This window comes from Spea bombifrons, chromosome 5, assembly GCF_027358695.1.
Source record: "Spea bombifrons isolate aSpeBom1 chromosome 5, aSpeBom1.2.pri, whole genome shotgun sequence".
Taxonomy (NCBI): domain Eukaryota; kingdom Metazoa; phylum Chordata; class Amphibia; order Anura; family Pelobatidae; genus Spea; species Spea bombifrons.
In genome coordinates this window covers 64,751,691-64,823,779 of record NC_071091.1, presented here as the reverse complement: position 1 = coordinate 64,823,779, position 72,089 = coordinate 64,751,691, and the positions used below count along the sequence as shown (strand labels likewise).

The 72,089-nt window shown below is 41.8% G+C and overlaps 4 protein-coding genes and 1 long non-coding RNA gene across 5 annotated transcripts in view; all 5 read right to left on the bottom strand.

Moving 5' to 3' along the window:
* Positions 1 to 32,859: 32,859 nt before the first annotated feature.
* Positions 32,860 to 33,879, bottom strand: LOC128497682 (mas-related G-protein coupled receptor member H-like). Its single transcript, XM_053467845.1, has one exon. The coding sequence runs from the start codon at positions 33,877 to 33,879 to the stop codon at positions 32,860 to 32,862; it is 1,020 nt and encodes a 339-aa protein (XP_053323820.1).
* A 6,078-nt stretch (positions 33,880 to 39,957) lies between these two features.
* LOC128497681 (mas-related G-protein coupled receptor member H-like) lies at positions 39,958 to 40,890 on the bottom strand. The gene has a single exon (XM_053467844.1). The coding sequence runs from the start codon at positions 40,888 to 40,890 to the stop codon at positions 39,958 to 39,960; it is 933 nt and encodes a 310-aa protein (XP_053323819.1).
* An 8,537-nt stretch (positions 40,891 to 49,427) lies between these two features.
* LOC128497476 (uncharacterized) lies at positions 49,428 to 49,780 on the bottom strand. Its single transcript, XR_008354318.1, has 2 exons — positions 49,747 to 49,780; positions 49,428 to 49,531 (listed from the first exon to the last, which is right to left on the bottom strand). It is a non-coding gene; the product is annotated as an uncharacterized LOC128497476 (long non-coding RNA).
* A 15,930-nt stretch (positions 49,781 to 65,710) lies between these two features.
* LOC128497680 (mas-related G-protein coupled receptor member H-like) lies at positions 65,711 to 66,643 on the bottom strand. Its single transcript, XM_053467843.1, has one exon. It carries the CDS (start codon positions 66,641 to 66,643, stop codon positions 65,711 to 65,713), a length of 933 nt encoding a protein of 310 aa, XP_053323818.1.
* A 4,690-nt stretch (positions 66,644 to 71,333) lies between these two features.
* The window catches only part of LOC128497912 (mas-related G-protein coupled receptor member D-like), a 1,048-nt gene continuing 292 nt past the window's right edge, over positions 71,334 to 72,089 (bottom strand). Inside the window, exon 1 of the mRNA XM_053468145.1 lies at positions 71,334 to 72,089. This exon is cut by the window's right edge and continues 292 nt beyond it. Within this exon, the coding sequence (XP_053324120.1) occupies positions 71,374 to 72,089 (716 nt within the window). The 3' untranslated portion in view covers positions 71,334 to 71,373.

The window sequence follows — 72,089 nt, the reverse complement described above, 5'->3', positions numbered from 1 at the left end:
TCACTCAGTCTCTGTAGCCTAATGGCTAAGGTGTTGGGCTTGGTGTCTTGAGGTCCTGAGTTCAATTCCCCTAGGCTTCAGCTGTGTCCATTCTGTTTGTTTTTTTTTTTTGGTTTTTAAGTAGGCACATAGACCAAAACGTAAGCCATTTTGTCTTTGCCCTTACAAGCCACCCTTCTTTAGTTTATTTAGTGCATTTGTTTGGGAGTCAGGCTAGCTAAAGGGGTGTAAAAACTAAAGGATTGTTTCTGTAGAGCCTTATACCTGTTCTCTGTGGTGCAATGGTTGAGATGTTGGATTTAGTTTTTGAGGTTCTGGGTTTAATTCACTCCAATTGATTTATTTGTTGTGTTTGTTTGGGAGGAAGGCACGCTAGAAGATTGCAATGAGGTAAAAAAACAATGGATTGTTTGCAGGGGACAGGTTTTCTAGTGTCTGTAGTGTACATGCTACCCTTCTTTCGTTTATTAATTGTGTTTGTGTGAGAGGCAAGCTAGGTGCCGTTCCCATATGGCTTTGTAGAGTAATGGTTAAGGAGCTGAGCTAGAGTGCTTAAGGTCCTGGGCTCAATTCCCTTGTGCTCCATCTTGAACTTCTTCTAAGCTCTCTTCTTCATTGTGTTTTTTTTTTGTTTGGTGAGGGAGAAAAAAGCTATTGTTAGCAACCAGGTAGACCAAAACACAAGCCACCCAGTTCATGCATTAAAATTGAATGATTTAGTCAAAGGGATTTGGGTCACTCTGTCAGCATTAGCCATTTTGCCCACATTTGGATATTTATATCAGCATTCACAGGCCATACAAAATCATCAACTTAAAAATGACCCCTGCATTGTATATTCATCCCACCATACATCCCCACATTGTGCATTTATCCCACCAGACAGCCCCACATTGTGTATTGATTTATGTGATGACCCTCAGCCAGCCCTGCATGTAAATGAATGCCCCATTGCCCCCCCCACACCCTTGTGTATTGTCCTCATCCATTTTCTTTGAGAAATCCAGGTGCTGTGGTTGCAGTGAGATGAGTCTGATTGGCTGAACCTGGTCAAGTGACTCTACCAGCCAACCAGGCACTGGGATTGAGACCCAGGGGGGATTTAGTACAGATTTGAAACATAAGAAAATCCAAAATGCCCGTAAGTGCCATGTTAGATCAAATTTGAACCATTGTATGGTTTATACACTTGGTCATCCTCTCCATCTGATAAATATGTGAGTGTCACCAACACTTCCCCAATAGTAGGTGGATCAGGCTGCAGATTGGTTGCTGGAGTCAGCTGACTAGGCTCAGCCAATCAGGGGCTGCCCCTCAGCCCTAGCCTCCTGATTGGTGGGTGGTGTCACCTGACCAGGGCTGACCAATCAGAGAGAGGGGAACCTGGGCCGGCTGCTGATTGGTTGCTGGAGTCAGCTGACTAGGCTCAGCCAATCAGGGGCTGTCCCTCAGCCCTAGCCTCCTGATTGGTGGGTGGTGTCACCTGACCAGGGCTGACCAATCAGAGAGAGGGAAACCTGGTCCGGCTGCTGATTGGTTGCTGGAGTCAGCTGACTAGGCTCAGCCAATCAGGAGCTGCCCCTCAGCCCTAGCCTCCTGATTGGTGGGTGGTGTCACCTGACCAGGGCTGACCAATCAGAGAGAGGGAAACCTGGGCCGGCTGCTGATTGGTTGCTGGAGTCAGCTGACTAGGCTCAGCCAATCAGGAGCTGCCCCTCAGCCCTAGCCTCCTGATTGGTGGGTGGTGTCACCTGACCAGGGCTGACCAATCAGAGAGAGGGAAACCTGGGCCGGCTGCTGATTGGTTGCTGGAGTCAGCTGACTAGGCTCAGCCAATCAGGAGCTGCCCCTCAGCCCTAGCCTCCTGATTGGTGGGTGGTGTCACCTGACCAGGGCTGACCAATCAGAGAGAGGGAAACCTGGTCCGGCTGCTGATTGGTTGCTGGAGTCAGCTGACTAGGCTCAGCCAATCAGGAGCTGTCCCTCAGCCCTAGCCTCCTGATTGGTGGGTGGTGTCACCTGACCAGGGCTGACCAATCAGAGAGAGGGAAACCTGGGCCGGCTGCTGATTGGTTGCTGGAGTCAGCTGACTAGGCTCAGCCAATCAGGAGCTGCCCCTCAGCCCTAGCCTCCTGATTGGTGGGTGGTGTCACCTGACCAGGGATGACCAATCAGAGAGAGGGAAACTTGGGCCGGCTGCTGATTGGTTGCTGGAGTCAGCTGACTAGGCTCAGCCAATCAGGAGCTGTCCCTCAGCCCTAGCCTCCTGATTGGTGGGTGGTGTCACCTGACCAGGGCTGACCAATCAGAGAGAGGGAAACCTGGGCCGGCTGCTGATTGGTTGCTGGAGTCAGCTGACTAGGCTCAGCCAATCAGGAGCTGCCCCTCAGCCCTAGCCTCCTGATTGGTGGGTGGTGTCACCTGACCAGGGCTGACCAATCAGAGAGAGGGAAACCTGGGCCGGCTGCTGATTGGTTGCTGGAGTCAGCTGACTAGGCTCAGCCAATCAGGAGCTGCCCCTCAGACCTAGCCTCCTGATTGGTGGGTGGTGTCACCTGAGCAGGGCTGACCAATCAGAGAGAGGGAAACCTGGGCCGGCTGCTGATTGGTTGCTGGAGTCAGCTGACTAGGCTCAGCCAATCAGGAGCTGCCCCTCAGCCCTAGCCTCCTGATTGGTGGGTGGTGTCACCTGACCAGGGATGACCAATCAGAGAGAGGGAAACCTGGGCCGGCTGCTGATTGGTTGCTGGAGTCAGCTGACTAGGCTCAGCCAATCAGGGGCTGCCCCTCAGCATTGGTGCAAGGCATCATATTGCATGGCACGTTATTATTATTTATGAATTATTATTATTTATTAAATTGTTAAAGGAATCATTCATAATGAGATTTATTTTTTTGCCATTTGAATTTATGGGCACCAAGGTATTCGCAACATGGTTTACAGTCACCACCGAAAGCGAGTCGGCAGTAGCTGGATTTGAACTTACGAGCAACGGGGTGGAAGTCCAGCACCTTAACCACCACTCCAAGTCAGAGATACTGGACAGCATCTGTCTCTGTTGCGTATTGGTTTAGGTGTTAGTGTGATTTTAGTTTAGGCTTAGGGGATTCCCTGAGGTTTGATGCCGCCTAGAGGACTGTATTGGCTAGTCCTCTAGCCTCCTGATTGGTGGGTGGTGTCACCTGACCAGGGATGACCAATCAGAGAGAGGGAAACCTGGGCCGGCTGCTGATTGGTTGCTGGAGTCAGCTGACTAGGCTCAGCCAATCAGGAGCTGCCCCTCAGACCTAGCCTCCTGATTGGTGGGTGGTGTCACCTGAGCAGGGCTGACCAATCAGAGAGAGGGAAACCTGGGCCGGCTGCTGATTGGTTGCTGGAGTCAGCTGACTAGGCTCAGCCAATCAGGAGCTGCCCCTCAGCCCTAGCCTCCTGATTGGTGGGTGGTGTCACCTGACCAGGGCTGACCAATCAGAGAGAGGGAAACCTGGGCCGGCTGCTGATTGGTTGCTGGAGTCAGCTGACTAGGCTCAGCCAATCAGGGGCTGCCCCTCAGCATTGGTGCAAGGCATCATATTGCATGGCAAGTTATTATTATTTATGAATTATTATTATTTATTAAATTGTTAAAGGAATCATTCATAATGAGATTTATTTTTTTGCCATTTGAATTTATGGGCACCAAGGTATTCGCAACATGGTTAACAGTCACCACCGAAAGCGAGTCGGCAGTAGCTGGATTTGAACTTACGAGCAACGGGGTGGAAGTCCAGCACCTTAACCACCACTCCAAGTCAGAGACACTGGATAGCATCTGTCTCTGTTGCGTATTGGTTTAGGTGTTAGTGTGATTTTAGTTTAGGCTTAGGTGATTCCCTGAGGTTTGATGCCGCCTAGAGGACTGTATTGGGGTGAAAAACTAAAGGATTGTTTTTCCCGTATTTCTCACTCAGTCTCTGTAGCCTAATGGCTAAGGTGTTGGGCTTGGTGTCTTGAAGTCCTGGGTTCAATTCCCCTAGGCTTCAGCTGTGTCCATTCTGTTTTTTTTTTCTTTTGGTTTTTAAGTAGGAACATAGACCAAAACGTAAGCCATTTTGTCTTTGCCCTTACAAGCCACCCTTCTTTAGTTTATTTAGTGCATTTGTTTGGGAGTCAGGCTAGCTAAAGGGGTGTAAAAACTAAAGGATTGTTTCTGTAGAGCCTTATACCTGTTCTCTGTGGTGCAATGGTTGAGATGTTGGATTTAGTTTTTGAGGTTCTGGGTTTAATTCACTCCAATTGATTTATTTGTTGTGTTTGTTTGGGAGGAAGGCACGCTAGAAGATTGCAATGAGGTAAAAAAACAATGGATTGTTTGCAGGGGACAGGTTTTCTAGTGTCTGTAGTGTACATGCTACCCTTCTTTCGTTTATTAATTGTGTTTGTGTGAGAGGCAAGCTGGGTGCTGTCCCCATATGGCTTTGTAGAGTAATGGTTAAGGAGCTGAGCTAGAGTGCTTAAGGTCCTGGGTTCAATTCCCTTGTGCTCCATCTTGAACTTCTTCTAAGCTCTCTTCTTCATTGTGTTTTTTTTTGTTTGGTGAGGGAGAAAAAAGCTATTGTTAGCAACCAGGTAGACCAAAACACAAGCCACCCAGTTCATGCATTAAAATTGAATGATTTAGTCAAAGGGATTTGGGTCACTCTGTCAGCATTAGCCATTTTGCCCACATTTGGATATTTATATCAGCATTCACAGGCCATACAAAATCATCAACTTAAAAATGACCCCTGCATTGTATATTTATCCCACCATACATCCCCACATTGTGCATTTATCCCACCAGACAGCCCCACATTGTGTATTGATTTATGTGATGACCCTCAGCCAGCCCTGCATGTAAATGAATGCCCCATTGCCCCCCCACACCCTTGTGTATTGTCCTCATCCATTTTCTTTGAGAAATCCAGGTGCTGTGGTTGCAGTGAGATGAGTCTGATTGGCTGAACCTGGTCAAGTGACTCTACCAGCCAACCAGGCACTGGGATTGAGACCCAGGGGGGGATTTAGTACAGATTTGAAACATAAGAAAATCCAAAATGCCCGTAAGTGCCATGTTAGATCAAATTTGAACCATTGTATGGTTTATACACTTGGTCATCCTCTCCATCTGATAAATATGTGAGTGTCACCAACACTTCCCCAAAAGTAGGTGGATCAGGCTGCAGATTGGTTGCTGGAGTCAGCTGACTAGGCTCAGCCAATCATGGGCTGCCCCTCAGCCCTAGCCTCCTGATTGGTGGGTGGTGTCACCTGACCAGGGCTGACAAATCAGAGAGAGGGGAACCTGGGCCGGCTGCTGATTGGTTGCTGGAGTCAGCTGACTAGGCTCAGCCAATCAGGAGCTGCCCCTCAGCCCTAGCCTCCTGATTGGTGGGTGGTGTCACCTGACCAGGGCTGACCAATCAGAGAGAGGGGAACCTGGGCCGGCTGCTGATTGGTTGCTGGAGTCAGCTGACTAGGCTCAGCCAATCAGGAGCTGCCCCTCAGCCCTAGCCTCCTGATTGGTGGGTGGTGTCACCTGACCAGGGCTGACCAATCAGAGAGAGGGGAACCTGGGCCGGCTGCTGATTGGTTGCTGGAGTCAGCTGACTAGGCTCAGCCAATCAGGGGCTGCCTCTCAGCCCTAGCCTCCTGATTGGTGGGTGGTGTCACCTGACCAGGGCTGATCAATCAGAGAGAGGGAAACCTGGGCCGGCTGCTGATTGGTTGCTGGAGTCAGCTGACTAGGCTCAGCCAATCAGGAGCTGCCCCTCAGCCCTAGCCTCCTGATTGGTGGGTGGTGTCACCTGACCAGGGCTGACCAATCAGAGAGAGGGAAACCTGGGCCGGCTGCTGATTGGTTGCTGGAGTCAGCTGACTAGGCTCAGCCAATCAGGAGCTGCCCCTCAGCCCTAGCCTCCTGATTGGTGGGTGGTGTCACCTGACCAGGGCTGACCAATCAGAGAGAGGGAAACCTGGGCCGGCTGCTGATTGGTTGCTGGAGTCAGCTGACTAGGCTCAGCCAATCAGGAGCTGCCCCTCAGACCTAGCCTCCTGATTGGTGGGTGGTGTCACCTGAGCCGGGCTGACCAATCAGAGAGAGGGAAACCTGGGCCGGCTGCTGATTGGTTGCTGGAGTCAGCTGACTAGGCTCAGCCAATCAGGAGCTGCCCCTCAGCCCTAGCCTCCTGATTGGTGGGTGGTGTCACCTGACCAGGGCTGACCAATCAGAGAGAGGGAAACCTGGGCCGGCTGCTGATTGGTTGCTGGAGTCAGCTGACTAGGCTCAGCCAATCAGGAGCTGCCCCTCAGCCCTAGCCTCCTGATTGGTGGGTGGTGTCACCTGACCAGGGCTGACCAATCAGAGAGAGGGAAACCTGGGCCGGCTGCTGATTGGTTGCTGGAGTCAGCTGACTAGGCTCAGCCAATCAGGAGCTGCCCCTCAGCCCTAGCCTCCTGATTGGTGGGTGGTGTCACCTGACCAGGGATGACCAATCAGAGAGAGGGAAACCTGGGCCGGCTGCTGATTGGTTGCTGGAGTCAGCTGACTAGGCTCAGCCTATCAGGAGCTGCCCCTCAGCCCTAGCCTCCTGATTGGTGGGTGGTGTCACCTGACCAGGGCTGACCAATCAGAGAGAGGGAAACCTGGGCCGGCTGCTGATTGGTTGCTGGAGTCAGCTGACTAGGCTCAGCCTATCAGGAGCTGCCCCTCAGCCCTAGCCTCCTGATTGGTGGGTGGTGTCACCTGACCAGGGCTGACCAATCAGAGAGAGGGAAACCTGGGCCGGCTGCTGATTGGTTGCTGGAGTCAGCTGACTAGGCTCAGCCAATCAGGGGCTGCCTCTCAGCCCTAGCCTCCTGATTGGTGGGTGGTGTCACCTGAGCAGGGATGACCAATCAGAGAGAGGGAAACCTGGGCCGGCTGCTGATTGGTTGCTGGAGTCAGCTGACTAGGCTCAGCCAATCAGGAGCTGCCCCTCAGCCCTAGCCTCCTGATTGGTGGGTGGTGTCACCTGACCAGGGCTGACCAATCAGAGAGAGGGAAACCTGGGCCGGCTGCTGATTGGTTGCTGGAGTCAGCTGACTAGGCTCAGCCAATCAGGAGCTGCCCCTCAGCCCTAGCCTCCTGATTGGTGGGTGGTGTCACCTGACCAGGGCTGACCAATCAGAGAGAGGGAAACCTGGGCCGGCTGCTGATTGGTTGCTGGAGTCAGCTGACTAGGCTCAGCCAATCAGGAGCTGCCCCTCAGACCTAGCCTCCTGATTGGTGGGTGGTGTCACCTGAGCAGGGCTGACCAATCAGAGAGAGGGAAACCTGGGCCGGCTGCTGATTGGTTGCTGGAGTCAGCTGACTAGGCTCAGCCAATCAGGAGCTGCCCCTCAGCCCTAGCCTCCTGATTGGTGGGTGGTGTCACCTGACCAGGGCTGACCAATCAGAGAGAGGGAAACCTGGTCCGGCTGCTGATTGGTTGCTGGAGTCAGCTGACTAGGCTCAGCCAATCAGGAGCTGCCCCTCAGCCCTAGCCTCCTGATTGGTGGGTGGTGTCACCTGACCAGGGCTGACCAGAGAGAGGGAAACCTGGGCCGGCTGCTGATTGGTTGCTGGAGTCAGCTGACTAGGCTCAGCCAATCAGGAGCTGCCCCTCAGCCCTAGCCTCCTGATTGGTGGGTGGTGTCACCTGACCAGGGATGACCAATCAGAGAGAGGGAAACTTGGGCCGGCTGCTGATTGGTTGCTGGAGTCAGCTGACTAGGCTCAGCCAATCAGGAGCTGCCCCTCAGCCCTAGCCTCCTGATTGGTGGGTGGTGTCACCTGACCAGGGATGACCAATCAGAGAGAGGGAAACTTGGGCCGGCTGCTGATTGGTTGCTGGAGTCAGCTGACTAGGCTCAGCCAATCAGGAGCTGTCCCTCAGCCCTAGCCTCCTGATTGGTGGGTAGTGTCACCTGACCAGGGCTGACCAATCAGAGAGAGGGAAACCTGGGCCGGCTGCTGATTGGTTGCTGGAGTCAGCTGACTAGGCTCAGCCAATCAGGGGCTGCCCCTCAGCATTGGTGCAAGGTATCATATTGCATGGCACGTTATTATTATTTATGAATTATTATTATTTATTAAATTGTTAAAGGAATCATTCATAATGAGATTTATTTTTTTGCCATTTGAATTTATGGGCACCAAGGTATTCGCAGCATGGTTAACAGTCACCACCGAAAGCGATTCGGCAGTAGCTGAATTTGAACTTACGAGCAACGGGGTGGAAGTCCAGCACCTTAACCACAACTCCAAGTCAGAGATACTGGATAGCATCTGTCTCTGTTGCGTATTGGTTTAGGTGTTAGCGTGATTTTAGTTTAGGCTTAGGTGATTCCCTGAGGCTTGATGCCGCCTAGAGGACTGTATTGGGGTGAAAAACTAAAGGATTGTTTTTCCCGCTTTTCTCACTCAGTCTCTGTAGCCTAATGGCTAAGGTGTTGGGCTTGGTGTTTTGAGGTCCTGCGTTCAATTCCCCTAGGCTTCAGCTGTGTCCATTCTGTTTTTTTTTTTTTTTTGGTTTTTAAGTAGGCACATAGACCAAAACGTAAGCCATTTTGTCTTTGCCCTTACAAGCCACCCTTCTTTAGTTTATTTAGTGCATTTGTTTGGGAGTCAGGCTAGCTAAAGGCGTGTAAAAACTAAAGGATTGTTTCTGTAGAGCCTTATACCTGTTCTCTGTGGTGCAATGGTTGAGATGTTGGATTTAGTTTTTGAGGTTCTGGGTTTAATTCACTCCAATTGATTTATTTGTTGTGTTTGTTTGGGAGGAAGGCACGCTAGAAGATTGCAATGAGGTAAAAAAACAATGGATTGTTTGCAGGGGACAGGTTTTCTAGTGTCTGTAGTGTACATGCTACCCTTCTTTCGTTTATTAATTGTGTTTGTGTGAGAGGCAAGCTAGGTGCCATTCCCATATGGCTTTGTAGAGTAATGGTTAAGGAGCTAAGCTTGAGTGCTTAAGGTCCTGGGTTCAGTTCCCTTGTGCTCCATCTTGAACTTCTTCTAAGCTCTCTTCTTCATTGTGTTTTTTTTTTGTTTGGTGAGGGAGAAAAAAGCTATTGTTAGCAACCAGGTAGACCAAAACACAAGCCACCCAGTTCATGCATTAAAATTGAATGATTTAGTCAAAGGGATTTGGGTCACTCTGTCAGCATTAGCCATTTTGCCCACATTTGGATATTTATATCAGCATTCACAGGCCATACAAAATCATCAACTTAAAAATGACCCCTGCATTGTATATTCATCCCACCATACATCCCCACATTGTGCATTTATCCCACCAGACAGCCCCACATTGTGTATTGATTTATGTGATGACCCTCAGTCAGCCCTGCATGTAAATGAATGCCCCATTGCCCCCCCACACCCTTGTGTATTGTCCTCATCCATTTTCTTTGAGAAATCCAGGTGCTGTGGTTGCAGTGAGATGAGTCTGATTGGCTGAACCTGGTCAAGTGACTCTACCAGCCAACCAGGCACTGGGATTGAGACCCAGGGGGGATTTAAGCTTCACTTGCAGGCCTTGGTTCTTTTGATGTTTGTTTTCTTTGAGAAATCCAGGTGCTGTGGTTGCAGTGGGATGTGTCCAGGCCAGGCCAGGGCTTATCTTTGTACAGTATTTCCCCTGTCTCTGTTTTTGCATTGCCATTGTCCCTTTTTTTTCCTGCTTCCACCTTTGCTGTTATTGAAGGCACAAGGTGTCTCAGACCCTATCGTCTCCAATAATACTAATGCCTTTTCCTTCACTTATCATGAGTAGTTCTTCTTCTTTCCATAGCTTTAACGTGCCCTGTTCAATCCCTTTTCTGTTATGTTGTGTCTTTGATGCTAACATTCCCTTACTTTATTAGTCTCTACCGCTTCTGCTGGGAGGCTGTTCCATTTCTCTACAACTCAAGGAGTAAAACTTCTTTACATTACATCTAAGTCTCTAACTCACTAGTTTCAGATTATGACCTTGTTTAACCATTTCTCCTCTTTTGAAACAAACATCCCTCCTATGATTTGTTAAATGCCTTTAAGAATTTCAAGTATTTTCTCCAATCTTATACATATCAAGGATCCCTAGTTTTCCTGCGCCTGCATTATTCTTATCTACAATGGTAAGTTGACCATTTCCTTTCACTGTAACTCATCTAGTACTCATAGTTTCCGCAGATAATTGTGTTGCTTTTTTACATGTAGAGATACATATAGTTTATTGGTTTTGAATTGTCGTTTCAGCGTTTCTCCCTTTTTAAAAAATTTTTCTTCTTCTTTTCTTTTCGCCATTGTCTTCATCCCTTTTCCCAAGGCCGGTATCTCTTACTCTTTTAGCCTATCCTCTCTCATTGTTTTCCTCCTATTACCCATATTCTCTGGTTTGCAATTCACTTTTTACCCTTTTTTTGGCTTATAACTTTTTGTTGTTGAGGTTTTTGTTGTTAGAATCTTGTTGGATCAGCATGAGTTAATAATCATTGTACATATTCCAGATAATTAAACATGTCACATAAATTATACAATGTTTTGTTCAGTATACCATAGGCAATGTAATCAAAGTACAGATTTGAAACATAAGAAAATCCAAAATGGGTGTGCACAGCAGGAGGCGTGATGACGTAAGACGCCAGAGGGGCGGCGTCCCGAGTTCGCGGGCAAACTAAGCTCTGCATAGCTCGCTTAGAGAATGTCTGACTGATGCCGGACGAAAGACAGAGCAATTTCGATTAAATTAAGAAGCAAACCGGACGGATACAGAACCGACGCTATCTCTTGTTCGCTAGCCGAAATCCTTTGTTCCCTTCTGGGATTAAAAATCCTCAAGTGCCGAGAACAATTGAGTGAAAGAAAGCAGCTACTGCAATCGCAGCGCCAAAAAGAAAAAACGACGGAGAGTACGATCTAAGGGAGCAGACTGGACCCGAAAGTGAACTCAGAGGCTATAAACCACCCTTCCAGGATAACTAAATAGAACTGCTACAAGCAACAGGTGTTTTTGAGATCTTTTACGGGTGAGGCCGGATCCTGAGCGCAGTGAGTTCCTATATATTAAATATCTACTGCTCCGATAGACATTATTTATATGCTGTGAAACACTAATTTCACGTTTAGGAAAACTAATGTTCAAAGAACTATAGAGAAGATAAGGCAAAGAGGAAACGAAAGAGAAGCACTGTTAAAGCAAAAATAAATAACTCATGTAAAGTATCCCTCCGAAGGCACGAAAATTTATTATACAATTAAATACAGTCAGACCTATAAAGAAAAAACAAGAAAATTATATGCAGATATAACATTACAAAATTAGAATTGCATAAGGGGAAGAGAAAGAGAAAGAAAAAAGAGAGGAGAGGAAGGAAGAAGAAGAAAAAAAGAGACCAATACAATACATATGATACAGAAAGTATAAAAATATGTCTCAAAGAAGAAATACTGAGGAAAAGAGAAAGGAAAGAAACACTGAGCCAAAAAAAGAAAGAAAAACAGCTTCTATATTTTCACCAAATTTAACTAAAAAGCAACATACAATTCATGACGACTCAATTTCCACTACAATTTCTTCTATATTAGAAGATTCGGAGGTGTACTCAGACACAATTCCTCAGGAGAAAGTCATAAATACTTTAAAAACACAAGATGAGTTATTTTCACAAACCAAAATGCAACAATGCATACAGTCTTGTGCGGAACATCAACTAACTCAAATAAAATTAGAATTACAAAACCACCAGGAGGAATTGTCTAAAAAAATGATAGCCATTGGTGAACATATGACCTTAATAGAGAACAAAATGGACAAACTGGAATTAGATCTAAAGAATACCTCAGACAAACTAAAAATTTCAGAAGATAAAATACTACAATTAGAAATTCAAATAACCTCTATGGAAGATACCAGTCGCCGTAAAAACATTCGAATCAGGGGGCTTCCAGAGCAAACTAGGCCGGCTGATCTTCTTCCACAACTTATGGCTTTATTTCACGAAATGGGCATTGAGTCAACACAAGAGAAGCCGATAATAAAACGAGCGTATAGAATATCAAAACCTCAACAAATTCCAGCAGAGGTCCCAAGAGACATAATAGTTCGCTTTTCATCGATTCCAGTGCGACAGAAAATTTACCAAGCCTCAAGATCTTACACCGCAGTGGATGTTAGATTTAAAAATATAATGTTTTTACAAGATCTGTCTAGGAAAACAAGACATTTGCGATCCCAATATAAAGATCTAACTCAAATTCTAAGAGAAAAACAAATTAGATACAAGTGGGATACAGCTTCTAATCTGATGATATTCGATGGAAATCAAACTCTTACTTTTAATTCAATAAGATCTGCTCAAAGTTGGTGGGATACTAACCAAATTAATAGATAAAATTAGTGATGAAAACTATCGATAAATCATGTATTTAAATATGCATTTTTTATAATTTTCTACATATTGTTTTTTTTTTTTTTTTTTTTTTTTTTTTTTTTCTCATATAATAATGTATCTCATACTAAAATCACTTAAAAATGAATTATCATTAGAAATTAGAATATATACACGTTAATTTATTTCATAATAATTTTACTGCATTTATAAATTTTGAAGTGAGATAATGTACTCTCAGTATTTAAAAATAGATCACTGAAAACTTTATTTATTTATTTATTTATTTATTTATCTTTTTTTTTTTTTTTTTTTTTATAATAATGTATTTTCATATCAAAATCACTTAAAAATGAATTATTATCGGAAATTAGAATATGTGCACGATAATTTATTTTATATTAATTTTATTGCACTTTTATAAATTTTGAAGTGAGATAATGTATTTCCAATATTTAAAAATAGATCACTGAAAACTTTATTTATTTATTTATTTATTTATTTATTTATTTATTTATTTTTTTTCTCTTTTTATAATAATGTATTTTCATATCAAAATCACTTAAAAATGAATTATTATCGGAAATTAGAATATGTGCACGTTAATTTATTTTATATTAATTTTATTGCACTTTTATAAATTTTGAAGTGAGATAATGTATTTCCAATATTTAAATTGATCACTGAAAACTATATTTATTTACTTATTTATATATTTAGCTATTTATTTATTTTTTTTTGTGGCACGTTGCACCTATATATGATTTGCTGAATTTACAATTATAATCAATAGGTAACGAATTATTCACTGAAATTTTAATACATGTATTATAAATTATCACTTAAAGTTTTTATATTGACTAAGAATGAATTAATATATGTATTTAATATTAAAGATATTATTATTTATTTATTTAGTTTTATATTTAGATAGTAAAATATTAGTTAATGAAATTTTATTATATGCATAATAATTTATTACACTTCGATAGTTGTATAGTGCCAAACTAGTGAGATGAAGTAATTATTCTATTTATTGAATACAATATTTATATATGTCTATCAAATCATTTAACCAAAGGAATCGATATATGGTGATGTCTGTAACACCTTCATAGTACTATCCTTTTTGTTGCACTTTAAAGCACTTTCATTATTAGCACTTTATTAAAAGAACTGGGCTACGATGCAGATACTGTATATAAATTGTATTAAAAAACGAGAATGCGAAAAAATTTAAGATTATAAATATTTAAGAAGGTTAAATATAATGAGACTTTACTAAAGATCCCTTAATATCGCACTATAAAACTTTAAGGGATATGAGACTAGACAAAGTCTGTTAGGTAGCTAAAAGTTTAATTGAATTTACGATAGGCACTTTTACTATAGAATTTCCCTAAAGGTAATGATTCACGACGTTGAACAATGCACATTAAGAGTATTGATGAATGTTTGATAATTTATTAGAAATGATTTATTTAATGAAATTTATTTATTTTCACTTGCACTTTAAACCAATAGTCTTAAAGTAATATTTATTGGTTTTAATATATCATAATGAATAAGATACTATGAAGAAGACCCTATAGACTAATCTCTTTTACTTTATTTGCAATTCTGATGACTACGTTCTTTTAAATTGCCCCTGAACTCTGACAAAGGGACCACGCAATATGATAGCCTCATTTACTGATAAGTTACAGTATGGGGAACAGGATTTTCGGTTCAGGTAGAGGGGAGGAACCGTATTCGGCTATTCTAACCTCGTGTTACATAGCCCTCGGAAATAGGTTATACTTTTTCCTTTTCCTTTTTAATTTTTTCTCTTGTCTACGTATCTATATTTTAGTTTCTATGTTTTTTTCTTACTTTTTTCTGAGCCGAGGGTATAAATGGGAAAAACGAAAAAGATGGTACGTTTTATTTCCTTAAATACTCAGGGATTAAATAGTCCTCAAAAAAGAACCTCACTAATGAAATTATTAAAAAAGGAGAAAATTGACATATGTTTCTTACAAGAAACTCACTGGCTTAACTCTCAGGACAACCCTATTAAGGGTAGACAAATTTCAAGTGTCATTACCTCTTCCCTACAGTTTAAAAAAAAGAGAGGAGTAGCTATTATTGTCTCTACGGGCATTAAATTTGAAATCCTATTTAAAGATACTGATAAAGAAGCTAGATATATTATAATGGTCTGTAAAATAGAGGACCAATTATATACCTTAATCAATTTATACGCCCCAAATAAGAATCCAATTAGATTTATAGAAGAGCTGTTTGAAAAAGCAGAAAAATATATCAGAGGAGTCTTAATTATGGCAGGAGATTTTAATTCAATTCCAGAAGTTAGTATGGACAAAATCTTAAGAAGAGGTGAGATTATGGATCAAAGAATAATAAGATCGGCTAAACGTCTATGTCAGTTTCTTAAAAAAAATAATTTATATGATAATTGGAGGGTTTTTAACCCTATGCTGAAGGAGTTCACTCATTTCTCTGCACCCCATGCCTCGTATGCGCGTATTGACCTAATGATTGGAAATTGCTCCTTAATTAATTACACCAAAAAGATCTTTATTAAAGACATATTATGCTCAGATCACAATGCTATTGTCTGTGAAACCTTCTCTAATTATTCGAAAATTCCTTCGAAAGATTGGAGATTAAACCACTCCATTCTGAACAAACAATGTCATATTCAATCTTTAAAAAGATTAATAGATCTATATTTTCAAGAAAATGACGATAATTTAATATCTCGATCTACATTATGGTGCGCCTTTAAGAGTGTTGTCCGGGGTTATCTCATCAAAATAGGTAAACAAGAAAATAGTAAAAGAGGCCCAGAATTATCCACTTTATATATTAATTTATATGATCTCACTAAATCAAATAAATTATCACCAACTAAATTTAGATCAAATAAGATCCAACAACTAAAAGCAAAAATAAAAGATCTGGAATTTGACAAAATTAGTAGAAATCTGGAAAAATTAAAACAAAAATGGTATTTTAAAAACAACAGAGTGGATAAAATACTAACTAATAGGCTCAAGAAAAAACAAGCCAATAAGCGCATATATAAAATTGTAGAAAATAATAAGACATACACTTCTCCAGAATCCATAGGTCAAGCCTTTAATAGGTACTATGCTAATTTATACAATTTGAATAATAACACTAATGCTGAAGAAATTCATGACTATCTGAAAACTATACCTATACCTAAATTGAATATAGAACAAATAAAGCAATTAAATAAACCTATAGTAGAGTCTGAAGTCGCTAAGATAATAGCTAAGAGTAAAAACAATAAAAGTCCAGGTCCAGATGGATTTAGTGAACTTTTTTATAAAACATTTAATCAGGAGATTGTGACATACCTAACTGCCTTATTTAATGAATTAATGAATAAAGGACAGGCTCCGGAGGAACTACTAAAAGCCAACATTATCCCGATACTTAAACCAAATAAAAATGCGGAAATTATTACCAATTATAGACCAATCTCCCTTATAAACGTCGACATGAAACTATTTGCAGGTATACTAGCAGATAGACTGAAACAGGTAATCACTATATTAATACATCCAGATCAAATAGGATTCGTTCCTAATAGATACACTTATAACAACGTAAGACGACTCATTGATATTATTGACCTGGCTAATGTAGAGACTAGACAAATCTGCTTACTGGCTTTAGACGCTGAAAAAGCGTTTGACCGCATTAACTGGAACTTTATGTTCCAAACATGTCGTTCCTACGGTATAGAAGGAAATTTCCTTATGGCAATTAAAGCTCTATACTCAAAACCAACTGGTCGAATTGTGGGCCAGGACATAAAATCGAATTGGTTCTATATTAACAATGGTACACGACAAGGATGTCCGCTGTCCCCAATGTTATACATTCTAACTATAGAGATTTTAGCATCTTTAATAAGGTTAAATCAAAAGATAAAAGGTACGTCTTGTAAACAAGAAGAGCTAAAAATCTGTTTATACGCGGACGATATCTTACTGACTGTAGAAGACCCAATTAAATCTATCAAAGAAATCTTGGAAACTATAAATAAATACGCAGAAGTTTCAAATTACAAATTAAACATAGGTAAATCAGAAATACTTTATTTAAATACTCCAGGACAAATTAAACATACAATACAAGAAGAATACAATTTTAAAGAAGTATCACAGGAGCTAAATTATTTAGGTCTTAAACTAACAAAAAAAGTAGAAAATTTGATGGAAAGAAATTTCCTGTCATGTATTAAAGAAACTAATTATATGTTAAATAATTGGAAAAATACCTTGAACTCTTGGGTTGGTAGAATTAACATAATAAACGCATATATTTTACCCAAATGGGTGTACCTCTTTAGACATCTTCCTTTAATTATGCCTGTCCCTTGGTTAAATATGATCCAAACTGCCTTTAATAAATTTATTAACAAGGGAAAAAAACCAAGATTGGGAATAAATCTTTTAGCACAAAAAATGAACAGAGGTGGTCTAAACTATCCGAAAATAGTACGCGCATACGAGGCATGTATGACATTACACATTTATAATACACAATTAGATATAAGTGTCATTCAACCATGGTATAAAATAGAACAATACCTTTCAGGTATTAAAAACTTAAATATAGGAATATGGGAATTTCAATCGAAATTGAATGTAAAACTCCATACAGGTAGTAATACCATTATTAAAGATATAATGCACCAATGGTTTAAAATCAAGAAAAAGCTTGGCTTAAAAGATAAAATATTACATAATGCTGGATTGAACATAATAGAACTTAATCTTCCAGATATATCTATGAAGAAGTGGGAAAGACTAGGTATAACGAATCTTACAGATATCTTGTCTGAAGACTCTATAAAACCTTTCGCCCAATTAGTTCAACAATATAAATTACCATCGACAGAAATATTTCCTTATCTGAGATTAAAAAATTTCTTAAAATCTTCACTGTGCAGAAACGAACCGGCTAATCTGAGTAGCATATTGAATGGTAAAAAAATTAAGAAAATATTGACTAAAATATGTGAAATGCTAAAAAATAAAGAGGAAGTGGATCCTATTAACATCATTTCAAGATGGTCCAAAGCAACTCGAATACCGATTACAAAAAAAAGTTGGCAAAATGCTTTCTCTATAACCTATAGCACTATACACTCAATTTCTTTAAGAGAGAATTTTTTCAAAGTGATAAACTATTGGTATTTTACTCCTTCGAGAATATGTGCTATGTTTCCAGGAACTTCAGATAAGTGCTGGAGATGTAACAGAGAAAAAGGCAATTATATACATATTTGGTGGACATGTAACATGATCAGTGCGATATGGGATAAGGTTTTCGATTCTTTTACTAAAATCTCCAAATGTAAGATAAATAAATCTCCAGAAATTGCCCTTCTACACATACTTCCCTTTAATCTCTCTAAGGAGAAGGCAATATTAATAATTCACTTCGTAACTGCCGCAAAAATTTTGATTGCTAAGCAATGGAAACAAGATCACATTTTCTCCTGGATACAATTTAAAAACCAATTATTATATCAAATACATATGGAAAAAGGCTTAGGCTGGATTAACCAGACTCTCCATAAAAGAACATCAATCTATGAGGACTGGATCCTAAAATTAAATAATCTTTAGTATACATCTTAAATATTACAAATACCCTCGGCTCCAATAATTTTTTTTTTTTTTTTTTTTTTTTCTCTTTTCTTTTCCTTTCTTCTTCTTTTTTCTTGTTTTCTTGCTTTCATGAAAATTGCAGAAAATATTCGATTGTTAGTGTAAATTAATTTAAATATATCTAATGAAATTCCTGTATATGTATGTAATTTACTGACATTTTTTTACACTAGTTGTCATATGTGTCTAATTTTGATGAATGTACTGCATTTTGTGTATTTCTCTTTTGTTATATATAAATCCCAATAAACAAAATTTAAAAGAAAAAAAATAAAAGAAAATCCAAAATGCCCGTAAGTGCCATGTTAGATCAAATTTGAACCATTGTATGGTTTATACACTTGGTCATCCTCTCCATCTGATAAATATGTGAGTGTCACCAACACTTCCCCAATAGTAGGTGGATCAGGCTGCAGATTGTTTGCTGGAGTCAGCTGACTAGGCTCAGCCAATCAGGGACTGCCCCTCAGCCCTAGCCTCCTGATTGATGGGTGGTGTCACCTGACCAGAGCTGACCAATCAGAGAGAGGGGAACCTGGGCCGGCTGCTGATTGGTTGCTGGAGTCAGCTGACTAGGCTCAGCCAATCAGGGGCTGCCCCTCAGCCCTAGCCTCCTGATTGGTGGGTGGTGTCACCTGACCAGGGATGACCAATCAGAGAGAGGGAAACCTGGGCCGGCTGCTGATTGGTTGCTGGAGTCAGCTGACTAGGCTCAGCCAATCAGGAGCTGCCCCTCAGACCTAGCCTCCTGATTGGTGGGTGGTGTCACCTGAGCAGGGCTGACCAATCAGAGAGAGGGAAACCTGTGCCGGCTGCTGATTGGTTGCTGGAGTCAGCTGACTAGGCTCAGCCAATCAGGGGCTGCCCCTCAGCCCTAGCCTCCTGATTGGTGGGTGGTGTCACCTGACCAGGGCTGACAGATCAGAGAGAGGGGAACCTGGGCCGGCTGCTGATTGGTTGCTGGAGTCAGCTGACTAGGCTCAGCCAATCAGGGGCTGCCCCTCAGCCCTAGCCTCCTGATTGGTGGGTGGTGTCACCTGACCAGAGCTGACCAATCAGAGAGAGGGGAACCTGGGCCGGCTGCTGATTGGTTGCTGGAGTCAGCTGACTAGGCTCAGCCAATCAGGGGCTGCCCCTCAGCCCTAGCCTCCTGATTGGTGGGTGGTGTCACCTGACCAGGGCTGACCAATCAGAGAGAGGGAAACCTGGGCCGGCTGCTGATTGGTTGCTGGAGTCAGCTGACTAGGCTCAGCCAATCAGGAGCTGCCCCTCAGCCCTAGCCTCCTGATTGGTGGGTGGTGTCACCTGACCAGGGCTGACCAATCAGAGAGAGGGAAACCTGGGCCGGCTGCTGATTGGTTGCTGGAGTCAGCTGACTAGGCTCAGCCAATCAGGGGCTGTCCCTCAGCCCTAGCCTCCTGATTGGTGGGTGGTGTCACCTGACCAGGGCTGACCAATCAGAGAGAGGGAAACCTGGTCCGGCTACTGATTGGTTGCTGGAGTCAGCCAATCAGGGGCTGCCTCTCAGCCCTAGCCTCCTGATTGGTGGGTGGTGTCACCTGACCAGGGCTGACCAATCAGAGAGAGGGAAACCTGGGCCGGCTGCTGATTGGTTGCTGGAGTCAGCTGACTAGGCTCAGCCAATCAGGCTCAGCCAATCAGGAGCTGCCCCTCAGCCCTAGCCTCCTGATTGGTGGGTGGTGTCACCTGACCAGGGATGACCAATCAGAGAGAGGGAAACTTGGGCCGGCTGCTGATTGGTTGCTGGAGTCAGCTGACTAGGCTCAGCCAATCAGGAGCTGCCCCTCAGCCCTAGCCTCCTGATTGGTGGGTAGTGTCACCTGACCAGGGCTGACAGATCAGAGAGAGGGAAACCTGGGCCGGCTGCTGATTGGTTGCTGGAGTCAGCTGACTAGGCTCAGCCAATCAGGGGTTGCCCCTCAGCATTGGTGCAAGGTATCATATTGCATGGCACGTTATTATTATTTATGAATTATTATTATTTATTAAATTGTTAAAGGAATCATTCATAATGAGATTTATTTTTTTGCCATTTGAATATATGGGCACCAAGGTATTCGCAACATGGTTAACAGTCACCACCGAAAGCGAGTCGGCAGTAGCTGGATTTGAACTTACGAGCAACGGGGTGGAAGTCCAGCACCTTAACCACAACTCCAAGTCAGAGATACTGGACAGCATCTGTCTCTGTTGCGTATTGGTTTAGGTGTTAGCGTGATTTTAGTTTAGGCTTAGGTGATTCCCTGAGGCTTGATGCCGCCTAGAGGACTGTATTGGGGTGAAAAACTAAAGGATTGTTTTTCCCGCTTTTCTCACTCAATCTCTGTAGCCTAATGGCTAAGGTGATGGGCTTGGTGTCTTGAGGTCCTGAGTTCAATTCCCCTAGGCTTCAGCTGTGTCCGTTCTGTTTTTTTTGGTTTTTAAGTAGGCACATAGACCAAAACGTAAGCCATTTTGTCTTTGCCCTTACAAGCCACCCTTCTTTAGTTTATTTAGTGCATTTGTTTGGGAGTCAGGTTAGCTAAAGGGGTGTAAAAACTAAAGGATTGTTTCTGTAGAGCCTTATACCTGTTCTCTGTGGTGCAATGGTTGAGATGTTGGATTTAGTTTTTGAGGTTCTGGGTTTAATTCACTCCAATTGATTTATTTGTTGTGTTTGTTTGGGAGGAAGGCAATGAGGTAAAAAAACAATGGATTGTTTGCAGGGGACAGGTTTTCTAGTGTCTGTAGTGTACATGCTACCCTTCTTTCGTTTATTAATTGTGTTTGTGTGAGAGGCAAGCTAGGTGCCGTTCCCATATGGCTTTGTAGAGTAATGGTTAAGGAGCTGAGCTAGAGTGCTTAAGGTCCTGGGTTCAATTCCCTTGTGCTCCATCTTGAACTTCTTCTAAGCTCTCTTCTTCATTGTGTTTTTTTTTTGTTTGGTGAGGGAGAAAAAAGCTATTGTTAGCAACCAGGTAGACCAAAACACAAGCCACCCAGTTCATGCATTAAAATGGAATGATTTAGTCAAAGGGATTTGGGTCACTCTGTCAGCATTAGCCATTTTGCCCACATTTGGATATTTATATCAGCATTCACAGGCCATACAAAATCATCAACTTAAAAATGACCCCTGCATTGTATATTCATCCCACCATACATCCCCACATTGTGCATTTATCCCACCAGACAGCCCCACATTGTGTATTGATTTATGTGATGACCCTCAGCCAGCCCTGCATGTAAATGAATGCCCCATTGCCCCCCCACACCCTTGTGTATTGTCCTCATCCATTTTCTTTGAGAAATCCAGGTGCTGTGGTTGCAGTGAGATGAGTCTGATTGGCTGAACCTGGTCAAGTGACTCTACCAGCCAACCAGGCACTGGGATTGAGACCCAGGGGGGGATTTAGTACAGATTTGAAACATAAGAAAATCCAAAATGCCCGTAAGTGCCATGTTAGATCAAATTTGAACCATTGTATGGTTTATACACTTGGTCATCCTCTCCATCTGATAAATATGTGAGTGTCACCAACACTTCCCCAATAGTAGGTGGATCAGGCTGCAGATTGGTTGCTGGACTCAGCTGACTAGGCTCAGCCAATCAGGGGCTGCCCCTCAGCCCTAGCCTCCTGATTGGTGGGTGGTGTCACCTGACCAGGGCTGACAGATCAGAGAGAGGGGAACCTGGGCCGGCTGCTGATTGGTTGCTGGAGTCAGCTGACTAGGCTCAGCCAATCAGGAGCTGCCCCTCAGCCCTAGCCTCCTGATTGGTGGGTGGTGTCACCTGACCAGGGCTGACCAATCAGAGAGAGGGAAACCTGGTCCGGCTGCTGATTGGTTGCTGGAGTCAGCTGACTAGGCTCAGCCAATCAGGAGCTGCCCCTCAGCCCTAGCCTCCTGATTGGTGGGTGGTGTCACCTGACCAGGGCTGACCAGAGAGAGGGAAACCTGGGCCGGCTGCTGATTGGTTGCTGGAGTCAGCTGACTAGGCTCAGCCAATCAGGAGCTGCCCCTCAGCCCTAGCCTCCTGATTGGTGGGTGGTGTCACCTGACCAGGGATGACCAATCAGAGAGAGGGAAACTTGGGCCGGCTGCTGATTGGTTGCTGGAGTCAGCTGACTAGGCTCAGCCAATCAGGAGCTGTCCCTCAGCCCTAGCCTCCTGATTGGTGGGTAGTGTCACCTGACCAGGGCTGACCAATCAGAGAGAGGGAAACCTGGGCCGGCTGCTGATTGGTTGCTGGAGTCAGCTGACTAGGCTCAGCCAATCAGGGGCTGCCCCTCAGCATTGGTGCAAGGTATCATATTGCATGGCACGTTATTATTATTTATGAATTATTATTATTTATTAAATTGTTAAAGGAATCATTCATAATGAGATTTATTTTTTTGCCATTTGAATTTATGGGCACCAAGGTATTCGCAGCATGGTTAACAGTCACCACCGAAAGCGATTCGGCAGTAGCTGAATTTGAACTTACGAGCAACGGGGTGGAAGTCCAGCACCTTAACCACAACTCCAAGTCAGAGATACTGGATAGCATCTGTCTCTGTTGCGTATTGGTTTAGGTGTTAGCGTGATTTTAGTTTAGGCTTAGGTGATTCCCTGAGGCTTGATGCCGCCTAGAGGACTGTATTGGGGTGAAAAACTAAAGGATTGTTTTTCCCGCTTTTCTCACTCAGTCTCTGTAGCCTAATGGCTAAGGTGTTGGGCTTGGTGTTTTGAGGTCCTGCGTTCAATTCCCCTAGGCTTCAGCTGTGTCCATTCTGTTTTTTTTTTTTTTTTTGGTTTTTAAGTAGGCACATAGACCAAAACGTAAGCCATTTTGTCTTTGCCCTTACAAGCCACCCTTCTTTAGTTTATTTAGTGCATTTGTTTGGGAGTCAGGCTAGCTAAAGGCGTGTAAAAACTAAAGGATTGTTTCTGTAGAGCCTTATACCTGTTCTCTGTGGTGCAATGGTTGAGATGTTGGATTTAGTTTTTGAGGTTCTGGGTTTAATTCACTCCAATTGATTTATTTGTTGTGTTTGTTTGGGAGGAAGGCACGCTAGAAGATTGCAATGAGGTAAAAAAACAATGGATTGTTTGCAGGGGACAGGTTTTCTAGTGTCTGTAGTGTACATGCTACCCTTCTTTCGTTTATTAATTGTGTTTGTGTGAGAGGCAAGCTAGGTGCCATTCCCATATGGCTTTGTAGAGTAATGGTTAAGGAGCTAAGCTTGAGTGCTTAAGGTCCTGGGTTCAGTTCCCTTGTGCTCCATCTTGAACTTCTTCTAAGCTCTCTTCTTCATTGTGTTTTTTTTTGTTTGGTGAGGGAGAAAAAAGCTATTGTTAGCAACCAGGTAGACCAAAACACAAGCCACCCAGTTCATGCATTAAAATTGAATGATTTAGTCAAAGGGATTTGGGTCACTCTGTCAGCATTAGCCATTTTGCCCACATTTGGATATTTATATCAGCATTCACAGGCCATACAAAATCATCAACTTAAAAATGACCCCTGCATTGTATATTCATCCCACCATACATCCCCACATTGTGCATTTATCCCACCAGACAGCCCCACATTGTGTATTGATTTATGTGATGACCCTCAGTCAGCCCTGCATGTAAATGAATGCCCCATTGCCCCCCCACACCCTTGTGTATTGTCCTCATCCATTTTCTTTGAGAAATCCAGGTGCTGTGGTTGCAGTGAGATGAGTCTGATTGGCTGAACCTGGTCAAGTGACTCTACCAGCCAACCAGGCACTGGGATTGAGACCCAGGGGGGATTTAAGCTTCACTTGCAGGCCTTGGTTCTTTTGATGTTTGTTTTCTTTGAGAAATCCAGGTGCTGTGGTTGCAGTGGGATGTGTCCAGGCCAGGCCAGGGCTTATCTTTGTACAGTATTTCCCCTGTCTCTGTTTTTGCATTGCCATTGTCCCTTTTTTTTCCTGCTTCCACCTTTGCTGTTATTGAAGGCACAAGGTGTCTCAGACCCTATCGTCTCCAATAATACTAATGCCTTTTCCTTCACTTATCATGAGTAGTTCTTCTTCTTTCCATAGCTTTAACGTGCCCTGTTCAATCCCTTTTCTGTTATGTTGTGTCTTTGATGCTAACATTCCCTTACTTTATTAGTCTCTACCGCTTCTGCTGGGAGGCTGTTCCATTTCTCTACAACTCAAGGAGTAAAACTTCTTTACATTACATCTAAGTCTCTAACTCACTAGTTTCAGATTATGACCTTGTTTAACCATTTCTCCTCTTTTGAAACAAACATCCCTCCTATGATTTGTTAAATGCCTTTAAGAATTTCAAGTATTTTCTCCAATCTTATACATATCAAGGATCCCTAGTTTTCCTGCGCCTGCATTATTCTTATCTACAATGGTAAGTTGACCATTTCCTTTCACTGTAACTCATCTAGTACTCATAGTTTCCGCAGATAATTGTGTTGCTTTTTTACATGTAGAGATACATATAGTTTATTGGTTTTGAATTGTCGTTTCAGCGTTTCTCCCTTTTTAAAAAATTTTTCTTCTTCTTTTCTTTTCGCCATTGTCTTCATCCCTTTTCCCAAGGCCGGTATCTCTTACTCTTTTAGCCTATCCTCTCTCATTGTTTTCCTCCTATTACCCATATTCTCTGGTTTGCAATTCACTTTTTACCCTTTTTTTGGCTTATAACTTTTTGTTGTTGAGGTTTTTGTTGTTAGAATCTTGTTGGATCAGCATGAGTTAATAATCATTGTACATATTCCAGATAATTAAACATGTCACATAAATTATACAATGTTTTGTTCAGTATACCATAGGCAATGTAATCAAAGTACAGATTTGAAACATAAGAAAATCCAAAATGCCCGTAAGTGCCATGTTAGATCAAATTTGAACCATTGTATGGTTTATACACTTGGTCATCCTCTCCATCTGATAAATATGTGAGTGTCACCAACACTTCCCCAATAGTAGGTGGATCAGGCTGCAGATTGTTTGCTGGAGTCAGCTGACTAGGCTCAGCCAATCAGGGACTGCCCCTCAGCCCTAGCCTCCTGATTGATGGGTGGTGTCACCTGACCAGAGCTGACCAATCAGAGAGAGGGGAACCTGGGCCGGCTGCTGATTGGTTGCTGGAGTCAGCTGACTAGGCTCAGCCAATCAGGGGCTGCCCCTCAGCCCTAGCCTCCTGATTGGTGGGTGGTCTCACCTGACCAGGGATGACCAATCAGAGAGAGGGAAACCTGGGCCGGCTGCTGATTGGTTGCTGGAGTCAGCTGACTAGGCTCAGCCAATCAGAGGCTGCCCCTCAGCCCTAGCCCCCTGATTGGTGGGTGGTGTCACCTGACCAGGGCTGACCAATCAGAGAGAGGGAAACCTGGTCCGGCTGCTGATTGGTTGCTGGAGTCAGCTGACTAGGCTCAGCCAATCAGGAGCTGCCCCTCAGCCCTAGCCTCCTGATTGGTGGGTGGTGTCACCTGACCAGGGCTGACCAATCAGAGAGAGGGAAACCTGGGCCGGCTGCTGATTGGTTGCTGGAGTCAGCTGACTAGGCTCAGCCAATCAGGAGCTGCCCCTCAGCCCTAGCCTCCTGATTGGTGGGTGGTGTCACCTGACCAGGGCTGACCAATCAGAGAGAGGGGAACCTGGGCCGGCTGCTGATTGGTTGCTGGAGTCAGCTGACTAGGCTCAGCCAATCAGGGGCTGCCTCTCAGCCCTAGCCTCCTGATTGGTGGGTGGTGTCACCTGACCAGGGCTGACCAATCAGAGAGAGGGAAACCTGGGCCGGCTGCTGATTGGTTGCTGGAGTCAGCTGACTAGGCTCAGCCAATCAGGAGCTGCCCCTCAGCCCTAGCCTCCTGATTGGTGGGTGGTGTCACCTGACCAGGGCTGACCAATCAGAGAGAGGGAAACCTGGGCCGGCTGCTGATTGGTTGCTGGAGTCAGCTGACTAGGCTCAGCCAATCAGGAGCTGCCCCTCAGCCCTAGCCTCCTGATTGGTGGGTGGTGTCACCTGACCAGGGCTGACCAATCAGAGAGAGGGGAACCTGGGCCGACTGCTGATTGGTTGCTGGAGTCAGCTGACTAGGCTCAGCCAATCAGTAGTTGCCTCTCAGCCCTAGCCTCCTGATTGGTGGTTGGTGTCACCTGAGCAGGGCTGACCAATCAGAGAGAGGGAAACCTGGTCCGGCTGCTGATTGGTTGCTGGAGTCAGCTGACTAGGCTCAGCCAATCAGGGGCTGCCCCTCAGCCCTAGCCTCCTGATTGGTGGGTGGTGTCACCTGACCAGAGCTGATCAATCAGAGAGAGGGGAACCTGGGCTGGCTGCTGATTGGTTGCTGGAGTCAGCTGACTAGGCTCAGCCAATCAGGAGCTGCCCCTCAGCCCTAGCCTCCTGATTGGTGGGTGGTGTCACCTGACCAGGGATGACCAATCAGAGAGAGGGAAACTTGGGCCGGCTGCTGATTGGTTGCTGGAGTCAGCTGACTAGGCTCAGCCAATCAGGAGCTGTCCCTCAGCCCTAGCCTCCTGATTGGTGGGTAGTGTCACCTGACCAGGGCTGACCAATCAGATAGAGGGAAACGTGGGCCGGCTGCTGATTGGTTGCTGGAGTCAGCTGACTAGGCTCAGCCAATCAGGGGCTGCCCCTCAGCCTTAGCCTCCTGATTGGTTTCACCTGACCAGGGCTGACCAATCAGAGAGAGGGAAACCTGGGCCGGCTGCTGATTGGTTGCTGAAGTCAGCTGACTAGGCTCAGCCAATCAGGGGCTGTCCCTCAGAATTGGTGCAAGGTATCATATTGCATGACACGTTATTATTATTTATGAATTATTATTATTTATTAAATTGTTAAAGGAATCATTAATAATGAGATTTATTTTTTTGCCATTTGAATTTATGGGCACCAAGGTATTCGCAACATGGTTAACAGTCACCACCGAAAACGAGTCGGCAGTAGCTGGATTTGAACTTACGAGCAACTCCAAGTCAGAGATACCGGATAGCATCTGTCTCTGTTGCGTATTGGTTTAGGTGTTAGCGTGATTTTAGTTTAGGCTTAGGTGATTCCCTGAGGCTTGAGGCCGCCTAGAGGACTGTATCGGGGTGAAAAACTAAAGGATTGTTTTTCCCATTTTTCTCACTCAGTCTCTGTAGCCTAATGGCTAAGGTGTTGGGCTTGGTGTCTTGAGGTCCTGTGTTCAAGTCCCCTAGGCTTCAGCTGTGTCCGTTCTGTTTTTTTTTTTTTTTGGTTTTTAAGTAGGCACATAGACCAAAACGTAAGCCATTTGGATTTAGTTTTTGAGGTTCTGGGTTTAATTCACTCCAATTGATTTATTTGTTGTGTTTGTTTGGGAGGAAGGCACGCTATAAGATTGCAATGAGGTAAAAAACCAATGGATTGTTTGCAGGGGGCAGGTTTTCTAGTGTCTGTAGTGTACATGCTACCCTTCTTTCGTTGATTAATTGTTGATTTCTTCACACCAAGCTGCTTGCCTATTGCAGATTCAGTCTCCCCAGCCTGGTGCAGGTCTTCAATTTTGTTTCTGGTGTCCTTCGACAGCTCTTTGGTCTTGGCCAAAGTGGGGTTTGGAGTGTGACTGTTTGAGGTTGTGGACAGGTGTCTTTTATAGTAATAACAAGTTCCAACAGGTGCCATTAATACAGGTAATGAGTGGAGGACAGAGGAGACTCTTAAAGAAGATGTTACAGGTCTGTGAGAGCCAGATATCTTGCTTGTTTGTAGGTGACCAAATACTTATTTTACCAAAGAATTTACCAATGAATTCATTAGAAATCTTACAATGTGATTTCCTGCATTCTTTCCCCCCATTCTGTCTCTCATAGTTGAAGTGTACCTATGGTGAATATTACAGGCCTCTCTCATCTTTGTAAGTGGGAGAACTTGCACAATTGGTGGCTGACTAAATACTTTTTTGCCCCACTGTATGTACATGCTTTTTTCATGTCAATATAGTTTACGGTCACTTAGAAATGTCCTTGTTTTTTAAAGAAATTTGTCCATCTAAAGGATCAGAAATACAATGTAGACATTAGACTTATGAATGTGGATTTGTATTATTTGCAAATTTACCACATTTTGGTAAATTCAATGATTAGTACAACACCACAAAACAGGCCTCCCATGATTTGGAAAAAAACAAAACAAAAAGCTCAGAATTTGTCAAAATTATATGGACCCACATTCACTGCCAACCACTTCAGCATCTTCTTTTTATCATCTTCTATGTTTTATCTTTTACCTCCAACCTGCGATCATGAATCTGCTATCTTTGCAGGCATTACCTAGCAGGAGCTTCCTGAAAGTACTGTCATTTTGATGAGCGCACAATAACGGCACTTTTGGTGACATCCTCTTGGAGGATTTGGGAGAGGATGTCTCTGGAAGCGCAGCCATTTTGGCAGAAGTTCCAGCCAGGTTATGTCTGCAGACATGTGAACGAAGGTAGAAGATTGACAATAGCAGATTGAAGATAGAAGAGAGAAGAGTAGAGTAGAAAATAAAAGATATAAGATGAAGAGGAAGAAAATGTGGAAATGTCACCAAATTTTCGACCAAAGCAAATGGGCAGAAAATTTAATTCGTTGCCCAAAAATGAATGGGCTAAAAACAAACAAAAAAATTAGTCTGAACCCAGAGAGTTCCAAAGTATGATAGTAATTGGTTACTTCAGTTATGCAACTAACTTTCACACAGCTTTGTGGTTCCCAAAGCGTTTTCTGTGGCCCACTTCCTGTTCCCTTAAAGAAACACTCCAATTTTCCAAGGACCCCCTGAACAATTAATGTCTTTGAATGGACTGTGTATTTACTTTGTAAAACTGTATATTCCTTCAAACTAAAAATACATAAATAAGACTTACCATAGACACCATCTTCTGTTGTCCAAGGTTTTGCTTCAGGGTCCCACCTTGTTCTACCCCTGCCTCACTGCCCATCCTGTGCCTGGATTATCTTAAAAGTTAAATGCCTTTGAGGACCTTTACAACTGAATCATTGCTTCATAACATGGTAAATATAAGTCCCTTTGCTTTTATTTCTTTTCAGGGTATGATGATTTCTTTTCACTGTACATAATACGAAATAAAATGTACATGTATGTTATAACTAAGTGTGAGTGAAATAAATAAAATGGGCTGTATCCTTTAGTATCTGCTAAATGCCTTTTAGGACTTGGTGGGTCCTGCTCTATCATAGCAGGTTTATGTATTTATGAAGAACTGTATTGTTGAACCCTATTATTTAATCATAAATTACCTCATCAGATCCTTTAAGAACAAGCACCTTTAAAAAACAACAATCAGATATTTTACCATCCATAGGGGTGCCAATAATTGTGGCACATATTTATTTTTTCATAAACCTGTGTTGTGTTTGCAATTGTTTCACATCCATGACAGCAGAGTATTTTTGTGTATTGTTTGAAGTTGAGATCAAAAGGTTAAACAATGAAGACAATTTTTCACAGCCAATATTTGTTGGATGCCAATATTTGTGAACTGCACTGTAATAAGCACTCCCAATACATTTATATAGAGATGTTAGCACATAAAGTCATTCATACAGGGGTGTGCAAGGTCAAGTGTAGATGGGACTCTGCATGCGGGAAGGGGTAAGCTGTAAGAGCTGCATTGATGAAGGGACAGAGAGTGAGAGAGTGTGTACAGCGAAGGAAACAATTACTTGATCCCCTGCTGATTTTGTACATTTGCCCACTGACAAAGACATGGTCAGTCAATAATTTTAATGGTAGGTTTATTTGAACAGTGAGAGACAAAATAACGACAAAAAATCCAGAATAATGCATTTCAAGTAAGTTATAAATTAATTTGCAAATAAGCATCAATCATCAAGATGTCTGTCTCCCAAGTGTCTTTTATACAAGTAACAAGCTGAGATTAGGAGCAGTTTGTTACCTGTATAAAACCTGTGGACACCTATCCACAGAAGCAATCAATCAATCAGATTCCAAACTCTCCACCACAGAGCTGTCCAAGGATGTCAGAGAAAAGAAAAAATGTTGGTGCGCTAAGCTAGTCGCAGGCTCAATTAATACAAATGTGTAATACGAGGCCTACCAAACAGGTGTAAGCATGCTGCAAGAAACAGTGTGTTGGCTGTACAATGTATACAAGAAACAAAACCTGACTGCGCTTCTTACCCTAATAAAGTTGGCAACAAATATATAAACATAATTAAATGGGAGGTTTTGGTTATATGAATTGGCCAAAGCATAATTAAGCTCACCCGCCACGTCAAGGCACACTCTCAATAGGGTGAGAACCTACTCTCACCTCCTACATAGTGGGCACACAAAGCAGTTTATACTGCTACCAAAACCTTATTAATGTGTTGGGGGAGGTGCAATTAAACCTCCTCCCTATTAACCCCTGGACAGCAAGCTGCAACCAGACTGATGAGGAGCCAACAACCTCAAATATGTGCAAACAGGGAAAAGAAAAAATGTCGGTGCGCTAAGCTAGTCACAGGCTCAATTAATACAAATGTGTAATACGAGGCCTACCAAACTATGTTGTTCCTGTTACTGAAGTTACAGTGAAGCTAGGTTCGGAAGAGCTTGTAGCCAATTGACAGCCTGATGGGTGTATAACACATATTCACTAAACTGGGAGCTTACTGGTGACTTGCACTTCATTATGCATTAGGGGGACCACATCAGTCATGCACTTGTGAGTGCACTTTACACATATACATATCACTTGTGGTTGAACTTATTACACTATCTTGTTTTGTAATTTTTTCCCCACGTTTATGCGCCCCACTTCTGATATTTGTATTCTAAACCCTATCAGTATATAAACCCATATACACATTTTGAATACTTAAGGCAAACCATGAATATTAGTGCAAAACAATGAAATAATATGCAAAGGTATTAAAAGTAATTAAATAGAACCAATGAAGAGACCCTGTACTGCAAGTTTTCATACATGTTCACTAAATCACAAGATTTGAATTTAAATCCTGTATGTAAAAGAACCGCAAAATGAAGTCCAAATGTATATTGCAGAGAGCAGCAACAGGGTATGTAAAATAAGAACATGGTACGAAATACCAATAAAGTGTTCTTGCACAGGAAATGTGAGTATGAATACATAACTAAATAAAAAATATTGTAATGTACATTAATGAAATACGACAAATTGTATAGAGAAATGAAAATGTGACATAATACAGACAGTTAATAGGTCTGACCTGTTGAGGATTGTGGTGTCACAACTTGTGTTCTGTTTCTCCACACACAGTTTCCTGCTCTTTCTGTCTTGATATAAATGTTGAGGAATCCCCAGGTTTATAATATTAAAACTGTAATCCAAAAAGGGTGGAGTTCTTTTACACCAGCTTAATTACATGCTATACTACTATGCATTCAGGAAAATCAATCATAATTGTCTTAACACATCAAGTATTGCAACACCCAGGAGTTTTACATAGGCCTGCTATTGATGACAGATGTCAAATATTTGAATAAATATTTGAAGTACTGTTAATTGAACCAAGGTTCAAAAGGAAGCATCCTGCAGAGTTATCCTCTTATAGAGAGAGTGGAAGACAGACAGACAGACTATGGGGAACGTGGGTGGCAGGGTGAACAATTTACATTCATGCAATATATTATTAAACAGTTTAAAGTAGACTTGTGCATTTGTATTCAGGAGAACATGAAAACGTACACAAATGTTGCGTTTTTGTTGCTCAAACTGAATGCTGAATAAACTAATATGGCGTAAAAAATTGTCTTCATTTTCACGTTGTGCCCGCTTTTCTTGAAAGAGGAGGAGAGACATTGATTGAGTGAGCTGATCTTCCTTTGTCATCATGTGACATAATGCATTTAAAAACACCTATTAAATTTAAAATTAGATAATAATAATAGATCTTAAACCAAACTGGTGCACTTCTACTACCTTAACCTTACGTTAAACCTATAGCTCTAAGTCTAAGCTTATTTTGAGTTTTTGACCCACTTTATTCTATCCGCATAACTGCCAACAGTCACGAATTTCCCGTCCTGTCCTGTCAAATTCAGGTAAAGTAGGTATGCAAATGTAGGTAGAATAAATAAATATAATAAATTAAATAATTTTAATATAAGAAATTAACCTCTCATTTTTAATAACACATATTAAATGTAAAATTAGATAAAATAATAATAGATATTTACCCAAACCAGCACACTACTACTATCATTAACCTTACATTAACTCTATAACTCTAAGTCTTAGCTTTCTTATCCACTTTCTTCCATCCGCATACCTGCCAACAGTCCAGAATTCCCCAAGACAGTCCTATTTTTGTCAGTCCCGCCCCATCAAATTGAGGTTGTAGGTAAGTATGCCATTGTAGGTAAGTTGCAAATGTTAGGCAAGTATGTAAAATGTGTTTAAAATTCCCTATTCAACTTCTTCTACGCATTCATTTATTGATTTCATCACCGTTTTACTGCATTTCCATGGCAACCGGCAAAAAACAAAGAAAACAAACAAATACAATGAACTTATACAAATATTCTCCCAAAATGAACAAGGGGACAGTCAAATATTCGTACAAGTAGACTTTGCCGGCGCTCAAGTTTACTTTAAAGCATCCTGGAACATTGTGAGGATATTCTGAAACTATGGGGGCCTTGGAGATAAGCATTTGGGACCACTGACATACAAGCTCATAGAAAATAGTTGAAGTAGTAGTATTTGCTTTTTTAAGATTGTCTTTCCATGTCTGAATTCTGGGTTTGACACGATGAAATGTTTGCTTCATTGCTTTGTGATATTTTTCTCTCTCCCTTTATTTCTCCATCATCTGCAAAAGCTCTTTGAAGAATATCATGTATGGAATGGTGAGATTTTTGTTTCCATTGTTTTCCTACAACGAAGTAAATGTATGGGTTCAAAGTACTGTTTAGTCCTGTGACGTATACAGTGGCATAAAAGAGACCCATGGGGTAAACATCTAAGGGAAAAAGTTTGAAATACATTAAAAGCCATAAAATATGTAATGGCATGACTGACAAGATAAATACAATGACAGCAACAATTATTATGATATAAAGTTTTGAAGGGTACTGATCCTTGAAAGTCCGTTTGATGTTGATTAGTAGGGTGAGACTAGACAGGACCATCAATGGCAGGCAGACACCGATGGCTATAATAAATGTCATTAATTTAACTCCTGTGCAGTTTTTTGTCTGAGGTATTAACTCCTCTGGCGGACACACAAAACTTTCGATGAGACTCTGTGCAAATCCAGTTATCCAAAGTAGGAAGCATGTGATGGATGATTGGTTCTTAGGTCGATGAAAATGATACCACATGGGAAAAAAGACAGACAGACATCTTTCCAAGCTGATGGCTGTGAGGAAGAACATCCCTGAATATTGAGAGCTTTTGTAACATATTTCCACAAAACGATGGCAATTTAAATAAGATGTAGTACTAAAAATATCAGGTCCATTTAGTGAATAAATATGTAGTGCCATTAAAATTGCAGTAAACGTTAAAAAAATTAAGTCAGCCGCCACCAGATTGATAATATAAACTGTGTATTTGTTCCTCTTGATCTTGAAGGAAAGATGCCAGAATACAATAATATTTCCTGCCATTCCAACCAGACAGAGGGCTATGGCAACAGAGACGGCTATAGTAAAATTAATGACTGGATTCTCAGCATATCCTCCATCATACCAGTCAGTACTATTAGGGTCTGTATTGTTTAATTCCATATTTTGTCCACCTATCAAAAAAAAAATGAAAAGAATTTACAAAGTACATTACATGACAAAATATGCATGGTAATCATATAAATTACTATATAATATAGTTTAACAATACAATTTATGGTATGTTAATGTATTGAATTTGATTTAATCTGGGACGTTTGATGTCTGGGCACGTTTTGCACTAGGAAGCTCACTGTGAAAGTTCACTCTTCCATATTTGCATAATTGACCTATTCCTGTACACCTGTTGGCACATGCATGGTTAGTTCATTATCTAGAACATTTTTGCTCCAGGCCGAATGCATGTAAAACTAGATAATATTGATTGGACCCTGGGCATGGTTTTGCTTGTCTCCCCACGCCCCCTTGCATGTAATCAAGCCCTCCATCCCAACATAAAAAAAACACAAAAAAACACAATGACTATACAGATTAGAAGGAGACTGTCAGAGTCAGTGCAGTCTTCTCTCCTTCTGACCCATGGTGACTGTATGCGGGATGTCACAATGCCACATGCCCTGTGCAGGGGACGAGCACAATACTATGCTGATCACATAGCAAATGACCCGTAACAGATCTGGATTTAGGTGTTTAGGCGCACCGTGGTACCCCCTCCACCCTCATCACCTCCAGAGTCCCTTTGTCCTCTCCTTCACTGTGCTTCACCTCTCTTTTTCTCCCTCATGTGGTTCAGGCATTGATCAAATAAACACATGGAAACATTGCATTGCAGTTATAGATCAACTGAACAAAACGTACAAACCCTGTATTCACCTGTATTTGCAGGTATAAATACACATGGAAACAGCATTGCAGGTATAGAGCAACAAAATAACACACAAACTCAGTCTTGCAGGTATATAGTATATCAACTGAAAATCACATGTATAAATCAAATAAATAATGCATTCAAACCCTAAATTGCAGACATAGATCACAGGTCTCAGACCCCAAATGCCAGCTCTGGCACCCAGAATCAGAATGCCTGTGCCATCTTTGCCCCCAAACAGACCGCCTGCCCGCACCATATTTGCTCTTAAACAGCCTACCCAAACAGCCTTCCTGTGTCTTATTTGCCCCCAAACCGCATTTGTGGCATGTTTGCCTGCACCCCCAACCTCACCTGCAGCTTTCTCTTTCAAAGAGAAAAGTTGCAGATCCATGCATAAGTGGTCGCAGGGGGTTGCTCGGGGCCGAGAGAGTTCCAACATCTGCGACCGTGGTAGTTACAGGCTCAGGGGCAGCTGCTCAGCCCCCCTCCAGGATTGACTGAGCCTAAGGCACCCGCCCCTTTTGCCCCGTGTTAAAGACAGCCTTGTGCTTGCTGTACTCAACACCAGTTGGCTCTAGTGCTTGCTTGCACAAGAGTTTCTACTCTGAATGTGGTTCTTGAGCTTGCTGTGTGCTAAAATATGTTTAACGCTGCTTTATTACTGGGTCACTTGGGCTAAACCTAATCCTCAGACTGAATTGTAGCAGCCATGCCCTGTCTCCCCCTGAGAATAAAAAACATTTACATGGACAATACAATGCCAGAAAAAATATACATAAATGAAATGTGACAAATGATATAAAGAAAGGAGAATAAATGAAAACAAAATAAGGAAAGATAATAAAACAGTTAATAATCTGACCTGTGGAGAACTTGGATATCTTAACTTGCGTTCTGTGTCCTGAGGACAATATAGGCTTTAAGGTTTCTGTTCCTCCTGTCTTGATATAAATGTCAAGGAATTTCCTGGTTTATAATATTATTACCTTAATCCAAAAAGGGTGGAGTATTCTTATAACCTAGTTAGATAAACTATACTAGCTAGATCACATACTTTACAGTCATTAAAAAGTAACGTCTAAGTGTAATGTCTTAACATATCAGATATTTCAACACCAGACATTTTCCCATAGGTCCGTAGTCATGACACATTTTTAGACACATTTTTAGACACATATTCTGGCGCTTTCGCACCAGAAAAGTGTGGAGCGCTAAAATATATATATTTTTTTAAACTCACCCTTTATAAGTTGCTGGGTGGTAACATGTAACGAAAAAAACAGAAATACAAAAATAATAGTGCAGTATGTCTGTATATAGAAATAGATAGTATATATATCCTACAGAGTGCATACAATTTAAAAGAAGCCTTTAAAAAAAGCGCTCCTGAAAAACACAAGACTGTGCCCTTAAGGCGGCACTTTACCTAAATGTCTTTCTGTGGTTTCTTTCTCCCTTGCTCCGAGCCATAAAATTACCTGGCTCTGAGTTGTGGCTTGTGCCTAATATAGGGTAGGCAGACCCTTCTTTGAAGCAGGTTAGCAGCTGCAGCACACCAAAGGTTTGGAAATCCCAGGATGCAGTAAAATCACATTTGATTTGTAAACTTCTGTTAAAATCAACCCAACAAAGTATACAAAGAATAAAATAGTGTGTACTTTGAAAGTCCTGGTAGTCCTCCAAATACGCGTTTCACCTTCTGGCTTTATCACCTTCTGCACTTTGTCACTTTGTGGAATAGGGGGTCATTCCACGTGTGTTTTTTGAGCTGCTATCTTCTAAACCTTGCACTACCATCACTACTGTTTGCTTTACATTTTTAGACACAATTATGTTGAATACATATGTTATATATTGTTACTTTGAATGCAAGATAAATTAATTATGGAGGGAAAACCAAAGAGAAATAAGCCCATGGTACATTGAAAAGGGGTGCTGTGATTTTAAGGGGCTGTTTACCTCACAAGCAACCCAATCATACATGCAAAAATAAACAAGCACACCAAAGAATGCTATACAACATTGTAATTCAAAGCAATGATAATCAATCACATAATGAGTCACAAGATATAGGATATTTGCGCATTAGTAGAAATAAATATGCGCAATACGTATATCACCATCTCAAGCATGAAACAAGATGTAAACAAGCGATTGCCGTAAGATCTCACACAAAATTTTGGCAGAGACGTCTTTATTAAGGGTAAAGAGGATCCATTGAAGTCAAATGTGTTCAATACCTGCTATTAGCATGCAAAAACATGTGTGGCAACTGTCATAGACACTGAAGCGCAAAGCGTACAAGATTGGTACTGCATATTAAATATAAGGGAAAATTTTAAAAAATCATCAGCAATAAATAATACAATAATAATGCATCAAATATTATGAAAATACACATGGTTAGTATTTAAACTTTGACATTTGTTGATCCTGTGCCCATGCGCTATTTGGGACATCTTTGGGCCATTTCAAATACTGGTATTTTAACTCTTTCGGTGTACTAATTCTACCAAAAGCCTTTGTCAAAGTTTGTAGTAGTAACTTTTTGATGTTTTTTCCACACACACACAGTATTTCAGGTATGAATTTATACTTCCTGGAATATGCCACTGCCAAAAAAACACCCCTATTTGTGACATCTTCAAAATCAGCCAATTTAATTTATCCCATAAAAACATATATATGCTATTTTAACTCTTTTCATGTCAGGATTTTGGGGAAGATAAGGAGTCAAATTTTAGGATTGCTCATAAAAATATTTATTTTATTTTTTTACATTTTTTGCACCGCCTCTGGATAGGCCACTGAAATAACACGGCTACCCTCAGCAACTAAATGATAATTCTATATTCCATACATATGACCTACACAATACTATCATCAGCCTTGCAAGGCCTTACAAATAAAATTCATTAAAAAAGTAAATACTTTAAGATATGCTCTCTGTGCCCCATGCCTGACCAGAGAGTGAGAACAGTGATAATATATGCCATCCTACCATACTTCAACATTGACACACCAGATCTGTTATCCAAAATTATCCCAAGGTCCCAAGCATTTCAGTTAAGGGATACTCAACCTGTAGATTTATGTACTGCGCAGTAGATATATAAGTAATAGACTAAATATATTTATTTACAAATGTGGAGAATAAACTAAGGATATACTCTACTTAATACCGTATTTGCAACTGCTCTGAAAAATAACCATTATCTTATATTCAAGGTCATCTCATAATCAGACCTCAAATAAAGGTCTGACTATAAGACTAAGATCCAGATCTCCCGCAGCGCTGCTACTATGACAGAGCACCGGCATGACATGACCTTCCGGTGCTCTACCATAGAAGCCTAAGCGGAAGTGACAGCAGCAGCGGAGGTTATCTGCGTGCATCGCGCAGACCTCCAACGGCAGCCCCCACTAGACACCAAGGAATCACGGAGGACAAGTCTAGGGATGCACTGGAGGCAGAGTGACATATAGGGGGTTAAAAGGAATATCTGGGAGGCAGAGTGGCATATAGGAGTGTATAAGGCATATCTGGGAGGCAGAGTGGCCAATAGGGGGTTAAAAGGCATATTTGGGTGGCAGAGTGGCCAATAGGGGGTTAAAAGGCATATTTGGGCAGCAGAGTGGCAAATAGGGGGTTAAAAGGCATATCTGGGAGGCAGAGTAGCATATAGGGGTATAAGGCATATTCGGGGGCATATCAGGGAGTACATATGGTAATTAAGACACTTAGGAATACACTAAAGCTTGTATTGAATAAAATAATACGTTATGCAGCAGCAGCAGCATTAACTTACAGAAATAAATATGAGCTCCTTCTGTCACTTCTAGCGCCTCATAACTACTGTAATAGTTATGTGTGATCATGTGACCGCTCTACAGAGTATGAGCAAGTGGTGAAGCAGTATTAAGGACCAGTGCATGTGACATTATTTTTTTCAAACCATAGAAAGGGGGTACGTAACGCCCCCGGTAAGTCAAATTAATGCGATCCAAGTGCACCAGTGGCAGAACTAGTGAGCTAAGGGCCCTGGTGCAAGAAACCAACCCCGTGACATGTTTGTAAGGGACCAGGAACCAGACAGACACAAAAGCTAAAATATAATAGCATCTTTAATAAGGCAAAAGCAAAGTTGCTAACAACTTCTCAATGTACTCAATTTTGTGGAAAACTATAAGAAATGTTTGTGTGTCTTTCGGATATCCAGGCTCACCCACGCTCATGTAGCAAAGACACAATTGTCTAGGGGAAGAACAAAACAATTAAGTAATATAAAAAGTTATTAAAAGTAATGAAGTAAATGAAGAGAGACCTGATACTTCAGATTTTCATACATGTCCACTAAATGACATAAGCTTTGAATTTAAATCATGTATGTAAAAGGACCATCACATGAAGTGCAAATGTATGTTGCAGATTGCAGCAACAGAGTATGTAAGAAAAGCACAATAGTATGATATACAAATAAAGTGTTCTTGCATGGGAAATGTGAGTTTAAATACATAACTCAACAAAAATGTGTACATTAAATATGACAAATTGTATAGGAAAATAAAAATGTGACATAGATAATGCAAGATAATAAAACGGACAGTTAATAGGTCTGACCTATGAATGATTCTGGTGTCGTAACTTGTATCCTGTGTCCAGGGAACTATCTAAGTCTGAAGCTTCCTGCTCCTCCGTTCTTGATGTTAACGTTAATTTACCAGGTTAATAATAGTAACACTGTAATCCAAAAAAGATTCTTGTACATCAGTTTAATTACATGCTCTACAACTCTACATTATGGAAAAATAAACGATTATGCATTATTGCCTCAACACATAAAGTATTGCAACACCTGGGAGTTTTATATAGGCCTGACATCGATGACAGATGGCAAAGACATTTTTTTTATACGCACAAATAACAGGTGAAAAATTATTTCATATGCTGTTGCTTTAATCAATGGCTAAAGGAAACTGTCCTGCGGAGTGCTCATCTTAGAAGCATTTAGGGACAGTGACAGATCATTTCTGTGTGATCTACTGAGTATGGGAAAAGTGTGTGGCTGAGTGAATTACATTCAAATACAATAATTTGTTAAAACATTGGCTTACTTGAAAGCAGCCTGACACCTTGTGAGAATATTCTGAAACTACACCATTTAGGACATCGTAAACAAGAATTTGGGATGACTGGTATACAAGCTCAGAGAAAATAGTTTAAGTAGTAGTACTGCTTTTTTAAGATTGTCTTTCCTCATTTGAATTCTGGGTTTGGTATGATGAACTGTTTGTTTTTTCCTCTTCCTTTACTTCTCCTCATCTACGAAAGCCCTTTGAAGAATATCGTGTATGGAATTTTGAGATCTTTGTTTCCATTGTTTTCCTACCATAAAGTAAATGTAAGGGTTTATAGTACTGTTAAGTGTTGTGCTAAACACACTGGCATATAAGAGACTTGTGTAGTAAACATCTAAGGGAAATAGTTTGAAATACTTTAAAAAAAACAACAAATGAAATGGTAGGACTGTCAAGATAAATACAATGACAGCAACAATTATAATGATATAAAGTTTTGAAGGGTACTGATCCTTGAAGGTCCGTTTGATGTTGATTAGTAGGGTGAGACTAGACAGGACCATCAATGGCAGACAGACACCGATGCCTATAATAAATGTCATTAATTGAATTCCTGTGCAGTTTTTTGTTGGATGTAAGAAAACTTCTAGCGGACACACAAAATTCCCGATTAGACCCTCTGCAAATCCAGTAATCCAAAGTAGGAAGCATGTGATGGATGATTGGTTCTTTGGTCGCTGAAAATGATACCACATGGGAAAAAAGAGAGACAGACATCTTTCCAAGCTGATGGCTGTGAGGAAAAACATCCCTGAATATTGAGAGCTTTGATGACATATGTTCACAAAACGATAGAAGTTAACATAAGATGTAATAGTAAAAGTTTCAGGTCCATTCAGTGAATAAATCTGTATTACCATTAAAAATGCTGTAAACAGTAAAATAACTAAGTCAGTCGCTACTAGGTTGATAATATAAACTGTGTATTTGTTCCTCTTGATCTTGAAGGAAAGATGCCAGAATACAACAACATTTCCTGCCATTCCAACCAGACAGAGGGCTATGGCAACAGAGCTGGCTATAGTAAAATTAATGACTGGATTCCCAGCGTATCCTCCATCATATTGATCAGTAAGATTAGGGTCTGTCGTATTTAATTCCATATTTTTCCTACCTATCAAAAAAAGGAAAAAAACTTTATAAAGTACATAACTTTACATAATATGCATGTAAATGATTACATAATCTGGTTTGACAATGCAAAATATGGTATGTTTATCTACCGGAGTGGTACATTTACTTACATTGTATTATTAATAATTGTCCCCTATATGCAATATAAATGTACTATGTTTAAATCTTTACTTAACACATTTTTGAGTATGTAAGTGTCAATGTCAAAAGCAACACCTAAATGCCAGGATCTACTCAGCTTGAATCTGGGACCTTAAGGTTTGGAGTCTGGGCACCTCTTGCACAAGGAAGTTTCCTTGTCTGTAAGACTTCATTCACGCATCTTTGCATCTTTGACTGGTTTTAGCACACTTGTTAGCACATGCATGGCTAGTTCATTATCTGCAGTATTTTGTATCAAGTTGCTCCAGGCTAAATGCATGTAAAATTTGATAAATTGCATGAGTGCTGAACTCAACACCAGCCTGCTCCAGTGCTTACTTGCACAAATGTTCCAGGTAGTCCAATGAGAGGTCCATGCACACAAACTGCATTGATTTCAATTGAAATGCAAAATGGGAATGAGAGAATGTCTGTGCAATATCAAACACACTTATGAACAGTAGAACGGGATCCTTGAGCTTGCTGTCTGCTAAAATATGCTGTAGGCTGTATTATTACTGGGCTCAGACTGCTGCTCAGACTTAATTGTAGCAGCCATGCCCTGTCTACACCTGAAGGCAACATTAACATTACAGATAAAAAAAAAAATCATTTGCGTCTTAACAGAAGGCAAGAGAAAATTGATATATAATAAAAACAGGACACACTGGCAACTAATGAATCTTAGCACAGAATAAATAAGTAAAGAGGGACAACAAGAGAGAGACATGTTACTGCAAGTTTTTATATTTATCCAAAGGTTGTGTAAGCTTTGAACTAAAAACGATGTCCATAAAATAACTATCAAATGAAATGCAAATGCTGATATCAGATACAATCCACAAGATGTGTAAGACAGGAAAGTTGTACGGTATCCAAAGAAAGTGGTCTTACATGGGACAAGTGAGTATAAAACACAGCACCATTGAAATTAGTACAATATGTAAAGTGTACATTAATGAAATGTGACAAATTATATAGAAGACGGTGACATAAAAGAAGATAATAGAAACAGATAGTTAATAAATCTGACCTCTGGAGTATTCGGATGTCACAACTTGTGTTCTGTGTCCAGAGAACAATCTATACTGAAAGTTTTCGGTTCCTGCTGTCTTGATAGAAATGTCAAATAATTCCCAGGTTTATAATATTAAATACTGTAATCCAAAACAGGAGGAGTTTGCTTGTACACTAGTTTAATAACATGCTATACTAGTTAGATTACTGCTCTACATTCATGAAAAAAAACAGTGTTAATGTATTAACACATCAAGTATTTCAACACAATACATTTTAACATAGGTCTGTAGCTGTTGTTGAAAGATGTCAAATTTTCACAGACGATTAAGAAGTGAATACATATGTTACATATTGTTGCTTTTAATTCAATATAAAGAAATCTAGGGGCAAAACCAAAGAAAAACAGCTCAAAGTGCAATTAAAAGGAGTGCTGTAACCTTAAGGGGTTGAATAGTGGCTGGGGCTGCATGAGCAGGAGGGAGAGTCTGGGCAGACTGGGGCAGAGAGGCAGACATCTTAGAAATAAAAGTCTCCAGAGAACTGGAGAACTTAGACTCCAGCCACACCATAAAGGCATCCTGGTTGGGAGTCCTGTCCTGAGACATAATACACAAATGAAGGCCGGGATAAAATAAAATATATAATAGGGGCTCACCCTAAAAGACACCCAAAGCAAGCAGGGGCTCACCCTGGATATAGGCAAAACTGAGGGTATATAAATTGCAGTATGGAACAAGAAACGGAGCTCCAGAAACAACGTGCTATGGTAGACAAAACAAAGAAATATTGCAGAGAAAAGATGGCGCTGAAATCTCAAACCGCGAGATTTCCGCGCCCCAAGCAAGATGGCCACCTTTAGCAGAGCGTTTGCTAACCAAAGGACACCAAGATGGGCGAAAACGAATGAAATACAGAAACCAAGATGGCGGCAAGCTCTCACAATATGGCTGACAAAAAAAAACAAAAACAAGATGTCCGCAAACAAGATGGCACAGTGAGCAACGCACAGGTAAGTGGCAGGGCCTCTGTGGAAGTGATCGCGGGGGTTGTGACCCCTGCGATCAAGGTTAATGCGGGCTTTTGTCCCGCATGGAAGACAGCCACGGCAGTCGCGCGGTCACATTGGCCACTCAGCCGGCTGTTTTATTAACATTTAGGGTGGCAATTGCCTTTCTTCAGACCCTACTATGGCTTTGAAAGGTCCTCTCCCCCGTAATCATACCCAGAGTCCCTTTGTCCACTCATTCACTAAACCACACCTCTCTTTTCCTTCCTCCCTGTAGTTCAGGTATAGATCAAATAAACAACACATGTAAACAACACTTACGTATAGCATTGCTGGTATAGTCCAACAGAATAACACACAAACCCACCTTTGCAGGTATAGATCAACTGGGGATTCCAGGTAATCTCAGCACTGAAAGTATAGATCAAATAAACAAAACATGAAAAAAGCACTGTATGTATAGATCAACTAAATAAGATCTACAAACCCAGGTATACATAAATAATGTATGGAAACATTACATAGCAGATATAGATCAACAGAATAACACACAAATCTGGCTTTGCAGGTATAGATCAACTGGAAATCACATATAAACTCAGCATTAAAGGTATAGATAAAAAAAAAAACCTAAATTACAGGCATAGATCACAGGTTGCACACCCCAAAGCCAACCCTGGTGTCCACATAGAATTTGACCAGCACCCAGATTACACACACAAATTACAGCCCAGAGTGGACCCCCTTCTTACTATCTACCCTCTCCCCCCCTTTGCAGTCCTACATGCCACATCTTCTGAGAACCCCGAGATACCTATACACTACCAAACTTTCAGTAAAGTCTTTGACAAACAAGAGGCTAACAAACTACCCCCACACCGTCCATATGACTGTCCTATCGACCTACTTCCTGGGGCCCCCATATCATTTGGACGCATATACTCCCTCTCCGAACCCGAATTAAAGACACTAAAGACTTACATTGAAGAGAATTTAAGAAATGAATTTATCAGACCATCCATTTCTCCTGCTGGTGCTCCCATATTTTTCGTTGGGAAGATGGACGGAGGGCTTCGTCCATGTGTGGATTACAGAGAACTCAAAAACCCTCTACCATTAATTTCAGAATTAATGGACAGACTTAGAGATGCACAAATTTACACTTAACTAGACCTACGGGGTGCATATAATTTGGTACGGGTAAAAGAAGGACACAAATGGAAAACGGCTTTCCGATCACGGTATGGCCACTTTGAATACCAAGTCATGCCGTTCGGGCTCTGCAACGCCCCTGCCACTTTTCAACACTTCCTCAATGATGTGTTGAGGGATATGTTGGACTCTTTTGTTGTGGTTTATCTCGATGACATCCTGGTCTACTCACCGTCTCTCACCATTCATCGTGAACATGTGAAACGTGTCCTTTCCCGTCTCCAACAACATGGACTCTATGCTAAATTGGAAAAGTGCATTTTTGAAACTACCTCTGTGGAGTTCTTGGGATTCGTGTTAACTCCAGGGAGCATCAAGATGGATCCTAAAAAGGTATCTGCCATCCTGGACTGGCCCATTCCTATCTCCATTAAAGCTGTACAGAAATTTGTGGGTTGCTCGAACTTCTATAGGAAATTCATTAAAGGCTTCTCCAGGCTCATTGCTCCCATCACTCAGTTAACCAAGAAACATGTACCTTTTGTTTGGTCCCCTCAAGCACAACAAGCTTTTGATGAATTAAAGCAACGTTTCACTGCGGCTTCTATTCTCACCCTACCTGACCATAAGACACCATTTTTTGTGGAAGTAGATGCCTCAGAGACTGCAGCAGGTGCTATCCTGTCCCAACGACAAGGTGATGGAGAGACGCTTCATCCTGTATCTTTCTTCTCCAAACGTTTCTCCCCAGCAGAGATTAATTACAGCGTGGGGGACAGAGAACTATGTGCCATAAAAATGGCACTAGAGGAATGGTGTCATCTTCTCGAAGGGGCTAATCATCCGGTTACTGTTTTTACTGATCACAAGAACTTGGAGTATCTGCAAGGGGCTCGTCGTCTATGTCCCAGACAAGCCAGATGGGCTCTGTTTTTCACTCGATTTACATTACATATAACATATAGACCAGGTTCACGCAATGGAAAGGCTGATGCCTTAACTCGATTACATGGACCACCTAAGACAGATACAATTCTCCAACCTGGTCATTTCTTGATAACCCATAATTCACTAAGAAAAACCCTGCAGACACACTCTCAAGTGGATTCCTTTCTATCCCAATATCATTTTCTTACCAAAAGACATGACCTTCCGTACAAAGATGCTCTTCTTTTTGTCCCTCCTGCTGTTCGTACCAAAGTGCTACATACGGTACATGATCACCCATTGGCTGGCCATGGAGGTATCAAGAAAACACTTGAACTCACACAACGTTCGTTTTGGTGGCCCAATATGAAAAAGGACATTGAACAATACATACGATCATGCGATGTGTGCGGGCGTGCGTAAGGCACCAACCCAAGACCTGCTGGGTTATTGCAACCATTGCCAGTGCCTTGGGCCGAGATAACTGTGCACTTTATCATAGAACTCCCACCCTCACAAGGCTATACCACCATTATGGTGGTTGTGGATCGTCTAACTAAAATGGCACACTTCGTTCCCACTACAGGATTACCTACTGCTGCTGAGACTGCGAATATTTTCATCAAAGAGATCTTCCGTCTTCATGGTATCCCACAGACTATCCTCTCTGACCGTGGTGTTCAATTTACCTCTCACTTCTGGTCTGCCTTTTGTCGTGGTTTGGGCATACAAAAACTACTGTCATCCGCATATCATCCTGAAACCGATGGATAGACAGAGCGAACAAACCAAACCCTAGAGCAATATCTCCGTTGTTATGTCACTCACCTTCAAGACGACTGGCTTTCCCTGCTACCAACAGCAGAGTTTGCCTACAACAATCACCTACATAGTTCCATCAGCATGTCACCCTTCAAGGCCAACTATGGTTATCATCCATCCTTTGTTCCGCAACTTCCTGCGATAACCCAGGTTCCCCAAGTCACAGACCGAATCAGACTTCTCAACCAAGGTTTTGCTTTATTACAGGAGACTCTGAAAAAAGCACAACAACCCTACAAGGATCAAGCAGATAAACGACGTAAGCCTTCTCCCGTGTACCAAATTGGGGATAAAGTATGGCTATCCTCATCTTATGTTAAATTGTCCTGCCCTACCAAGAGATTGGGTCCCAAGTTCCTAGGTCCCTTCGCAATCACGAAAGTCATCAGTCCTGTGGCGGTCTCCTTACAGTTGCCGAATACATGGCGTGTTCATCCTACATTCCATGTCTCATTGCTCAAAAAATGGATACCGGACACTACACAAAGAAGACCTCCTGCTCCCCCTCTTCCCGTAGTGGTGAACGATTCAGAGGAGTTCGAGATCCAAGAAATCCTTGATTCTCGCATACGTCAAGGATGACTGGAATACTTGATCCACTGGAAAGAGTATGGACCAGAAGAGCGATCTTGGGAACCAGCTGCCAATATCCATGCTTCAGCTCGTCTTAGAGCATTCCATCGAGCACATCCTGAACGCCCAGCACCAAGACGTACCCGGAGGTCGCGCATTGGAGGGGGGTCCTGTCATGCCCCTCTCACCCTTACCTGCTCTACCCTGCAGTCCTCCGTTACAGCATGCCATCCAAAAGCTCCGCGATCGTGGAGTAGGCCAAAGCCTAAAGTTTCAGCAAACCCCAGGGAGTACTTCCAGGTGTTGCCCAAGCATCAACACAATGCAGTACACCTGTAGCAGGGTGGTAACACTTGTAATCCCCATTACGCATCCACCAATGAAGGCCACATACAACACTAGGTGCTAGGGATTTACCCCTGCCTGGCAACCAATCCAGTAAGGAGCTTGTTCAGCACAGGGGAGGAGTAGATACCTACAGCACTATAAAAACCCCTCCAATTGTGAACACTTTACTCCAGTGTTCCAGAACTTTGGTTCCTGTATGTCCGTGGACTTCAGCTTCCTGATCTCCTCTGCTCGCTCTGCTACAGACACTCTATTGGATTCTTCGTTACCTGACCTTTCGCTTCCTTATTGGACTACCCCGTTTGCCTGTTACCTGACCCTTGCCTGGACTACCGTTTATTCTGATCGCCGCCTGCCCTTGACCTATTGCTTGTTTACTGACACCGCTTTGGACTATCCTCTGCTCTTACGCTCCCAGCCCAAACCTGAAAGCCTGGATATAAGACTACCCTATAAGAAAAAAGTTTTACTAGTAAATATTAATTCACATGTAAACTATTTTTTTCATTTTTAATAAAAACTATGATTGAGAAAAATGCATTTTTTGCTTTTATTTCCTTTTATTGTCCAACCTTCCCCCAGTTATGCACATCTGCCACCCAGATATACGTCCTTATATGCCACTCTGCCCCCCCAGAAATCCCTTATACCCCAATATGCAACTCTGCCTCCCTAATATTCCTTTTACCCCCTATATGCCCCTCTGGCTTCCTAATATTAATTTTAACCCTCTATATGCCACTCTGCCTCCCTGATATTTATTTTAACCCCCCCATATGCCACTCTTACCCTCCCACGACTTACCTGGGGATGACCTGGCCCAAAGTGGCAGTGCTCTGGCTCAAGTCATTGGTCACATCACTAAATGACTTCAGGACTACCACCACTTCCCCATTAAAGCCCATTCCCCTCTGCCCAATGGGCTAGACACCCCAATGCTCTGCTCAGAGGACATGGAGTAAAGAGCACTCTGCTGCTCTAGGATCTGCTCTATCCAGGGAGGAGTTCCAGCAAGTGACTACATCCTGATGTAGATAGTGGTTGGGTAGGCCTGCCTCCTCCTGCTCCTCCCTTAGCTGCTTGCTTGCATTCACGCTGCAGTGAAAGTGCCCGGCAATTTTAAGGCACTTTTCAATCAAAGCCTACACTGCCCATCAGTCAAAAACACTGCCCTTACAAATTTCATTATGTTTGCTGCTCCCTCAGTAATCACCATTCCCATTTCTACTGCTATGCCTGCTTGTGGTCCAATCCACTGCACCAGCATCTTTCTAAGAGCTTTCAAAATTTTAGCTGGTCATCGATAAAATTGACATGGCGTTGGAGGGATCTATAACCCTACTGCCTTCTGCTCCAGTTCCGCCCCTCCTTTCACCCTGTGTGCCTCTGTCTACACCAGCTACAGTGGTCCTGTCCTTATCTTCCCAATTATTTGGGAAGCCACCAGTGTGCTGTCAGTGAAAGAAAGGCATGATGTGCACTAGAGGCACTTATATGTCGGATGTGAAGTGACTGCTGCTGCTTCTTTATAGTGAAAGGAAGAACACATTCCACAGAGAAACTGGAAGATGTGTCGCTTGACTCCTAAGTGTCTGGCTCATAATCTAAATCCAGGTCATTGCCTTCATCAACATCGTCATCAAAGATGGCCATATCCTTTTCTACTTAGGCAGAAGGCGGCAAGGGTAGACATTTGGGACAGGATGGACTGACTAACTTCAGAGTCAACCCGTCTGGGGTCTCCTCCTGTGTTAGTCTCTTTGCGATGGGGGACAAATGTCACGGAAGCCTCCGTGCCATGGGCTCCTGGAGGGGACTGAGTGCCAGCCTCCTTACTACAGACTATGGGCCCTGGTAAAGAGTGCCATGTTATCATTTTGTGTGTTATTAATAAAAATGTATTTTATTATTTTCTTATTTCCTAACTGTTTACACAGCACACTAAGGTCTGGGAGATAATCTAATCAAGACAATGTGTTTTCCTTATTTTAGTGGCGAAACCTATGAAACGTTGGACGGCTTTGATGGATGTCGATACAGGCCAATGCAATATTGTTGATATCCTTCTGGGATCCATCTCTAGTTTCTCCAGCTTCGCGCATAGCTGGTGTTGAAGACGTGTTAATACCTGGGACATATGTTGTCGGTGTGGATGAATAGACCAGGATGTCATCCAAGTAGACAACCACGAACCTGTCCAGCATGTCCCTGAACACGTCATTTAAGAAATGTTGGAAGGTGGCTGGAGAGTTGCATAACCTGAAGGGCATCACTCTATACTCAAAGTGGCCATAACGGGTCCGGAACGCCGTCTTCCATTCGTCACCATTGCAAATTCATACGAGGTTGTAGGCCCCCAGAAGGGTATTTATTTTTTACTTGTTGATCTCTCGATAGTCTACTTTATAATCCTCCACTCTATGTGTCATACTAATTGTTCTGTCTTCTTACACGTTCACTCAGTGTGCAGTCTGACATTCAGTATAAACCATTCCTGTCTTCCAAATAAGAGGACTGTTCTTTGTAGTTTAACTTGTTTATTGGTGAACAGGTTGTTGAGTATATATGGCAAAACAGGATTACACACATGTAATGTGATGTGGTAATGTGATGTGGTAAAACTATAAGGATACAAATAACATGTATAAGTACAAGGCACATGAAATGCATGTATAATGACATTACATAACAGTTAAGTACATGGCAAAATGGCTGCCTATACATAGAATGACATGACTAGCTAACAGTCTAACAGTTAACTTTCCTGAGTAATAATACAAATAACTGAACAGCTCTGAATACTATAATGTCCCTGAAACAGAAGTAAATGTCTCACCAGATATGCTATTACACAGATGGTGGCGTTTTGGAAGGAGACATACAGAGACAGCTCTGATGATGAGTCCTGGTGACTGAAGACTGTAAAATGGAGGCTCCTCCCTCCCAGAATGCCTTGCAATCACCCACAATGCATTATTCTTTAACTAGAAAACAAGGTGTAATACAACTTAACACCGCTAGATGGAGCTATAATTTACTAAAGAAGTCTAAGGTGGCAAAAAGGTGAACTGTAAAGTTTCTCAAACCCTGCTGGGCAGAACACTCCCCGTCTCAGGTATCTCAGGTGAAAACAATAAAACAAGTTCCGCTACTGGCCTGAGGAATAGCTTGCACTCGCCAAGCCTGCATACTTTGACCTCAGCCTTGCGTACATTCCTATCCTTGCTTGGGAATGTGTTGGTGATGAGTCCCAGTGGCCACTCATTCCGGTGCGACTGGCTGTCTTTCATGAGCACCACATCCCCAGGTCTGATGTTCGGCTTGTTAGTTTGCCACTTCCTTCTCGACTGTAGGGTAGAGATATACTGCTTCCTCCACCTGTCCCAGAAGGCATTAGAAAGACTTTGCACCTGCCTCCATTGTCGTCTGTAGAGGTCTTTATCGTTGAATTCTCCAAGAGGAGCACTCGGACTGCTGGTCTTCTGCGTGAGTAACATGGCAGGAGTGAGAATGGTCAAATCTTCAGGGTCGCTGGAAAGGGTAGTCAACGGTCTTGCATTCATGATAGCTGAAACTTCTGTCAAGAAGGTGGTCAAACTTTCATGTGTGAGTCTTGTACTCCCCACTTGCAAGAAGATAGAATCCAAGATTTTTCTTGCTATCCCTATCATCCTTTCCCAGATGCCGCCCATGTGAGAAGAATGAGGTGGATTAAAGGTCCAGGTGCATCCTTGCTCATTCAAGTATCTTTCCACATTGGTAGTGTCCAAGTTGGAAGGAATTTGAAGTTCTCTCACTGCCCCGACGAAATTCGTGCCTCTGTCTGAACGAATATGCTTCACGGGCCCTCTGATGGCAATAAAGCGTCGAAGTGCGTTTATGAAACTTGAAGTGTCCAAGGATTCAATCACTTCTATATGGACAGCTCTGCTGGACATACAAGTAAACATGACCGCCCAGCGTTTTGCGCTGGCGTGAATACCTCTAGTGTGCCGTGTAGCTACTGACCAAGGACCAAATACATCCAGACCAACGTTGGTGAAAGGAGGATCTGTACTGAGCCTCTCAGTTGGAAGATTGGCCATCTTTGGGTTCTGGAACATGCCACGAAGTTTGCGACAGGTAACGCAGTTGAAGATGAGCTTACTCACACACCTCTTAGCTCCAATTATCCATAGTCCGGCAGCTCGTAGATTCCCTTCGGTAAACAATCGGCCTTGATGTTTCACTAGAACGTGGTGGTGCCGCACGAGCAGAGTTGTGACATGATGATGTCCAGGAATTATTACAGGATGTTTCTCCACAAATCCCACTTTGGCTTCTTGAATACGGCCTCCTATTCTTAGCAACCCGTCTTGGTCAATGAAGGGATCAAGCTTCTTCAAAGCGCTATCCTTGATGACTGTTTGGCCTTTGTTGAGGCAGTCTATTTCTTTAGCATAACATTCACGTTGTATAGTGCAAATTATTATGTTCTTGGAATTTTCCAAATTAGGAGCGGTAAAGGCATGTTTGCAGTGGTGCCAACCTTTGCAGGGCTTCTGGCTCTCAGGTAATGTCGACTTGTAAGACTGAGCGATATGAACTAGACAGGCTATAGCACGAACAAGCGACATCCAGGTGGAGAACCTGACGAAACGATGAGATTTGAGTTGGTGATCCGAAGTCACCGTACATAGAACAGATATTTCAGGTCGGATTTCTTCGTCGGCATCTGAGTCTACCAATCCAAACGAGTCAGGTTCAATGTTGCAAGATGTTGAACGGTACAGGAATGCAGGACCCATAAACCATGTTGTGTCTTTAAGGTGACTTGCTGCGACAGATCTAGTCGCATGGTCCGCAGGATTATGGTGTGTGGACACATAGTGCCACTGTTTAGGACAAGTGGATCTCCTGATCCTTAGCACCCGATTGCTGACATAGACATAAAAGCGTCTCGTTTCGTTACAAATATATCCTAGGACTACCTTACTGTCCGTGTAAAATTCGACTTCCCCGATTTCCAGGTTCATTCCTGTTGTTATAAGTTCGGCCAACTCCACTGCAAGCACAGCAGCACAGAGTTCCAGTCTGGGTATCGTGTGCTCGCGGAGTGGCGCCAGTTTAGTCCAGCTCATAACAAAACCCACATGGCACTGTTCTTTGACATCTATGGTCTTCAAGTATGCTACGGCTGCAATCGCCTTGACTGAAGCGTCGCAGAAGATATAAAGTCTTTGCATCTTGACTTCAGTTGATGGCACAGAAGCATACGGTCGTGCCACATGAAGGCTGGACAAAGCTTCGAGAGACTTCCTCCATCCTGTCCACAGGTCTTTTTTCTCCATGGGAAGCGGATCATCCCAATCAGCCGTCTCTGTGGTGAAGTCTCTTAACAACATTTTACCTTGAATGGTAACAGGCGTTCCGAATCCCAGAGGATCATATAAGCTGTTTATGGTAGACAGGACTCCTCTGCGTGTGAAGGCTTTTTCTTCCTTGCTGATTTGGAAGGTGAACGTGTCTGCCTTTAAATCCCAGAGCAAACCGAGGCTTCGCTGCATCGGAAGGGAGTCTGTGCTAAGATCCAAGTCTTTTAGATCACTTGAGTGGTCTTGGGGTGAGAAGGCCTCCATTAACTCTAGACTGTTGGAGGCGATTTTGTGCAACCTCAAATTAGATAGAGCGAGCATTTCTTGAGCTCTTTTCAGGAGACTGATTGCGGTCTCGTTCGTGGGTGTAGATTTCAAGCAGTCGTCGACATAGAAATCTTTTTCCACAAAGGACCTGACATCCGTCCCATACTTTGCTTCACCCTCTCGAGCTGAATGTCTGAGACCGTAGATAGCAACTGCAGGGGAAGGACTGTTTCCGAAAATGTGCACTCTCATTCGATATTCTACAATGTCCTCATTGGGGTCGTTGTTGCGGTGCCAGAAGAACCTCAAGTAGTTTCTGTGTTCTTCCTTGACAAGGAAGCAGTGGAACATCTGTTGTATGTCGGCCATAATTGCTACGGAATCTCTGCGGAAGCGTAAAAGTACCTCCTGAAGTCTGTTGTTGAGGTCTGGACCAGACAGTAAGACGTCGTTTAGCGAGACGCCTTCGCATTTGGCACTTGAGTCGAATACTACTCTTATCTGTCCTGGTTTCTTAGGATGATACACGCCGAATATGGGTAAGTACCAACACTCTTCTGAGTCTTGGAGCGTGGGTGCAATCTCTGCGTGGTTGTTCTGGAATATTCTTTCCATGAAGGTAAAGAAATGTTCTTTCATCTCTGGTGTCCTCTGAAGTTTGCGTTTGAGGGAGATAAATCGACTGTAGACAAGTTCTTTGTTGTTAGGTAAGCGTCGTCTCTCAGGTTTAAACGGTAAAGGTGCGACCCAGCTTTTTGACTTGTCTTTTACTATTCCTCGATCCATGATATCCAAGAACAGCCTGTCTTCTATGGACATTGCGACCCTGTTGTCTTCTCTTGTCCTGTGGAAGACTGTGCACCCTAAGTGATCTTGCTCACCATCGCAGGCGTGGTCTTCACAGGAGGGATCCACGAAAGGACAAGGCACGGGAGCGCTGTGTGGCAAATCTTTTATCAGGAACCTACTCTGACATGGCTGGAATAGAGAAGGACGTCCATTTTCAAGTGTGTTGGTGAGCATACTGTTGACTGAGGTCGGCTTGTGCGCTCCTCCTAGACAGACGTCTCCTATGATGACCCATCCTAGGTCAAGTCTCTGGGCATATGGAGCATTTTGGGGGCCGTTAATCTGTCCTCTAGCCTTGTGAACTCGTAATATGTCTCTTCCAAGGAGTAAGACTATTGGGGCTTCTGGGTCCAGTTCCGGTATCAAGTGAGCTATACGCCTCAGGTGGGGGTGGTATGCTGCCACCTCTGGTGTAGGTATCTCAGACCGGTTGTCAGGAATGTGATTGCACTCCAGTATGGTTGGCAGGGACAAGCAGGTATGACCATCTATGGACTCTACCCTGTACCCAGTTGCTTTCCTCCCCGCCGTCTCAACGGTACCTGCACATGTCTTTAAGGAGTAGGGAGAACCGGGCCCAACGATGTTGAAGGTGTCGAAGAAGGTGGATTTAGCTAAAGACCTATTGCTTTGATCATCTAAGATTGCATATACCTTGATCGCCGTATCTCGGTGACCGACCGGATAAACTCTGACAAGGCAGATTTTTGAGCAGGACTTCCCTCCTGCAAGTCCTTTACAGATCTCTGTACACTGAGAAGTGACTGCTGGGGTGTCTATGTCAGTGTCTATCTGCTTTCTGTCATGCCCCTCTCCTTGGGATGATGTTTGAGAGGGTGGTCCAGGGTGTAAAGCCGTGTTGTGTTCTGTGCTACCGCATTCTGTGCATGTCACACTGACCTTACAGTTCCTGGCGTAGTGCGATGTTGTACTGCAGCATCTGAAGCAGATGTTGTTTTCTTTGAGGAATTCTTTGCGGTCCTCTAAGGACTTCTCTCTGAAGGCTCTGCATTTTAGTAGAGAATGTGGTTTCTTGTGCAGGGGGCATTGTCTGGTAAGATCTTCGAGTTTGTTCCCTTGAGAGGATTTAAACGACCTGTAAGGAGAACCTGTGGAGGCAACATTAGTTTTGTGGACTGCCACTGGTGTTTTATGAGGTTTGACACCAGGGGTAGTGGGACATGACAATGTAAAGTCAAAACTGGGATCATTTCTGATCCTTGCTTGTTGAGCAACAAAGTCTACAAACACCCTGAAGGGGGGAAATGGTACATTATGAACCTGTTTATAATGAGAACCATGCGTGATCCATTTCTCCTGTAGGTTATAAGGGAGTTTTAGAACAATCGGATTAACACCTCGGGCGGTGTCCAGGAATGCTAGCCCTGGCAGATCTCCTTCTGCTTGAGCAACCTGTACCTCTATTAGTAAGTCACTGAGTTCCCTGAGCTTTTGGTAACCCTTACCCACTATTCTGGGAAAATTATCAACTCTCTTATATAAAGCATTTTCTATAGCTTCTATTGACCCATAACACTCATTAAGTCTTTCCCACACCATCTTTAGGCCTTTGCTTGGATAGTTTATGTTAATGTCTCTGATTCTTCTGGCGTGTTCAGCAGACTCATTTCCAAGCCATTTTACCAAGAGATCTAACTCCTCACTACAGGAAAGATCTAAGTCCCTTATGGCGTTCTGGAAGGAGGCTCGCCATGCCCTGTAGTTCTCGGGGCGATCTGTGAACTTTACAAGTCCCTTGGTAACCAGCTCCCGTTTAGCAAAGAACTTAGCGAAGTCCATGGCAGCCCGGTTAGCGTCAATACTACCCGGTGTGCTGTTGTTATGCTGAGTGTGTGGTGTATCACCATACCTTTTAGAGATTTCTGGCTTAGGGAAATCTGTATAATACCGTTCTGACGCGAAGGGTGTCCCTTGAAGTCGAAGCGAAGGATGTAGCTTTTGTTCTGTAGGGCGGTAGTTGTGGTCAGCATCTCTTTGACGCATATCGTCCTGCTCGAGGTACTGTGGTTCACGGTAGGATCTTTGGCACTCTGTATAAACTGGTTGATGTACTGGATCATAGTTGTCATCTGTCTTGGGATGCTGATGGACATATTCTGAGACGCGCTGTGCTGGATCCTGTTGATCTAGGTCTGGCCCGAGTACTTGGCTGTGTTTCTCAGATTCAGCGAACTCCATGGCTTCTAGGAACTCTGCTTTGGCTATTGCGGCTGCCGCTTCTTTCTCCGCTGCGAGTTTTTCCAGTGACGCCTGCAGACACGCTGTCTCTTTCTTTAGTTGCATCTCTTGTGCAGCAAAGGAAGACCTTACTTTTGCAGCCTCAGCTTCTGCACGGGCGAGAGCAGCCATTTCTTTTATTGATGACTTGCTAGAGCGGCTTGCTCGTGACCTTGTCCCGTATGTTGATGCCTTGCTAGTGGACATGGTGTGCCTGTTTGCTGGCTGCTTAATGTCTCTGTGCAGACTCAGTCTAGGTAGGACTAGGAACGGACTTCAACGTGGTTTGGATCGTGTCGCGCTTGCTGGGGGCTGCACTCTCGCTTCTTGTGACTGTATGGCCGCTGCTGCAATCCTGTACATAGGACTACGTTGCTGATGGCGGCTCCGTACAGTCAGATCCACTATCGCTGGTGACTAGCAATCTGTTTTACTGTTCTGTCTTCTTACACGTTCACTCAGTGTGCAGTCTGACATTCAGTATAAACCATTCCTGTCTTCCAAATAAGAGGACTGTTCTTTGTAGTTTAACTTGTTTATTGGTGAACAGGTTGTTGAGTATATATGGCAAAACAGGATTACACACATGTAATGTGATGTGGTAATGTGATACAAATAACATGTATAAGTACAAGGCACATGAAATGCATGTATAATGACATTACATAACAGTTAAGTACATGGCAAAATGGCTGCCTATACATAGAATGACATGACTAGCTAACAGTCTAACAGTTAACTTTCCTGAGTAATAATACAAATAACTGAACAGCTCTGAATACTATAATGTCCCTGAAACAGAAGTAAATGTCTCACCAGATATGCTATTACACAGATGGTGGCGTTTTGGAAGGAGACATACAGAGACAGCTCTGATGATGAGTCCTGGTGACTGAAGACTGTAAAATGGAGGCTCCTCCCTCCCAGAATGCCTTGCAATCACCCACAATGCATTATTCTTTAACTAGAAAACAAGGTGTAATACAACTTAACACCGCTAGATGGAGCTATAATTTACTAAAGAAGTCTAAGGTGGCAAAAAGGTGAACTGTAAAGTTTCTCAAACCCTGCTGGGCAGAACACTAATGTTTCTTATTCTTACCATTAACCATTTTAGTAGCCCTTCTCTGATCTCTCTCTATCTCAATGTTAATATCTTTCTAGAGATGAGGTCTCTAGAATTGCACACATTGCACATCCTACCAGAGATCTGTAAAGTGGCAAAACCACCTTCATCTTTCTGCTACTAATACCTCTAGCAATACAACCCAGCACCCTGCTTGCTTTTTCTGACTCTTCATTGCATTGTCTACTTATCTTTAAGTCCTCAGAAATAATTACTCCTAAATCCCCCTGTCCTATTGTCACTAACAGCCCCTTAACCACAAATACCATTGAATTTGTATATCCCCTGCATTTCATTTTACATTTATGAAAAGGAAACTGCAGCTGACACACTCTTGACCATTCTTCTAACTTACTTTAGTTTGCCATTTGGCTTATATCTACTCTGTTGCAAACATTTATCCTCTCTAAAAAAAACTGCAAAACAGAACAACAAGAATCCTAGCTATAAAACTTAACATGTAATAGTATGCCTTAAATTAATGGTTATATGTATATGGAAAGTCCCTACTTACATAAGGGGAAAACGGCAGGGTATGATGCTACCCACTTAGTCCTATCCCCTATGCTAATGTATATAACGCATAATAACACTAATTCCTAACATGGTAAATAGGTGAGTAACCGCAAAGCAGTAGTATACCTAAAGGGAGGCAAGGGGGGCGGTACCCACCGGGTGCCACTCATCAGGGGGGTGCTCGGTGACCTGACCAAGATTTTTAAAGTCTGTACGAGCGACTCTATTGATCGCCGGCAGGGGGCTTGTCTGCCATCAACCAATGGCAGAGGAGCTACCTGCCGGCGAGAAATAGAGACGCTCGTACAGACCTTTTAACTCTTGGAGCGAGGGGAAATGAAGGTGTACTTCATTTGTTGATGGCAGAGGAGGCCCCTGCAGCGACCAATAGAGTTTCTCATACAGACATTTAAAATCCTTGCGCCGAAGCTGCTGCATAGTGCGTATCTTATTAACCCCTTCTACAAACAAATGAAGAAAAAAACGAACACAGGAATGGGATACGAATATGAACACGAAGAGTTGCCCGGCGCCCAAGTCTAGTAATGATGATTATACCATAAAAACATGTAAAAATGAGAGGTCATTCATAGTTATGGCTGCTATTGATGGGTCCGACAACCAGAGGGAGTTTTCCATACTTGCTTCACTCTGGCCAATCAGCATTTACAAGGGGAAGGGACAAGCATTAGATATGTGTGTGGATAGCATTTTAACTTGACAGTACTCGCATAGTGTGTTTTAGTTGCCCATTTAAGCTACCTAGAGCCATCTTCCTTACTCTATGGGATCAATTACTCAAACTGATCCAATTTTTGGAGAAATTGAGTCCTATAGCATGCTACTGGATGCATGTATTTATTGGTGCAGTGCTGCCATTGCTGGTGGTCCTGCAGTGCAAAACAGAGTGTGGGTTTCTTCCTTAACATTGAGATGGTGTTGCTGTAGGAGAAAGGTGAGTCCAGAAGGTCTCAGGGACCTCCCCCTTTGGAAACGCCCCCTGAATGATGTTCCCAAATAAAAAAATGTGCCCAAATTTTGTCTGAGCCGAACGGCCAGGAAATAAAGTTTGTTGCCAGAAAACAAACGAAGCAAAAACAAAATGAAAATGTTGTCTGAATGAATCTTCCTTTTCTTGCACAAGTCTAGTTTTCAAAATTGGTCATTGGACTTAAAGGGTCTGTAAACAGTAAATCCAAAAGCATTCTCTCCTGAGCAGTTTAATGTTACTATGCCATTTTCTGGGGGATTATTTTACTTCAATGACAGCAAAACTAAAGCTGAAGGCTCTACTACTGTGTTGTTGTTGAACATAAAGGGACTCTGGAGTATGTATTGTTATATATTGAATCTAATGTATATGTTCAAGGACTCTCGTACCGAACTACCACGGGCGTAGGAACCGGGGGGGACGGGGGGGACGGATCCCCCCCAGGAAATCATGCGGGGGGGACCGATAATATAGAAATCCCCCCCAGGGTGAGTGCACTCGGGTGCAGCTGTGAGGGTGCTCACAGCTGCCCGATCGGCAGCTGCAGCCTGCAGGACTGGTTAGGGAAATCCGTGATCTCCCCAACCAGTCCTGCAGCTGCATTAAGGTCACACTCACCAGCTGTCTGTAACTGAGCGCCGGGGCGACGGGATATGACGATTATATCCAGCCCCGGCGCTCAGCAGAAACAGCTGTGCGCAGCCGCACTGCACAGACTGCGAGCGGCAAACAGAAGAAAAGTTAGAACAGAAAGGAGGAAGCAGAAAGCAGGAAGGAGGAAGAAGGAAGAGAAAGCAGGAAGGAGGAAGAAGGAAGAGAAAGCAGAAAGGAGGAAGAAGGAAGAAAAGGTAAGATTTGTGGAGAACCAAGGTGGGTGGGTGGTTGATTATTGGGGGGTCTGATGTGGAGAACAAAGGTTGTGGGGGGGGGGGGGTCTGATGTAGAAAACGAAGGTTGTGGGGGGGTCTGATGTGGAGAATGAAGGTGGGTGGGAGGGGGTCTGATGTGGAGAACAAAGGTTGTGGGGGGGTCTGATGTGGAGAACAAAGGTGGGTTGGGGGGTCTGATGTGGAGAATGAAGGTGGGAGGGGGTCTGATGTGGAGAACGAAGGTGGGGGGTCTGATGGTAGATTTGTGTGTGTATATACATATGATAAGGCATGTGTATGGGCACTTGGGCAGGCATATGTGTATAGGGCAGCTGTGTATATGTGCGTGTATGTGCATACGTCTGTATGGGCAGTGTATATGTGTATGTCTGTATGGGCAGTGTATATGTGTGTGTATGGGCAGTGTATATGTGTGTGTATGGGCAGTGTATATGTGTGTGTATGGGCAGTGTATATGTGTACGTCTGTATGGGCAGTGTATATGTGTGTATCTGTATGGGCAGTGTATATGTGTATGTCTGTATGGGCAGTGTATATGTGTATATGTGTATGGGCTGTGTATATGTGTACGTCTGTATGGGCAGTGTATATGTGTATGTCTGTATGGGCAGTGTATATGTGTACGTCTGTATGGGCAGTGTATATGTGTACGTCTGTATGGGCAGTGTATATGTGCATGTCTGTATGGGCAGTGTATATGTGTATGTCTGTATGGGCAGTGTATATGTGTATGTCTGTATAGACAGTGTATGTGTGTATGGGCAGTGTATATGTGTATGTCTGTATGGGCAGTGTATATGTGTGTGTATGGGCAGTGTATATGTATATGTATACGTGTGTATAGGCAGTGTATATGTGTATGTCTGTATGGGCAGTGTATATGTGTGTATCTGTATAGGCAGTGTATATGTGTATGTCTGTATGGGCAGTGTATATGTGTACGTGTGTATGGGCAGTGTATATGTGTACGTCTGTATAGGCAGTGTATATGTGTATGTCTGTATGGGCAGTGTATATGTGTACGTGTGTATGGGCAGTGTATATGTGTACGTGTGTATGGGCAGTGTATATGTGTACGTGTGTATGGGCAGTGTATATGTGTACGTGTGTATGGGCAGTGTATATGTGTATTTGTGTATGGGCAGTGTATTTGTGTATGGGCAGTGTATATGTGTACGTGTGTATGGGCAGTGTATATGTGTACGTGTGTATGGGCAGTGTATATGTGTATATGTGTATGGGCTGTGTATATGTGTACGTCTGTATAGGCAGTGTATATGTGTATGTCTGTATGGGCAGTGTATATGTGTATGTGTGTATGGGCAGTGTATATGTGTACGTCTGTATGGGCAGTGTATATGTGTATGTCTGCATAGGCAGTGTATATGTGTACGTCTGTATGGGCAGTGTATATGTGTACGTGTGTATAGGCAGTGTATATGTGTATGTCTGCATAGGCAGTGTATATGTGTACGTCTGTATGGGCAGTGTATATGTGTACGTGTGTATAGGCAGTGTATATGTGTGTATCTGTATGGGCAGTGTATATGTGTATGTGTGTATGGGCAGTGTATATGTGTATGTCTGTATGGGCAGTGTATATGTGTATGTCTGCATAGGCAGTGTATATGTGTACGTCTGTATGGGCAGTGTATATGTGTATGTGTGTATGGGCAGTGTATATGTGTGTATCTGTATGGGCAGTGTATATGTGTACGTGTGTATGGGCATTGTATACGTGTACGTCTGTATGGGCAGTGTATATGTGTGTATATAAGGAGTGTATTTGTCTTATAGTGTATATGTCTGTGTAAGTATGTGCAAGGGCAGTGTATATTTATGGGGAGGCATGTGTGTGTGAGCAGATTATGTATGTTTGGGCAGGCGTGTATAAGGGTAGTGCATAAGTGTGAGTACTGGCAAGTGTGTATGTGCAGGCAATTGCAGCGTATGTGTGTGTTTTTGTGGGCAGGCATGCGTAAGAGCAGTGCATATGTGGGTATGAGCAGGCATGTCGTACTTAAAGGGAAGATTATGATTCCCTGTAACACATGTTTAACCCATTGTGTGTGTGTACGTAAGTGTGTGCATGCGTGTGTATGTTATTCAAGTGTTTAAGCGTGTGGATATGTTCCTGTGTGCATGACGTGTTAGGAGTCTTAGATGGTTCCTTCAATACATCATAGTAGTCTCTGTGGCCGTGTCCAGTGGGGTCCATCTGTGGTTGTAAGATTTGTCTTTTTTGTGAGTTTCTGTGGGAATTTTCTCCCATTTATCTAGTAGAACGTTTTATGAGCTGAAGGTGATAAACCAAGACATTTTGGACAACACTATGCTTCTAACTTTGTGGGAACAGTTTTGGGGATCATGACTGTGCCCCAGTGTGCAAAACAGCTACTTTGCACCATAACCACTACAGTGCGTTGGTTGTAGGGTCTTACTCTGCCTGCAGTTAATAAAATATTTCTATAAGAGTATTTAAGTGTTGTCTGCTCCCAGACCACAAATGCGGAAAGGGTTAATTGCATCATTGCATTTCTGTAGGATCTTTTGTTAAAATTTTGGCAATTGTGCATTACTTAAAGTATTATTACCAGTTGTTCTAAGTGAAATAACTGAAATATAGGCCAAACTTTTGGTTAATTTTCTTTGACCTGTTTGTTTAATAAAGAGCTTGTCTGTGAAAACTGAACATGATACTTTTTTTGTGCGGAAATTGTACACACACACACACACATACATTTATATAAAATTTGCCATGAACAATTCCCAGTTTACTGAACAAGAATATACCCTACCAGTAAAAATGCTATCCCCCCCAGATTTTTAGGGGTTCCTACGCCCATGCGAACTACCTAAAGGTTTTACCAACATAGTGTTTGCTGTCTATGAACTCTATTAAGTAGACCACCATTTGGGACATCTTTGAGGCATTTCAAATGCTGGTATTTTAACTCTTTCCATGTACTAATTCTACCAAAAGCCTTTGTCATAGTGTGTAGTAGTAACTTTTTGTTTTTTTCTCCACACAATTTTTAGTTCCTGGAATATGCCTCTGCCAAAAAAATATTTTTTGTTCAGCACGCGTATAGTGATACCAGCCATGCATTGTTTTGTTTGGTTGTTCAGGGGCTAAAAGGTCACATTTGGGACTTTTTTTTAAATTTTGAAATCTGATCAGTTTCCACATAAGCCCTATTTCTGACATCTTCAAAACCAGCCAATTCAATTTATCCCATTAAACCATATATATTTTCTGCTATTTTAACTCTTTCATGCCAGGATTTGGGGAAGATAAGGCGTCAAATTTTAGGATTGCTCATAAAAATATTTATTTGCTTTTTTACATTGTTTGCAACGCCTCTGGATAGACCACTGAAATAACACGGCAACCCTCAGCAACAAAATGAAAATTATATATTCCATACATATGACCCGCACAATACTATCATCATCCTTGCAAGGGCTTACAAATAAATTAATGGCCAAAAATTCCTTAAAAGTAAATACTTTAAGAAATGCGCTCTGTGCCCCGTCTCTAACCAGAGATTGAAGAACAGGGATAATATATCCTATCCTACCATACTTCAACATCGACACACCAGATTTATTATCCGAAATTATCCCAAGGTCTCAAGCATTTCAGATAAGATATACTCAACCTGTAGACTTATGTAGGATGAACTGCACAGGGGATATATAAATAATAGACACAAATGTGGAGAATATGATAAGCATAAACTGTACTTGAATAAAGTAATATGTTATTCAGCAGCATTAACTCAGGTGACCGCTCTGCAGAGTATGAGCAAGAGGTAAAGCAGTATTAAGGACCAGTATATGTTCCATTATTACGTAAGGCACCGGTAACTCAAACTAAGGCAATCCTAGTACGCCAGTGGCAGAACCAGTTAGCTAAGGGCCTTGGTGCAAGAAACCAAGCTTGTGGCATGTCTGTAAGGGACCAGGAACAAGGAAGACACAAAAAGTAAAATAATATAACACCTTTAATAAAGCAAATGCAAAGTAGTCCAAAACGTAATCAAAAGGCAAGCCGGGTTCGGTAGCCAGGACGGGTAGTCAGACGAGCCGGGTTCAGGAATACGAAGATCAGCACAGTCAGTATGCACTAGTCAGGCATCAGGCGTCAGGAGCCAGGAGAGAAGTCAGACGTGGTTTATTTTAATTGTTTTAATTGATTTCTTGGTTTATTGTCTCCTGAAGAAGCCGACGTGCTATCGGCGAAACGCGTAGAGACGAATAAAATTTGTTATTATAACAGCTGCCTACCGGAGTATCCTATGTATCTGGCTTTTGCACATTACTCTCTGAGTTGTGCTACTTCTCTGATGCAAGTGCAATTTTTATTTATACCATCAAGGCTTTAAGATACTGCACCATTGTTGGTTCTCCTTGGTTTTCCAGCTTTTACATTCAAGTATATCCTGAGTCCGTTTCTTTTTGATGAGCTTCATATTTCCAGCCCGTTTGTGAGTGGATCTTACACTTTTTCATATTAGCATTTGGTTTACATATTACACTATTATTATTATTTTTTTCCCCCATGTATATGCGCTCCATTGTTCGCTGTTGAGAAGTCAGACGAAGCCAGGTCATACACAGGAATACAGGATACAAAATAACGCACTTGGAAGCCGGAACAGACAAAAGGAAGTGGAACTGGCTGCTTAAATAGCCTGAAAGGAATTTCCTGATAGCAACCAGGTGGCTAACTATGGTAGTTAGGGGTCAGTTAGTTAGACATCAGCTGAGTCAGTCTTGACACAGGGAATGCAAGACTACTCGTTAGCAATCAGCTGATTTAGCCTGACACCGGGATGAAAGGCTTCTCATTTAAAATCAGCATAGAACCGTGACAATGTGCTCACCAGTCTCTGCCATGTTTCCACTGGCCCCTGTCATGTCCCCACAAGCCCTTGCCATGCACCCTGTATTTTTCTCACCAGCCCCACCATGCCCCCCCTGTATTTTCCTCACAAGCCCCTGTCATGTCTATGCAGTGAAATGTAGATATGAAGAAATGTGAGAAGATGAGTCACAGTTGCATAACCATGTAAACATAAATCCAGCTGTTTTTATTTGTTTGCTTTGTAACATAGCAGGGCCAGTTTGAAATACTTAATGTGCATAATTATTACTTCATTGAATTTCAATATAAATGTAATTACTTCACTGCATTCCCTCTGAATTCTCTTTAGTAAGAGGCTTAGTTGTTGGATCATAACAGCTTCCAGTGGTTATGAAGAACTGTCTTTATTAATCTCCATCATAAATCTTTAATCATTTCTTAATAAAAACCCTTCAAGAATCAAGAAGTATTAAGAAAGGTCTTTAAAACGTATCCAGCAACGGGGTATATATCTAATGGTCTATAAGAAGCAAACACTGTAAATCAATGTACCCAATTGTGTGGAAAACAATAAAAAATTTAAACATTAAAATGTGGGGAGCATCCAAGGTTTGCGTGTCTTTCGGATATCGAGGGGCGCTCACGATCATGTAACAAAGACGCAATCTAGAGACAGAACAAAACAATAAAGTAACATAGAAATAAATGGAGAGACCTGATACTTCAGTTTTTCATACATGTCCACTAAATCACATAAGCTTTGAATTTAAATCATGTATATAAAAGAGCCATCAAATAAAGTACAAATGTATGTTGCAGATCACAGCAACAGGGTATGTAAGAAAATCACAATAGTATGATATACAAATAAAGTGTTCTTGCACGGGAAATGTGAGTTTAAATACATAACTCAATAAAAATGTGTACATTAAATATGACAAATTGTATAGGAAAATAAAAATGTGACATAGATAATGCAAGATAATAAAACGGACAGTTAATAGGTCAGACCTATGAATGATTCTGGTGTCGTAACTTGTATCCTGTGTCCACAGAACTATCTAAGTCTGAAGCTTCCTGCTCCTCCGTTCTTGATGTTAACGTTAATTTACCAGGTTAATAATAGTAACACTGTAATCCAAAAAAGGTTCTCGTACATCAGTTTAATAACATGCTCTACAACTCTACATTCTGGAAAAATAAACGATTATGCATTATTGCCTCAACACATAAAGTATTGCAACACCAGGGAGTTTTATATAGGCCTGACATCGATGACAGATGGCAAAGCATTTTTTTTATACGCACAAATAACAGGTGAAAAATTATTTCATATGCTGTTGCTTTAATCAATGGCTAAAGGAAACTGTCCTGCAGAGTGCTCATCTTAGAAGCATTTAGGGACAGTGACAGATCATTTCTGTGTGATCTACTGAGTATGGGGAAAATGTGTGGCTGAGTGAACTACATTCAAATACAATAATTTGTTAAAACATTGACTTCCTTTAAAGCAGCCTGACACCTTGTGAGAATATTCTGAAACTACACCATTTAGGACATTGTAAACAAGCATTTGGGACGACTGGTATACAAGCTCAGAGAAAATAGTTTAAGTAGTAGTACTGATTTTTTTAAGATTGTCTTTCCACATTTGAATTCTGGGTTTGGTATGATGAACTGTTTGTTTTTTCCTCTTCCTTTACTTCTCCTCATCTACGAAAGCCCTTTGAAGAATATCCTGTATGGAATTTTGAGATTTTTGTTTCCATTGTTTTCCTACCATAAAGTAAATGTAAGGGTTTATAGTACTATTAAGTGCTGTGCTAAACACGCTGGCATAAAAGAGACTTGTGGAGTAAACATCTAAGGGAAATAGTTTGAAGTATTGTAAAAAAACCAACAAACGAAATGGTAGGACTGACAAGATAAATACAATGACAGCAACAATTATTATGATATAAAGTTTTGAAGGGTACTGATCCCCGAAGGTCCATTTGATGGTGATTATTAGGGTGAGGCTAGACAGGACCATCAATGGCAGACAGACACCGATGTCTATAATAAATGTAATTAATTGAACTACTGTGCAGTTTTTTGTTGGATGTATAAAACTTTCTAGCGGACACACAAAATTCCCAATGAGACCCTCTGCAAATCCAGCAATCCAAAGTAGGAAGCATGTGATAGATGATTGGTTCTTTGGTCGATGGAAATGATGCCACATGGGAAAAATGACAGACAGACATCTTTCCAAGCTGATGGCTGTGAGGAAAAACATCCCTGAATATTGAATGCTGTCATGACATATTTCTACAAAACGATAGAAGTTGACATAAGATGTCATAGTAAAAGTTTCAGGTCCATTCAGTGAATAAATCTGTAGTACCATTAAAAGTGCTGTAAACATTAAAAAACCTAAGTCAGATGCCACCAGATTGATAATATAAACGGTGTATTTGTTCCCTTTGATCTTGAAGCAAAGATACCAGAAAACAACAATATTTCCTGCCATTCCAACCAGACAGAGGGCTATGGAAACAGAGCTGGCTATAGTAAAATTAATGACTGAATTCCCAGCGTATCCTCCATCATAATAATCGGTAAGATTAGGGTCTGTCTTATTTAATTCCATATTTTTCCTACCTATCAAAAAAAGGAAATAAAGTACAAAACATTACATAATATGCATGAGAATTACATAAATAATTACATAATTTGGTTTGATAATGCAAAACATTTACATTTACTTACATTATATTATTAATGAATGCCCCATATATGCAATATAAGTGTACTATGTTTAAATCTTTATTTAGCAACTTTTTGAGTATGTAAGTGTCAATGTCAAAAATAACACCTAAATGTCAGAATCTACTGAGATAGAATCTGGGACCTTAAGGTTTGGAGTCCGGGCACCTCTTGCACAAGGAAGCTCCCTTGTCTGTAAGACTTAATTCACTCATCTTTGCATCTTTGACTGGTTTTAGCACATTTGTTAGCACATGCATGACTAGTTCATTATCTGGAGCATTTTTTTTATCAAGTTGCTCCAGGCTGAATGCATGTAAAATTAGATAAATTGCATGAGTGCTGAACTCAACACCAGCCGGCTCCAGTGCTTACTTAAGCCATATAGTCCAATGAGAGGTGCATGGGCAGAAACTGCATTGTTTTCAATTGAAATGCAAAGGGAATGTCTGTGCAATATCAAACACACATATGAACAGTAGAACAGGATCCTTGAGCTTGCTGTCTGCTAAACTATGTTGTAGGCTGCATAATTAATGGGCCACTTGGGGTAAACCTGTTGTTCAGATTGAATTGTAGCAGCCATGCACTGTCTACACCTGAAAGCAACATGGACATTACAGATTTAAAAAAAAAAATGTTTGAGTCTAACAGAAGGCAAGAGCAAACTGATATATAATAAAAACAGGGCACAGTGGCAACTAATGAATCTAAGCACAGAATAAATAAGTAAATGGGACAAAAAGAGAGAGATATGTTACTGCATGTTTTTATATTTATCCAAAATGCATGTAAGCTTTGAACTAAAAATTATGTCCATAAAATAACAAATCAAATGAAGTGCAAATGCTGATATCAGATACAATCCACAAGATGTGTAAGACAGGAAAGTGGTACGGTATCCAAAGAAAGTGGTCTTACATGAGACAAGTATAAAACACAGCGCCTGTGACATAAAAGAAGAAAATAGAAACAGCCAGTTAATAAATCTGACCTGTGGAGTATTCTGATGTCACAACTTGTGTTCTGTGTCCAGAGAACAATCTATACTGAAAGTTTTCTGTTCCTGCTGTCTTGATAGAAATGTCAAAGAATTCCCAGGTTTATAATATTAAATACTGTAATCCAAAACAGGAGGAGTTAACTTGTACACTAGTTTAATAACATGCTATACTAGTTAGATTACTGCTCCACATTCAAAAATTAACATGTGTTTATGTATTAACACATCAAGTATGTCAACACTAGGAATTGCATCATAGGTCTGTAGCAATTGTTGAAAGATGTCAACATTTTTACACACGATTAAGAAGTGAATACACATGTTACATATTGTTGATTTTAATTCAATATAAAGAAATCTAGGGGCAAAACCAGATAAAACAGCAATGAAAATGAGTGCATTAACTTAAGGGGTTGTCCTACCCACAAACAACCCAATCATGCATGCAAAAATAAACAAGGTCAGCACACCAAAGAGTGCTATTATTCGAATCACATACAACATATGTAGGTCTCCAAATCCCTGCAGACTGCTCACAACTCTTCTCACAAATCTCATTTGGGTTTTTAAGAAAATAATGAAGGTGGGAAGTCTATCCTCAAATCCACAATATCCACTTATTGCAGGACCATTACCTAATTACCTAATTTGGGACTCTCTTTCGCTATTTCTCCAGTAGAAACACTGTTTGGCAAACCTATGGCTACCCATGCTGAACTCCTCTTTTATTTACAATTAAAGCTCTTTGCCTCATCAATACCTAAAAATCCCCTCCTTTCTAGACCACTCACTAACTTTGAGTGTCTATGCTCCTCAGATTCGGAGACACCCCACTTGCTATCTATTCTGTATGTGTCCCTTCTTGAACATGCTTCTTCCACTAAACCATATTTTCTAAGCATGTGGGAGAGGGATCTTTCTATTTCCCCATCTTCACAAGAATAGGACAAAATTCTCATTCACAAGGGCTCATCTCCAGTAGAATTCAGGAATGCTCTTACAAGCTCCTAACTCTGGTATAAAACACCAGCTGATTTACATAGCTTTCTTCCATCAATTCCAGACATCTGTTGTAGATGTGGAGCAGCTGGGGGCACCTTGTACCATCTCTGATTTTTAATTCTCCCTGGAAGCCTCTCACAAGGCACCTATAAAAGGTCTATAATACTATAATTAGTATAATACTATAACGGTCTTTTACTCTTATAATCACATACTTCGGTGCACCAGCAGTTTGAGAATGCATTGCCTCTTCCATTGATTTGAAATGGTTTCATTCAAGTCTATGGGCACCTTTGAAATGTATGGTGCCCATTCAAGTCAAAGGAGGAAGCAATAAATCCTACCACTTTTCCCAGTCTTCACCACAGTCTTCCCCCAGTCTTCACTACATGAAGAAATGGTTGGATGAGTTTGGTGTGAAAGAAATTGACTGCCCCGCACAAAGCCTTAACCTCAACCTCACTGAACACCTTTGAGATAAAATAAAACAGAGATTGCGATCACATATCAGTGCCTGACCACACAGATGCACTACTGAATGAATGGGCAAAAATTCCCCCCAAAACACTAAAAAGTCTTGCGAAAAGCCTTCTTGAAAAAGTGAAAGCTGTTATAGCTGCAAAGGGTAGACCAACTTCCCATTAATGTCTATGTACTTAGAATGTGATGTCATCAAAGTCCCTGTTGGTGTAATGGTCAGGTGTCCCAATACTTATGTCTATATAATGTACTTTCACTGATAACATATCTTTAGTGACCAAGGATGCCAAGAGAAATGTGTTAAACAGATTCAGAAGCCTGAGCTTTAGAGCAGTACAGTGCTGAAGTTGCTAAATCAAGCTACTCCTGCGTAATCTTAGAAATGCATCTCGCTGCTGTGTCCAGAGAAGGGCACGGTAATTTACACCAAATTACAATATGTGACTAATTGCACTGTTTGGGCTGTTTTGTTACCTTGTAGAGGTCGGTGTAGTACCGTATTTTGCAAATTGTGAAAAGATTTCTACTGGGATGGAAGATTTGTGTATTTTTCATATTGCATGCATTTTGCGGAGGCACCTGGAGAGCATAGTGTCTGGCTTATTGTGAAATACGTGTTTCTTAAAGTAAACCACATCACTAATAATTAAAACATATTATGAGAATTTAGACCCATCTTAAACATAAGTGAAGTGCATACAATGCATTTTTTTAATCATCCTGTTTACAGCTTTGCTGCTATTAGATGTCTTTCATTTTAATACTTTATGATACAAATAATCAGCAATTGAGGTTTTTGTGCATTAAAGTATATCTCGGTACATTTTGAATACTTAATTGATTGTGATGATACCAACCAGTAACTCAACCCTAGTAAGTTACTTTTTGTTGTATTTAGCTCAAAATAATTGAAAATATCCTAAATATATAAACCGTATTTCCTCGATTATAAGACAAGGTTTTTTTCCGAAAAATACCCCTCATCTTATATTCGAGGCTGTCTTATAATCAGACCTCAAAAAGAGGTCTGACTATAAGACTAAGATCCAGATCCCCCGCAGCGCTGCTCCCTCCTCTCAGGTAACCTTCGCGCCATACGCACAGACAACCTCTGCTGCTGCCGACACTTCTGCCGGGGCTTCTATGACTGAGCACCAGATGGTCACGTCACGCCGGTGCTCCGTTATAGAAGCCTAACGGGCAGCAGAGGTTGTCTATAGGCATTGCGCAGACGTCCACCGGCTGCCCCCAATAGACACCAGTCTAGTGTCTGAAGTTTGAGGAACAAGTCTGGGGAAGCATTGGTAAGTCAGGGGGTGGGGGCAGAGTGGCATATGGGGGGATATAAGGCATATCATGGAGACAGAGTGTCATATAGACAGGTATAAGGCATATCTGGGGGCAGAGTAGCAAGCCGTGGGGCAGATGTGCATAGCTGGGGGGCAGAGTAGCAAGCCGTGGGACAGATGTGCATAACTGGGGGGCAGGTTGGCAAATAAAAGTAAATAAAAACAAAAAATAATTTTTCTCAATCATCATTTTTATTAAATATGAAAAATAGTTTACATGTGAATTAGTATTTACTAGTGAAACAGTTTGACTACAGGGTAGTCTTACATTCAGGCATTTTCTTTTTTTCCTAAATTAATATTAAAATTGTCTTATAATTGAGCAAATACAATATATATATTCAAGAATATTTGCAAATATTGATATTTTTGGATTTTTGCCCTGTTATTTTCTTTCATTGATTATCCTCACTTGTCTTGGAAATCCCAGATATCAGTTATAAAGTTATAACCTGCAAAATTATATGAATATAAAAAGTAACATTTCAGTATTTTAGTGTTAAAACCATTATTTAAAACCAACAGCTTTTTTGTGATACAATTTTCCACTACTCTTCTACCAGAAAGCTTCTTTACAGCTCGGGTGTATAGCTTCCTATTTGTAGGTACTACTTTCTAATGGGCCAGTAGCCACTAAGACATCAGAGGTTAACACATTCTGATAAAAGAAGTTAGGACCAGAAATGACATAATTTTATGCTAATAGTAATTACAAAACCCTAAAAGCTTTCGTTTTCAGCAATCAATATATCAATTAATTCAGTCAATATTCAAACATATCTATGCAGAATCTGGAAGATTGGTTTGACATGATGATGTTTTTGCTTTATTACTGGATGGATTTTCTTTTTTATCATCCTTGAAGGCTCTTTTAAGAGCATCTTGTATGGAATGGAGAGATTTTTCTTTCCATTGCCTTCCTACAATAAAGTAAATGTAGGGGTTGATAATACTATTCAGTACAGTGCCAAACACACTGGCAAAATAGATACTAACATACTGAACATCTAAGGGCAACAGCTGAAAGTACAACATAAACCACACAAACTGAAATGGGATGACAGAGAGGACAAAAATAATTACTGCAATTATGATGATAATGTAAAGTCTTGGAGTGCAATTCAACTGGAAGGTCCTCTTTACCATAATCATTAGGGTGATACTAGACAACACCATTAAGGGCAGACAGAGTCCGATACCAGTGATAAATATCATTAGTTCCACTCCGGTACAGCTTGTTGTCTGAGCGTCAAAATCTTCTGATGGACATACCAGATTTTCAAGGAGGGCCTCCAACCAGGCAATGATCCAAAGCAGAAAGCATGCAATTAAAGACAGGTTCTTTGGTCTGTAACACTGATACCACATTGGAAAAACAGCAGAAAAACACCTTTCCATACTGATGGCTGTGAGAAAGAACATTCCTGAATACAGTGCACTGTCATAAACTATTTCTAAAGCTGTAAGGAGTTTCTGCTTTCCTGTAAATTCTGGAT

Coding starts and splice junctions, on each gene's coding strand:
- LOC128497680 (XM_053467843.1), bottom strand. CDS start 66,643: ATGGAATTAAATAAGACAGACCCTAATCTTACCGATTATTATGATGGA.
- LOC128497682 (XM_053467845.1), bottom strand. CDS start 33,879: ATGGAATTAAACAATACAGACCCTAATAGTACTGACTGGTATGATGGA.
- LOC128497681 (XM_053467844.1), bottom strand. CDS start 40,890: ATGGAATTAAATACGACAGACCCTAATCTTACTGATCAATATGATGGA.